The following is a 71940-nucleotide window of genomic DNA, read 5'->3' on the forward strand; positions in this document are numbered from 1 at the left end:
AAGGCTTAAGTTGGGATCTTTAAAAATAAGGTTTTAGGGTCTCGCTCAAAGAGGGCTTCGTGAGGAATGAGTAAGGTTCATGATTTAAGAGTTTAGGAGGCACATGTACTGAGGTGCTGTGAAAAGAGTCTTGGAGACTAAGCAGTTGATGCCATTAAAAAGTTGAACAGATTAATGTTAGTTTAAATGAGTTTGGGGCAAGTTCCTGAAATAAATCATAAATATTGGAAAGATTGATCTTTCTGGGCAAGAGTTTTTGAAATAATAAAGTCATGCTACTGTGGACACTGAACTATATGGTTGTAGATGGTGTCAGTTCTCAATTTTTTTTTCTTTTCTACTTTGTGTGTGTGTGTGTGTGTGTGTGTGTGCGCGCGCGCGCGCGCAAAAAGGCGATTTTATTAAAGCACAGGGACAGGACCCATAGAAAGAGCTGCCCTGGGACGATGAGGAGAGAGTGGTTATATACTATGGATTTGGGGAGGTAAGGTCCAGGGGACGTTTCCAAAAATATTTTCATTTGTTAAACAAGACTCACCAGATCCCGGAGTCCTAGCTAATTGTTAAGCTAAGGTTGTTTTTCCTTCTAGCAAAGCATTAGCATTAAGACGGTAGGGAGTTCCTGGAGAAACGTTTTACTCTGTCAGCCTCAAGTATCAATTTTTTTCTGTTGCAAAATGTCACATAACCTCTGTTTGGTCTACAATCATTGTGACTCTTCCTTTCACTACGTATAAGGCAAATTAGTAAAAATATATGACTCTGCTTCAGAACCAATAGTTAGGACTAGGGTTCCAGTTTGGGAAATGTTGGTCCCTTGCATCCATATTTATTACTATTATTATTAATACTTTGCGTTCTCTTAGGCATTTTCTTAACTTCCTATACTAAACTTACTTGACTTTCTACAAATGTATAGCTGGAGTCTTAGCACATCATATTTTAAATTTGTCTTCTTTATCTTCTTTTTTCTTTTAAATCCTAGGGACCGTTTCGAAAAGATTCTTTGAAGACCTAGGTAAACCCTTGTTCAAGCATATGTTCCTTTCTTTTTTGCCTCACAACCTATCATGTTTTCTCTCCGCTTAGTGTTTTGCTTCTTGAAAAGCTCTCAAAATTGAATCTAAAGAGACACAAAAAGAGTCAACAAGCCCATAAATTTCAGTGGTCCTCAGTCGTATTGTTAGATAGGGCCTCCTTCATTTTCACATTGCAATCTCTGGTGCCAGAGCTCTAAATAGTGCTGCACATTCGCGAAACTTGACACCCTACTCATTTGTAATTTTTTTTTTCTAAATCCCTCTACCACCAATGGCTAATGATTGAATAACATAAATGCCTTAACATTTGTAGGGGAATTATCTCCATTGACATTTAACTAATTTAAATCATAAAGCTACCATGTGATTTAACAAAGTGCTGTTGCTGGTCCATCTGTGAGCTCACCATTACACCTTATTTATTTACAGCACTAATGTTCAATTCCTTTGTTATTAAGCCTTGATCCCAGTTTAAATGGTAAGTTTTCTCAGAGCAGGTGACATTTGAAACCGCTGTTAGTTGTACACACGTCAATTGAAAAACTTGAAGTCAAGTCCAAGGTGGGTGGGAGTGTGTGTAGGAGGGAGGATTAAGAAAGGACCAGAGTACAGGAGGGAGCTAAGGAATTGTAAGTCGTGCTACCAAAGAAGTGACAACATTGAGCAAATGTCAACGCAAAATTTTGTGGCTTAATGAAAACGTTTACAAGTTTAATGATTTTTCTCCAGTTTCTAGGTTGTCAATGATCCTTCCCTTCATGTTATGTTGTCGTTTCATACCTCATTTTTTTTGTTCTTTCTTTGAAGAAGCCTATCGAGAGGAAGACGAAATGCCCCAAGTATTAGGTGAATGATTTCGAATTCAATCAACTTATTGAGAATTTTTCTAAATCGATTCTAGGAACCCCTGGGTGATAAAAATAATCCAACGTTTCTGTGATTTTTACTTTAAAAAAAAATCATGCTTAACCTTTAAAATTTCCTTTTTCAACCATTGTACTCTATAGTTTAACCTTGTTAGTTCCACACTGCAGGAGGAGCATAAAAGACCAAAAGAAAAAAAATGGGTGGGGGAAAATGATTTGCTTTAAGTCTAAGAGTTCTCTCAATTCTAGACAATGTGGTCACTGCTTTCCTTCTGATTTTTTCTTGCTTCAGATACCTGGCCTTGGTTGTATTTGTAAAGGCATGCCTATTTGAGGATTCCTCAAAGAAGTGCTTTAATTATCCACATGCCCTACCCCAACATTGATTCAATAAAATCCACTACTTAACAAGAACCATGGCAGGATCCTGTATTTGGTACCAAGGATGCAAAAGCAAATGAAACATTGTTCCTGTCTTTAAGGAACACACGATCTAATGGAAGAGTTAACTTGGACGTAACAATGATCACTATCAGAAAAGTAGCAAAGTAAGGCCTTAGGGAAGCTGAGAACAGGGGAGAGAAGGGGGAGTCTCATACAGGAGAAACCTTGTGTCGTGGACCCTGGAGACTGGAGGAGTGGGGGAAAGTGGAATGAAATGCAAAGCTAAATCTATGCATATGTTATTTTTAATAATCTAGGAACACCAAATAATCAGTAAGGTTGAAGTGAATGTAGGAATATAGCGCTGGAGATGTGGGTTAGCTTCATGTTGTGAAGGGTGTTATAAATGGCGAACGGAATTTACAATTTTTTCTGTGGGCAACGAAGAGATTTTTGAACTAGAAAGTGACACAGCAAGTTCTTAGTGGATCTGACAACACTGAGAAGTACACAGCCTGAGAGCACAGACTGTGTGTTTCAAGCTTGGAATTCTAGCACCTGACAGAGGGGCAATATAGTATATGGGCATGCAAGAAAATGTATGTTGAAACCTGAAGAGAATGGTTATAAGAATGACAGCCAGGAGATTATGAAGAACGGATTGAAAGGTGATTCAAGAGATGGTGAGAGATTACTTAAAAATACAATCTTTTAAAAAGTGGGGGGGAGAGGGGGTGGGGCAGAGCTGGCTGGCTCATTCGGTAAAGCATGCTACTCTTGATCTCAGTGTTGTGAGTTTGAGCCCCATGTGGGGGTGTGGAGATTACTTAAAAATAAGATCTTTAAAAAAGAGAGAGAGAAATGATGAGGGCTTGGACTCAACTATAGGTACTAGAAATTTGCAAAAGGAAACAATATAGGGTGGGTCTCATTTCTACTTTCTGTTTGCCATAGACTTAACAATTTGTAGACGGTAATTGAAGAAAGGGGAGAGTTCCATGATTGCTATGCTACTGGGGTGAGCAGCATTGCTGATAATTTCCCCTTGTCCAATAGATTCATGCCAAAATATCATGCTTATTTGGAAGTAAACACAGTGAATCTGTCTGATTTTTCTCAGACGTCATGAGATATCTGGGAATTATAGATGACTGAATGTATTTCATGGCAAGTGCAGAATAGATGGCAATACAGCTGAAGCAGAAGCATTAAAAGAGTAAGTGGCAAATGGGCCAACAAGAGCTGCTAAGTACATGGACTCTGACAAAGCCAGGATCTCTCTGTCCCTTCTTTTCTGGGGACAAGGCCCTGGCCAGGACCTAGTCCCACTGAAACCAGTAATATGTTACTTCTAACTACCGTTAGGCTCTCGTAGATCCCAAACTCCCCTCATTTAAGTTTGTGGCTAACATTTCTCTTGACTTGCTCCTTTCTGAATCTGTGTTCTCCTGCCTAAGCAGATAGTGAATTATTTGAAGGAACCACAGAAGAAACACACGTCAAACCCCAAGGAGAAAATGGAGATCAGAGTGGCAAGATGGGCAAAAACAGAAAGAAAGGTCATGGTCATCAGCACAGGCCATACAACCAGGGAAGCCCATATAGCAGAGGTGGCCTAGGTGGCCCAGGTGGCCCCGGTGGCCCAAGTGACCAAAGTGGCCCAGGTGGCCCAGGTGGCTGAAGAAACCGAGATCGCCAGGGTAGCCATGGTAGCCGTGATGGCCCTCGTGGCCAGAGAGGCAAGCGTGGAAGGGATAACCAGCATGGTCAGAGTGGTGGCCAATGACAAGGAAAACCAACTAAAGAGGCCCTCCCGTGATCCCTAAGTATCAGTTGTATTCTTCTTCCCTTATCTAGTGAATTTCTCTTTTTAAATTTCCTAATTCTCTCTTCTTGTTTATGTTCCTTTCTCTCATTTAAATCTTGACTTTAATCCCTCTTAAACTCCTCATCTTTGTCTCAATTCTCCTTGCCTCAATCCTACCCATAGAAAAGTCTCCCCCATTCTCATAAGAGCAGGTATTACTTTCACCTGAGCTTTTCTTTCTTTCTTTCTTTCTTTCTTTCTTTCTTTCTTTCTTTCTTTCTTTCGACTCTGTCTTTCTTATATTAACCTACAACCTCCCTAAGATTTACCTCCCCTCTCCTCTTCCTCTTCTCTCCTCTCTTCCCTTCTCCTTACTGTCTCCTGACCTCTACCCCTCATGTCCTCCTCCTTCCTCTCTCTCTCTCTTTACATGATTTCTTGTAATAAGACTCCCCACTAGTAGAAATATCAGCATAGATAATGCCCAAGCCAACTTAATACTTCTGTCTAGGGGTGCCTGGGTGGCGCAGTCGGTTAAGCGTCCGACTTCAGCCAGGTCACGATCTCGCGGTCCGTGAGTTCGAGCCCTGCGTCGGGCTCTGGGCTGATGGCTCAGAGCCTGGAGCCTATTTCGGATTCTGTGTCTCCCTCTTTCTCTGCCCCTCCCCCATTCATGCTCTGTCTCTCTCTGTCCCAAAAATAAATAAAAAACGTTGAAAAAAAATTAAAAAAAAATACTTCTGTCTAAAATTCTTCTCTTTCTTTTAGAAATTGATAGCGATCAACTGGTGACCGTGGACTTTTCAGTGGCGTATACTTGGCCTTTCCTTTCTCCAACTTCAAATCATCAGTGAAGTCATCAGCGTTAAAGCCCTGGCTCTTGTTTTCCTTCTAGGGTCACGGTTCTGAGTCAGAGGACAAGAAGGACAGGTTTGGAAATACAAAGCCCTGACCGGACTCCAAATGTTCTGTGTCATGCAGCTTTATAGGTAGCTCTGATTTTAATAATTTTGTGAGGACTTAACTACCACCCATATTACAAAGCAAAAAATTCTATTCTTAAGACCAATAATGGAGTTTGGCACGTTCAGATTACCAATATACACACCCTTTTCTCAACCAAAACACAAAGAGAATTACCTTGTAAACTCCCTTGATTTCTGGAAGTCCTTTAATACATGTGTGCCATATTATGGCTCAAGTGTTGGTGAGGATATGAAGAAAAGGGAATGCTCGTGCACCATTGATGGGAGTGCAAAATGGTGCAGCCACTATGAAAAACAGCATAGAGGGAGAGCCCGGGTGGCTCAGTCGGTTAAGTGTCCGACTTCAGCTCAGGTCATGATCTCACAGTTCGTGAGTTCGAGCCCCACATCAGGCCTGTGCTGACAGCCTGGAGTCTGCTTCAGATCCTGTGTCTCCCTCTCTCTTTCTGAGCCACCCCCACTCACATTCTGTCTTTCTCTCTCAAAAATAAACATTAAAAGGGGCGCCTGGGTGGCGCAGTCGGTTAAGCATCCGACTTCAGCCAGGTCACGATCTCGCGGTCCGGGAGTTCAAGCCCCGCGTCAGGCTCTGGGCTGATGGCTCAGAGCCTGGAGCCTGTTTCCGATTCTGTGTCTCCCTCTCTCTCTGCCCCTCCCCCGTTCATGCTCTGTCTCTCTCTGTCCCAAAAATAAATAAATGTTGAAAAAAAAAATTAAAAAAAAAAAAATAAACATTAAAAAAAAAAAACCAGCATAGAGGTTCCTCAAAAAATTAAAAATAGAACTACAATATAATCCAACAATTCCACTTCTGGGTATTTATCCAAAGAAAATGAAAATATTACTTTGAAAACATACATGTACTCCTATGTTCATTGCAGTGTTATTTACAGTGGCCAAGATAAGGAAGCAAATGAATGGATAGAGAAGATATGGTATATGGATACAATGGAATATTATTCAGAGATAAAGAAAGAGGGAAACTTTGCCATTTGTGACAACACTGTCTAAGATGGACTCAGACAGTATTATGCTAAATGAAATAAGTCTGACAGAACAAATACCACATGGTTTCACTTATAGGTGGAATCTAAGAAACAAAACAAATGAACAAACGAAACAAAACAGAAACAGACTCATAGATACAGAAAACTATCCAGTAGTTGCCAGAGGGGAGTGGGGAGAGGAGGGGCAAAATAGGATTAAAAAGCAGATTAAAAAGGTACAGACATACATTTATAAAATAAATAAAATACAGGGATATAATGTACACAGAAGGAATACAGTTAATAATATGTAACAATTTTGTATACTGATAGATGGTAGCTAGATTTATCAGAGTAATCACTTCATGATGTATATAAATGTTGAATCACCATGTTGTACACTTGAGACTAATATAATATTGTGTGTCAACTACACTTCAATGTTTTAAAGTTTATTTATTTATTTAGAGAGAGAGAGAAGCCCAAGCAGGCTGTCGCTGTCAGCACAGAGCCCAATGTGGGGCTCGAACTCACGAACCGTGAAATCATGACCTAAGCCAAAATCAAGAGTCAGACAAACACTTAACTGGTTGAGCCGCCCAGGTGCCTCGACACCTCAGTTTTTTTTTAAATGGGGAGAAAAGCGACAGAAAAAATAAAAATAAATAAATGGGGGAAATTTGGACACACACATGTACACAGGGAGAATGCCATGTGCAGATAAAGGCAGAGGTTGGGGTCATATAGCAGAAGCTAGGGAGCACCAAAGATTACCCGCAAACCACCGGAAGCTAAGAGAGACGCCTGGAACAGATCGTCCTCAGAGCCCTCAGACGGAACCGACATCTTGTTCTTGGACTTCCAGTCTCCAGAAGTGTGAGGAAATAGATTTGTGGTTTTTAAGCCCCTCCGTTTGTAGTATGTTGTTACAGCAACCTCAGCAAACTAATACAGCATGAAAATTTACCTACCAGATTTCTTGAATGAACGCACTTACATCAATTACAACACACTTCTTCCATACACCCCCGAAGCCCCTGAGTGGAGATCAACAGAAAGAGCTTTTCCGGGAAAACATCTCTCAGTTGGGCTCCATGTAGACAGTTTAGGAACTGTCTAGAAGATCTTGTTTCTCTGAGTGTCCACATTTGAGTATACCTACGGGGACCCACGTATGTAAATGCACGTGGCCTCAAAAGGCAGACTATAGGGGCGCCTGGGTGGCGCAGTCGGTTAAGCGTCCGACTTCAACCAGGTCACGATCTCGCGGTCCGTGAGTTCGAGTCCCGCGTCGGGCTCTGTGCTGACAGCTCAGAGCCCGGAGCCTGTTTCAGATTCTGTGTCTCCCTCTCTCTGACCCTCCCCCGTTCATCTCTGTCTCTCTCTGTCTCAAAAATAAATAAACGTTAAAAAAAAAATTAAAAAAAAAAAAAAGGCAGACTATAAAATTTGGGTGAGGATAAAAATGAAGATTCTAGTGGGAATTTCTACCAAGAATATATAAGTCATTTGCTTTTAGTATTAGTATTAATGAAGAATTCACAGGTAAAAGAACAGACACAAGGTAAACATGTTTAATTCTGGGTATGCCCACATGCCCTGCCAAGTTCAGTTCTGAAATCAGACCTTGAAATGACCTTCTTCTTGGAAGCAGAATTAATCTCTGGTTGTGCTGGTGTTCTCAGTACCCTGATAGACTTGTCATACAATTTCTGAAGGAATGGGATCATTCTACAGATGGGGTTGGGTACATTTCACAAGGCAAAATGTATGAAGGTATATAAACCTGAGGATGGAAACATTTGAAAGTGACCTGGATGAGGATTTAAGAATAAAGTAGGAGCTTTCTTTTTACTATTCCAGCAAGGTAGGAATCCCAGCTGTGATCTTTTCCAATGTTCCATTCCTTACTGAAAGCATAGGGGGAAGAAAAAACATAAAAAATAAAAATGAACAGGCCTCATAATAACACTAGTCATTAAAGATAATTGACAGTAACTTATTAGATAATGGGTTACTATCATTTTGATCTAAATACTGGCCAGCAAAGCTCATGGTCTTATATCCAGATCAATAGGCTTGCATAATTTAAAATGACTGAACAGGTGAGGACATTCACAAATAACCCATTAAATGCCCTGCTTTGTTTTCAGAAACAGATACCAAAACTGGGCTCTCCTAGTTACTCACATGCCCAGCAATATTATCTTCAGTTCAGAGCTCTCTTCCCCATTTCTTCTCTCCCAACATTGTCCAGAAGAGCTGTTTCCCAGCCCACTGGGAGGAACTTCCAACCTGCTGACATTAAAATAAATCTCTTCATAAGGAGGTACCCCTCCTCCTAAAACAAAGTTTTACGTAAAAATTTATACCCCAGACTGAGGTATTTGCAAATCGAATGATCACGCTACTCCCACTCTCCAAAAATTTCTTTGTTGCCCATAGGATCGATCACAGTTTGTCCCTGGCAACATTCTTCACAATCTGGAAATTCACATCTCCAGCTTTCCCTTCCTGTGTTCTCTTCAATCTTACTGGATTGTTCAGCGTCCCGGGACCATCGAAAATACTACATTATATGCATAGCTTTAGCCACACGTTTCCCTTCGCCTTCTTCCCTGCCTCTGCTCTCCAAAGTCCAGATCACATAGCATCTCCTGCAGGAAGCCCTCCTTTCTCCACTGCTCTCAACTTCGATAGTTCTTTTGCCACTTTGCTGACAGGGACCATCATTTTGTACAAGCTAAATCTTCCATTAGATCTCACATTCTTTGAGGACAGGAACAGTGTTTCACGCACCTTCATATCCTCAGTGCCAAGAATAGCACCACTTGAAGACATTGAAGAAGACAACGCAGAAGTTGTTGTTTTGCATGCGTTTGACCTTGGGGGCTGAATCATGTGATTCTAACTGAACAGGAAACACTCCCTAAAGATGAAGTTCTTCTGCCCTACTTAGAGTTCTAGGCAACAAATTCAAGCAGTTTAAGAATAGCTTTTTTGGGGGGCGCCTGGGTGGCTCAGTCAGTTAAGCGGCCGACTTCGGCTCAGGTCATGATCTCGCGGTCCGTGAGTTCGAGCCCCGTGTCGGGCTCTATGCTGACAGCTCAGAGCCTGGAGCCTATTTCGGATTCTGTGTCTCCCTCTCTCTCTCTGACCCTCCCCCGTTCATGCTCTGTCTCTCTCTGTCTCAAAAATAAATAAACGTTAAAAAAAAAATTAAAAAAAAAAAAAAAAAGAATAGCTTTTTTTTTTTTTTTTTTCCCAGCCACGCTTAAATGCCAGTCACAGAGAGGATTCTACAGCCCGGTCATATTTTAAGGATAGGCGTGGGTACTTGTCTGTAAACTTTAATTACGTGTTTTAAATTTTACCGCACAGGAGTTAAATGCCAAATCAACTTGTTCTTTTCTAGATACTTGGAAATCCTGATTACATTTGGGGAAGAATTTTCCCCGTACGCAGTGAGCACGGGCCTGAACTGAGACTCACAATTAGTTACCTGTACAATATTTTGTCTTTTAAAATGGAGTTATACGGTTGGTTCCAAAGCAGGCAGAGAAACTGCAGTCTCCACTAGCATCTACCCAGTGAGCCAAGAATCAGACTGATCCAAAACCCGATCATGCACACCTCACTATGCAAGAGCTGCTTTACGAAGAAACCAAATGTATGTGCATTTCCACCTCTTTGGCACCGAATTGGTACGTGTGTTTGAAGGATGGAAGACAAAAGCTTACAGCTCCGTCTTCTCTGCCCTCGGAGAAGCCCTCCTGGCCCTCATCACCGGAAAATATAGGCCTGTGCAAAGTTCGTCTCTCTCTTCCTCTTGATCGGGAGGACCTCTCAGCTGTTGAACTCCACACTGTCTGCAGTGGTGCTAATTCCAGAGAGGCCGACAGATGAGAGGCTCAGCAGCTTGGCATCCCCATGTCCCCGACCTCACTTACTCTTAGCCGCAGCTTCTGAACCAGCACCATTTCAAGGGGGCACTGACACAGCAGCCACGTTCACTGGGGCCGGGCTGCCCTGGTGGGGGTGGCTGGCTCTGGGGCCAGAACTGGGACTGGGTTTGGGAGCCTCATCACTGGTTATGCCAGGAACCCCTCTCTGAAGCAACAGCTCTTCTCCTATGCTCTTCCAGGCTTTGCCCTCCCAGAACCGCTGGGGCTCTTTTGCCTGATGCTGGCCTTTCGCATCCTCTTGGTCATGTGAAGGAGCTGTCTCCGCCTCCCATAGGTCTTTTTCCTGTGTCTCTTCTGCCCTGGATGTGCCTTTTTCTATGCCTCCCCAAGCCGCCTAGGGAAAGTGGTTGGCTCAGGGTTTGACAGAGAGAAGACAAATAAATACTGCGTTAATAAGAAAACAAAGACAAAACAAAACAAAGCTTGCTGATATCCACTCGATGAGACATTCTATCTACCCAAAACTTAAGAAACTTCAGGACTGTGTTCTGATAGGAGCTAAGCACATCCATCTCAATTCTGTTCTTGAGAACAAGGTAGATGACCACGGGGTGGGTATGCAGACCCAATGGAGCCACAGAACGATTTGTCCCCCCGGGGCTTCCACTCTCACTGAAAGATCATGATGGCATTTTAGTTGCTCTGATCTGACCCTCTGGTCATATCTCATATTTAACACCTCTCAAAAAATATAATTACCTCTTTCCCTAGGTCCCAATTATTCTGTCAATTGAATGCAATTCCTTTTGGGGAGGATTGAAACTGGGAAGGCATGTACCATGAAACTTGGCAACGTCATTCCCCGGTGGGACCCAGCCTCTTCTTCAGTCAATGAAGTGAAGTGACTAAGAGTTGGAAGCTTGAGAAGGAATAATGTTTTTCCATTACAGTAGCTTCTTAGCATTCATTTTTTTTTTCTTACATAATCCAAGAAGCACCTTACTTGATTGTTTATCTCTCTGAATCCTAGGAATATCATTTTTCTTAACGCTGACCACAGATTCCTGCAGATCAATACATGATGATTAGCACTCTGGCTGGCCTTGCTGCTCAATATGGTGAGGCTGCTTCCGTGTTACAACAGGCAATTCTGATGTATTCATGGGTACATGGAACCCGGGTTCCTGGCAGCCTCTCCCATCAGCCAATTCTGGCCTGCGGAGGACATCCCATCATTGAGTCTTCAGTAATGCCAGTGTTCCCCTCACCAGCACATTCATGTTGCCTCAGGAAGAAAATATCTGCAGGGATCTTCTGGGGAACATAGCGAGGCGGTGGTTTCTTGGGTCTTACGTAGTTAATCCTTTCTGACGTTACCATCTCTCTGAACTTTCCGATCCTTCTTAATACCATGTCAATAGCATTGCAGCAACTCTACCTTATACATGAGGCCAGCATTGTGTACAAGTTTCATGGAGCTTTCCCAACAGAATTTTAGGGCTGGATTTATGTGCCCTTGCCAGAATCCGAACCCTAAATCATTATGGAGGGTGCCCAGGTCAACAAATTCTCCATACCCAGACGGCATAAAGAGAACCTTTTGATCCATCACTCTCAAGACCCGTGTCCAGTATGCTCTATTATTTCTGCTGATAATGTTAACAACATGTGCTAGTATTAGCTTGAAGCTATATTCTTTTGGAACTTACCTTATTAGGTAAGTTTGCACTTACCTTATTAGGCTGTGTTGAAACTTTGCCCTGAAGTAATGAGGAGTGGCAGGGCATTTCTTGAGCAGAATAAATGTTAACTTGGCTCAAATGGAGTCAATTGAACAGTTTTCAGGAGTGGGGACGCTCTCCTGCTCTTGTAAGTGGTAAGGGTTTGCCCTTGCTGGCCCCAAGGGTTCCAGGAAATCTGGACGTTTCATATTTTTAGGTTCATCCACCTAAAGAGCCCGATCTTGGGTCTGAGGGTTCCACCTTTTAACGTCAGAGATAATGATTTTAACATCATTGCCCCCAGAAATCACTACCCCTCTCCTATATTATTATTCCTTTCTCTATTGAATCTTTTCAATTTGCAGGCACACACTGTATCATCCAACTTAAAAACAAAACCAGTGAAAACACGAAAATTTTGTCTTGCTCCCATGTTCTGTTCTCTACTCTCCTTAATAACAACACTTACTAAAATGTTACACATTCACCATCTCTCTGCTCTCCCATAGTGTATTCCCTCCTAAACCTTTCCCACGGAACCTAGCTTCTGTCCCTACGCTTCACTAATATTGCTCTTGCCACTGAATCATCAATTGCATCCATCTTGCCAAAACCAATGGTGACTTTGTTTTCCCAATTTTACCGTTTTTCTCAACATCATTTAAAAGCTGACCTCTCCCTCCTCCTAACACAATGACATCCCTTGCTTACGTTCAACCAGACATTTCATCCTTTTTTTCACATCTTCCTCGGAGCTCTTTCTTGTCTTCTTCTGCTGGTCCTTTCTCTGAAATTTAACCTCCAATGATTTGAATACCTCAGGGTTTAGATCTGGTGTCACTTCTCTATAACTTTTTTAGGTAATCCCATTTATATGTTGATGATGCCCACGTATTTATCTGTTATTTCAATCCTTAGGTACAGATTCATATATTCAGCTATTTGACATTTTCACTTGGTTATTTCATAGACCTCTAAAATGTTAAATGTTGGGGCGCCTGGGTGGCGCAGTCGGTTAAGCGTCCGACTTCAGCCAGGTCACGATCTCGCGGTCTGTGAGTTCGAGCCCCGCGTCGGGCTCTGGGCAGATGGCTCAGAGCCTGGAGCCTGTTTCCGAATCTGTGTCTCCCTCTCTCTCTGCCCCTCGCCCATTCATGCTCTGTCTCTCTCTGTCCCAAAAATAAATAAACGTTGAAAAAAAAAATTAAAAAAATAAATAAATAAATAAAATGTTAAATGTTAAAAAAAATAGTTTTTTTATTTTTGCCCTCCCACCCCTTATTAACATTTGCCACTCCATTTCAGGTGGCAGTGTCGCCTCAAATGCTAACGTAAAAACAATCTAAAAGTTTTTGGAATCTTCTTTTTCTTCAATTCCTTCCCTTCATCTAGCCAAGTAATAAGACTGATCTGCTTTACCTGTACAACTTATAGAATTCATCCATTTAAAAAGGTCCTAACTCAGGGCGCCTGGGTGGCTCAGTCGGGTGAGCGTCCGACTTCAGCTCAGGTCACGATCTCGCGGTCTGTGAGTTCGAGCCCCGCGTTGGGCTCTGGGCTGATGGCTCAGAGCCTGGAGCCTGCTTCCGATTCCGTGTCTCCCTCTCTCTCTGCCCCTCCTCCATTCATGCTCTGTCTCTCTCTGTCTCAAAAATAAATAAACATTTAAAAAATTAAAAAAAATTAAAAAATTAAAAAAAATAAAAAGGTCCTAACTCAGGGCGCCTGGCTGGCTCAGTCAGTGCACCCTGTGACTCTTGATCTCGGGGTTGTGAGTTAGAGTCCCATATGGGGTGTAAAGATTACTTAGAAAAATAAAAATATTTAAATTTTAAAAAGTCTTGAGGTGCCTGGGTGGCTCAGTGGGTTAAGCGCCTGACTCTTGATTTTGGCTCGGGTCATGATCTCACGGTGGTGGGATCGAGTCCCACGTTGAGCTCCAAGCTGAGCCTGGAGCCTGCTTAATATTCTCTCTCCTTCTCTTTCTGCCCCTCCCCCACTTGTGCACAAGCTCTCTCTCTCTCTCTCTCTCTTTCTCAAAAAAAAAAAAAAATTAAAATTAAAGGAAAGTAAGTGTGTGTCTCTTAAAAAAAGAGTCCTAAGTCTATTACCACCATCCAAATCTGAGCCATTATGATTTCTCACAGGGACCGCTTACTATACTATAACTTAGTAGTTGGTCCCCTTAATTGTACTCCTCCCCATTCAACACATACCATATCTATTCTTATAACCAAAGTAAGCTGAAGTCTACATATAAGTGAAATTACATTACATATAGTTTCAATTCCTTTGATGTCTTCCCATTACACTTAAAAAAATGTTTTTTAACGTTTATTCATTTTTTGATAGAGAGAGACAGAGCGTGAGTGGGTGAGGGGCAGGGAGAGAGGGAGACACAGAATCCGAAGCAGGCTCCAGGCCTTAAGCCATCAGCACAGAGCCCCATGCGGGGCTCCAACTCACGGACCATGAGATCATGACCTGAGCCGAAGTCAGAAGACTGAGCCACCCAGGTGCCCGTTCCCATTATACTTAAGTCTAAATTCCCTCTGATGACCTACATGGCTTTTTACAATCCTGCCAGTCACCCCTTGCTCTGGTCCTACTCTGCTCTTACTTCTTCAAACACTTGCTCCTCAGGGTACTGGCACTCACCAGGATATTATTTGTCCAAGATGGCGCATGACTGGGTTATAATTGTGACTCAAGTTTCGGCTTGAAATCTCAGTGTCTCAGGTAGGTCTAGTCTGACTACACTATGTAAAGCAATTCCTCTCCTCCAGTTATTCTCAGTTGCATCAGTCATGACTTATAACCCTGAGTTTGTTTACTTGATCGTTATCAGTCTTCCATAATGCTTTCCATGACTATGCATTACGTGAGAGCATGGACTTTATCACATTTCACCTGTATTTATAGCACCTAGGGTCATGCTTAACACGCAGATGTTCAACGTGTGAGTGTGTATGTACTTATTAAATAAGAAATAAAAACAAGAAGGAAGGGGCACCAGGGTGGCTCGGCCACTTCAACGACCGATTTTGGCTCAGGTCATGATCTCACGGTTTGAGAATTTGAGCCCCGCACGCGGGGCTCTGTGCTGACAGCTCAGAGCCTGGAGCCTGCTTCCAATTCTGTGTCTCCCTCTCTCTCTGCCCCTCCCCCCCAAAATGAATAAACAAACAAACAAACAAACAAAAAGAAGTAATTTGTCTGCACTTTCTGTAACCAGTTGCCTACGTTCGTTCTCTTAGAGTAAGCCTTAAAAAACTCTACTCCAAACACCAGGAGTAAAAGAAGTAGTACAGATGCTTCTTTCAACTCAGAGTTATTACCATTTTTGCATGATTTCTCCGAATTAATATAATCTCAGAAGCTAAGCCCCTTGTTTTGGCTACATCATTTTCATCCTCAATACGCCAGTAAGTGGAATTATGTATAGTAAGATATTCCTAATATGGCTTCTATTTCCACCTTAGTATCCTTGGCCTGGCTGTTATTCAGAGAAACTGGATACTGAGGTGTTATTTTTGTAATGTGAGTAGATAGATGATCAAGTTTCTAGGGTCCACAATATGAAGACATCAAACATGAAGTTTCCAGGATTTCCTTTAGCCCTCAAAGGTTTTTGTTGTTGTTGTTGTTGTTCCCTTGCCTAATAAATCTAAATAAATTGGTCTCTGCATAGGTGGGTGGTGGAGACAGGTACTCTTTAAGTCAATATTGAAAAGAATGTAAGCTTCAGTTTATGCATCTAATTGTCTATTGTTTCTTTAACTTACAAGGCAGTCAATATACATCTTTTTAAATCTATCGGTTTGGGGCGCCTGGGTGGCTCGGTCGGTTGAGTGTCCGACTTCGGCTCAGGTCATGATCTCACGGTCCGTGAGTTCGAGCCCCGCATCGGGCTCTGTGCTGACAGCTCAGAGCCTGGAGCCTGTTTCAGATTCTGTGTCTCCCTCTCTCTCTGCCCCTCCCTGTTCATGCTCTGTCTCTCTCTGTCTCAAAAATAAATAAATGTTAAAAAAAAATTTTTTTTTAAATAAAATAAAATAAATAATAATAAAAAAATAAATAAATCTATCGGTTTAATCCATTTGTATCTTGCACTGTCAGATTCAGAGAAGAAAGATTACCATATGAAACTCAGGTGGAAGTAATTTTTATTTTTGCCAGAGTTATTGATGAGAATATTTATAAACATTTTCTCTTCTCCGCGCAAAGTTTATGTCTACTCAAGGCTGGTTAATAACAGGGTCAATCCCTCCACAATATCCTTTCCGCAACATAAATGACATGCTGTTGTTGAAGTTTCCCAAATAGACATTTCATAGATAACTTATGTATGATCCAAATAGTATTCTGGAATGTAGAGATGCTCCGTATTGAATCAATGTCTCCTTTGACAGTTTTGATGTTTTAACATCTCAGTACATAAGTTTTTGATTGAAGATCTCATCTTATGAGGGTATCACGACATCAGTTCGCGCTATAGTCCTAGTCTGCTAAAAGCAAACTTACGCGTTGTTTGGGGGGAGAAATATACTTCAATAAGCAATAAATAGTTCTTTTTTTAGCCAACCTTGTTTTATAGAAACTTTCTATATAAACTCTCCTTCTCTCACACAGACAGAGAAACTTTCATTCATCTATAGTCTAAAATAATTTTTGAACTTGCTGTGACAGTATTTATTTTAATCACAATACATATCTTGCTTGTGTTAATAATCAGTATTAATTTCTGCCGCATTCCTAGAATTACATAACATTTGATTAAGGCTGTCACCATATTGAGCTTTTTCCGAAGGTGGAGACTAGTCAGATGATCTGAGAAAAATAGTGTAAGTAAGATCATGGGGACTGAGTGAGTTGCTTTTCATAAGAATGCAAATAACAAGGGGATGCTATTACAGTTGTTCTGAATTCATTGTACAATTTTGCATCTAGAGAAATGATTTAGACCTAACTATGAAAATACTCTCTCCTCTGACAGTTGATATTAGGATATTAACTTTTATATGTTCTGAAACATGTTTAAAAAAAAAAAACTCTGAAGGGAAGGAGAGAGAGAGAGAGAGAAGAGCAAGAGACAAAGAGAAAGAGGCAAAATCGTCTCTACATGGGATTTCCTAAGTTACAATTATAGTTACATTAAATATATTTAAGAGTAATTAACCATATGAAACCAACATTAATGCAAGAACTGAAGACCACTAAGAAACATCATGTCTTCCTTCCTAGTAAATGATAGCCTTCAGATCCATTTGTGGTGATTAGTGATTTCTTCTTTTTAGGATACACTTTACTTTCCACAGCACCCTTAGGGACGCCTGCCGTAATTTATTGTTCCCCAGAATTAGAATCAATGAATGGCTTGGATAGATGAGAGCTATCAACTCACCAATCATCACAGCTAATTCAGTCTCTGGCATAAAGTAGCTGGAGGTGGCTACGAGAAAAGCCAAATAGTAAGCAATGAAAAGGAGGAGGAAGGAGATGACAGCTTTCATGGCTCCCACATGGGCTTCTATGCTGGGGTCCCTGCACCCCGTGGCACTGACCTTCATCTGCCTGGTATGTCTCCACAGGGAGAGGAGCAAGAGGAGAAATGAGATCATGGACACGGAAAAGGGGAATAGCGTCAACAGGTTGAGGCAAATCTTGATGGAAGCATATTGGGCTTTATTTACTCTGCATTTCACAGTTGTGTTTGTTTTCTTCTTTACCTTAACACAAAACCTGAAATCATCGTTCAGATTCTCAGAGACAACAAGGCTAATAAACACAGAGAAGGCCAAGCATCCCAGCAGGATCCTAGGAATCGCACTGTCAATTTTCCACTTCATCCAGAGGAAAAGGGGATGGAAGAAATTCGCGATCTTGAGGAAATAGAAAATGCTGAGGCAGGTGGCAAACCAGACATTTAGGTGGTTGGTGAGCGTCCAGAAGAAGTCAATGATTCTCATTTTTTTACCAGTAGTATAGACATCTGGATACAGCCCCAGTATAAAATAGTCTAATAGTATGATACATAATAGACAAATTCTGGATATGGCCAGACTTGTGAGGATTAAGTCAATGGAGGCAATCTTCCTATTCTTGATCCAGTTCATGCAGTTTACCAATCCAATGAATGCATTCCCTAAAATCCCCATTGCAAATTCTCCAGCTGCTATGAGCATCAAGGTGCTCTCCACTTTATCCAGCATGGTAAAATACAGAAATCTCCAACCGTTCCTAGTTGGACTGATGTAGTTTGATAGGTACACCTACTTCTTGGACTTTGTTGTAATTTTCTTTACCTCTCTTATTGTAGTCTCTCTTGGGATGGAGACTGGAATGATAGGTAAAGACTGAAGCTATGATCATTAAATCCTTATCAGTCTTGAGAAGTTAATGTGATTGGTAATCCCTGGCCTGGCCACCTCGTGTATCACGTGTATGTAAAACCTGTATCAGCAGGTTTTACTTTTCCACACATGGCCAGTTTAGGCTGAGCTACATTTTAGGATGCAAATTAGACCCGTTCCCTTTCATGATCCTGCACTGTCTTTCTAAGGCTATGTTTTTTGTAAGCTTGGGATTCATTAATCTGTGGCACATACTAGTAACCTCAGTAGGACTGCTAGATTTAGCAAATAGAAACACAGGACACCCAGTTAAACTTGAATTTCAAATAAACAATGAATGATTTTTTTTTTTAGTGTATGTACTAATCACATGAGATTGCTGAAGTTCAAATTTAATTGGGTATCCTGTGATTTATCTGGCAAATCTAACCTCCACAGATTTTCTAGCAAATAGAAAATGGGCCAAAATCGAAATTCACTTTGCAAAATGATAATATTGATTACTACTAAAAATCTAAAGTTTGGGTTAACATTCAAAACCATAGATTTTCAGGGAATTTAAAAGGTTAACACTAAATATAGGTTATTTGGTTCTAAAAAATATTTTAGCTCATTTATCTTGGTTGTTCAGATGAACATGCACAAGGTTTCATATCATAATGCATTGTCTTATTAGTCAAGTGACATTTAATGGTCATTTAGTTTGTGATGCTATATTTATTTTTATTTTTTTAATGTTTATTTATTTTTGAGAGAGAGAGAGGGAGAGACAGAGCACGAGCAGGGGAGGGGCAGAGAGGGAGGGAGACAGAATCTGAAGTAGGCTCCAGGCTCTGAGCTGTCAGCACAGAGCCTGATGTGGGGCTCGAACTCACAAACCACAAGATCATGACTTGAGCTGAAGTCAGACGCTTAACGGAATGAGCCACCCAAGCACCCCTGTGATGCTATATATATATATATATATATAATGAGATGAAGGAGTCATAATAAAAAACAATATCGATTACTTTTATATTTTCCCTTTTCATTTAAAAGGTACTCAAGGGCAGTTGTACACATGAAAGAAGAGAGCACAATCCTGTATTTTGATCTATTCTCTGTCCTCTGCCATGCCAAATTGTATCTGAGAATCTACATCCTTAGCTCTTCTAGACTATTCGGCAGGGGACCGATGATGAAATTTACCTCATTCCTATAGACGAACTCTTACCTTTATGCAGCTTCTCTAAATTTAGAGTTACTAAGAAACACTTTGCAACATAGTGTTTCCACGGAATAATTCTAGGGGTGCTCATACCTTCTTTGGGAACACGTATCTTCTCATCCATCCTCAAAGGACAAACCTTCATTCCTGAGATGCAGCTCTGATTTGGGGCGGGGGGGGGGGGGCGGGAAACATGCCTCAGTCTGTAGCCATCTTCACAGATGACTGCTTTCCTCTGAGCTTAGAAATGATCCCTGACCCAAGCACATCATTTCCTTTTCCATAGTGTCCTGGTAAATAAAGGGCCTTCAGTAACTATAATCGTACCTTTACCGAAATAAATTTTAGAATATGTTTTTTGTTTGTTTGCAAGTAAGAGTAGATTTTATACATAGCTGTGTAGTATAGCATGGAATTTATGGTGCCGGTACTATGAAAGCAGGATGAAAGTTCCTTGAGAGATTAAAAATACAACTACCATATGATCCAGCAAGCCCGATTCTGGGTATTTATCTAAAAGAATTTAAATAATGGAGTGCTAGGGTGGCTCAGTTGATCAACCATCCAACTCTGGGTTTCGGCTCAGGTCATGACCTCACAATTTTGTGAGATGGAGCCCCATATTGGGTTCTGCACTGACAGTGAGCCTGCTTGGGATTCTGTCTCTCCCTCTCTCTCTCTGCCCCTCCTCCATGCATACTCTTTCTCTCTCTCAAAATCCATAAACTTAAAACAATAAATAAATTGAAATCGGGATCTCAACGTGATATTTGCACTCACGTTTATTGCAGTATTATTCACGACAGCTAAATGTAGAAGCACCCTAATTGCCCCCTGACATATGAGTGAATAAAGAAAATGTGTTACATACAGACAATGGATTCTCATTCAGTCTTAAAGAGAAGAAAATCTTGCAATATGCAAACACACGGGCGGACCTGGAAGACATTGGGCTAAGTGAAATAAGGTAGTTAGAAGAAGGACAAATATTGCCCAGTTCCACTCATATGGGTATCTAGAATAGTCAAATCATAAAAGCAAACAGCAAAACAGTGGCTTCCAGGGCCCGAAGGGACATAAGAATGACGAGTTGCTATCCGATGAGTATCAAGTTTCAGTTATGTGAGAAATATAGGTTCTAGAGATATGCTCTACAATATTGTGCTTACAGTTAACAACTGTTAACCATACTTTGTACACTTAAAGATTTGTGAAAAACGTAGATCTCATATTAAATGCCCTAACTACAATAAAAAAAAAAAAAACAACAGTAAAGAAAACAGAAAAAAAAAATTTGTGCGAGAGTGTTTGGTCACCAGCTTACTACTTTGAACCCCGGTCGTGGTCAGTGGAGGTATTTCAAACACTGGAGATACAGAAAACTAAATATGGAGGAAAGGACTTCAGACTAATGGAGGGAAACCTTCCCAGAAGTACTGAAAGGGCGTGCCTACGCCAGCCGACTCCATCTTGTTCTGTGTCCTTCACCTTGACCACACCTCCTCCCCTTGAGTAAACCCTCCCTCACCTGCCGGACCCTTCCCCAGGACCCCTCCCCAGCCAATCGGCTGAGGCCATAGCCATTACCTCACCAACTGCCCCCAGGCCCCAATAAAACCTTTGTCCTTTTGAAACTCGCTCTCTTTCCCTGGTATCTCACCGCTGCGTCGGTGCAGGTAGGGGATTGAGCTCGAGCTAGCTCGAATAAAGGCTCTTTGCTTTTGCATCGGACTCGGCTCCCTGGTGGTCTTTGGGGATCACGAATTCTGGGCATAACATTTGGGGGCTCGTCCGGGATCCCCAAGACCCCCAAGGGACCCCCGACCCGGAGAGCCTGACTGGCCACGGTTAGTGTCTGTTTGTTCTGTCTTTTCTGTGTGAGCTCATTTCTGGAATTCTGGTAGTGCCCGACGTGGTCTAAGTGGACGCACTGGAGGACCACGGGCCGGGAGTTTCGGAAGACGTTCCGATTCTCCCTTCTGGAGGGACATGGAATCCCCTCATCTGTTTCGGAGGGACGTGGAATCCCCTCAAAGGTCTGAGACGAGGCGGGTCGCTCCCGCTGGTTGGCGTGAGGCCGTCGTCTTTGGAGGGACGTGGAATCCCCTCATCGGTTTTGGAGGGACGTGGAATCCCCTCAAAAGCTAGCTTTCAGTTTTGCTTCCATGGAGTTGGAAGACTTTCTAGGGGCCCTCTGTTTGTCTGTTTTTGTGTTTCTCTGTTTTGCTCTGTGGACTTACTGGACGGACGTTATGGGACAGACTCAGACTACGCCTCTACCCACCCTCTTGGCTTAAGCCCTTCCTAGCCCCGCTCCCTCCGGAACCAAAACCCATTCTTGCTTTGCAGGAGACAGAGAAGAGGAAACGTCTTACCCAGCCTTCAGCACCCCTCTACCCTGTCCTACAGGGGGGTACTGAAGAAGAATTAATTTTTCCTCCCCCGTATAACCCCTCTAGGATGCCGGAAGAACACCATCCTCCCCCTCCGGGGGAGGCAGACGCTGTTCCGAGAGCGGGAGGCGGAAACGCTCCAGGGGGAAGCCCGCCCTTTACCAGACAAAGGGCTCAGAGGGAGCAATCCGCCTCCACCGCCGACTCCACTATTCTGCCCCTGTGAGCCACCGGACCCCCAGACGCGGAGGGGAATCAGCCCCATCACTATTGGCCTTTCGCCACTAGTGACCTCTACAATTGGAAAGCTCAGAATCCTAAGTTTTCCGAGAAACTGGCAGGGCTTATTGATTTATTAGACTCTGTTCTTTTTACCCATCAGCCCACGTGGGATGATTGCCAGCAGCTTTTGCAGGTCCTGTTCACGACTGAAGAAAGAGAAAGAATCCTCAATGGGGCCCGAAAACTAGTTCCGGGCGCAGATGGGAATCCCACCACCAACCAGGCTCAGATAGATGCCTCCTTCCCCTTAACTCGGCCTCAGTGGGATTTCAACACGGCAGAAGGTAAGGAGAGGCTCCGGGTCTACCGCCAGACTCTAATGGGGGGTCTCCGAATGGCTGCTAGAAAGCCAACCAATTTGGCAAAGGTAGGAAATGTACAACAGGGAAAAGATGAATCTCCGGCTGCCTTTTTAGAACGGATCATGGAGGCATTCCGTACCTATACCCCCATGGATCCAGAGGCTCCGGAAAGCAAGGCAGCTGTTATCATGGCCTTTGTAAACCAATCGGCTGTAGACATTAGGAGAAAATTACAGAAAATAGATAGACTAGGAGAAAAAAGTCTGCAGGACTTACTGGTGGTAGCCGAAAAGGTATATAATAACCGGGAGCCTCCTGAGGACAAGCAGGCTCGCGCCATGGCGGCTGCCAGCAGTAAGCAGACTCGAGACCTGGCCAGAATACTGCTAGCTACCACTGCTGACTTCCCCAAGGAACGAGACCGCCGTCTCCGGCAGCTGGCAGACGACGCAAGAAAACGTAAAAGCACCACCAAGGGGGGGAAGCAGAGGCTGCAGAAGGATCAGTGCGCATACTGCAAGGAGATAGGGCATTGGGCCCGAGATTGTCTGAAAAGGGCCGGCGGGAAGGGAAGCAAGGCTGATCGAGTAAAAGTCCTAGAGCTGGATGAACTAAGTGATTAGGGGAGTCAGGGTTCGGACCCTCTCCCCGAACCCAGGGTAACTCTTAAAGTGGAGGGGACCCCTATTGACTTCCTTGTCGACACCGGAGCACAACATTCGGTCCTCCTCACCCCACAAGGAAAACTAGCCAACAAGAAGTCCTGGGTATAAGGGACAACTGGTATGAGCCAGTATTCATGGACTACCCGAAGAACAGTAGATTTGGGAATGGGCCGGGTATCCCACTCCTTTATGGTAATACCAGAATGCCCATACCCGCTGTTAGGATGGGACTTACTGACCAAGATTGGAGCTCAGATAACTTTCAGACAAGGGGGGCCTCAGGTCACCGATGGCAAGGGCCACCCCATCCAGGTCCTGACCATGAAACTGGAGGATGAATACCTCCTCCACCAGGAGGCGCTCCCGAGAGAGGATAATATACACAGATGGCTACAAGAATTCCCCTCGGTTTGGGCAGAGACAGGGGGGATGGGACTAGCCGCTCATAGGACCCCAGTCCTGGTAGAGCTTGTTTGGTAAGGATCAAACAATACCCCATGTCTCAGGAGGCCTGGAAGGGGATCCAGCCACACATCCGGAGACTACGAAGCCTAGGGGTACTAGTTCCTTGCCAGTCTGCCTGGAACACCCCCTTACTGCCGGTCAAAAAGCCTCACACAAATGACTACCGACCGGTACAAGACCTCCGGGAAGTAAATAAGAGGGTCGTGGACATACACCCAACTGTTCCCAACCCATATACTCTCTTGAGCTCCTTAGCGCCCTCTAGGGTCTGGTATACTGTACTAGATTTAAAGGACGCCTTCTTCAGTCTGCTGCTGGCACCCCAGAGCCAACCCTTGTTCGCCTTCGAGTGGCATGATCCGGAGGAGGGCTACAGTGGGCAACTCACCTGGACACGGCTACCTCAGGGATTCAAAAATTCACCCACCATCTTCGACGAGGCACTACACGAGGACCTGGTATTTACAGACACCTTCTCTGGCTGGGTGGAGGCATACCCAACCAAGCATGAAACGGCTCAGACGGTGGCTAAGAAGCTACTAGAAGACATCTTACCCAGGTATGGTTTTCCTGCCCTGGTAGGATCAGACAATGGACCAGCTTTTATCTCACAGGTAACACAGGCAGTAGCCAAGGCGGTGGGGGCAAACTGGAAATTACATTGTGCTTATAGGCCCCAGAGCTCAGGACAGGTAGAAAGAATGAATAGAACCCTAAAAGAGACCCTTACCAAATTAACCATGGAGACTGGCGGGGACTGGGTGACTCTCCTACCGTACGCCCTTTACCGGGTTAGAAACACTCCTTACACTCTGGGTTTTACTCCCTACGAGATCATGTTTGGCAGGCCACCCCCTGTTATTCCCAGCCTTCGAGCTGAACTTATTGCTGAGTTTAAAGATCAAGAACTTTTTCTTTCCTTGAGCGGGCTCCAGAGGGCGCACGAGGACATTTGGCCGCGCCTCCGTGCCATCTACGAGGCTGGCCCGATCCCGACACCTCATCAGTACAGGCCGGGAGACTGGGTCTACGTCAAGAGGCACCACCGAGAGACTCTCGAGCCGCGCTGGAAGGGACCCTACATTGTGGTGTTGACAACCCCCACCACTCTCAAGGTAGACGGCATCGCGACCTGGGTCCATCACACCCACGCTCAGCCAGCGGACCCCTCCTCGATCCGGAAGGACTTCGTCACGCGATGGGCCATCAGTCGGGACCAACACAACCCGCTCAAGCTCAAGCTACAGCGCATTCGACCTACCTAATATTGGTAACTCTGTTAACTCTGCTTGTCATTGCTCATGCTGCCGGGAGTCACCACGCCCCCCAAAACATCACCTGGCAGATCATAGACACCAGCTCGGGGACAATACTTAATCAGACGTCCCAGAGCCACCCCAGGGACACTTGGTTCCCAGAACTTTGCGTAAACCTCCAGACTCTGTTCTCCTTGTCATCATAAATGCAGCCGGTCCCATGATTGGGTCCGTAAGCTACATGACAAGGGGGGAATGAAAGGGCGTGCCTACGCCAGCCGACTCCATCTTGTTCTGTGTCCTTCACCTTGACCACACCTCCTCCCCTTGAGTAAACCCTCCCTCACCTGCCGGACCCTTCCCCAGGACCCCTCCCCAGCCAATCGGCTGAGGCCATAGCCATTACCTCACCAACTGCCCCCAGGCCCCAATAAAACCTTTGTCCTTTTGAAACTCGCTCTCTTTCCCTGGTATCTCACTGCTGCGTCGGTGCAGGTAGGGGATTGAGCTCGAGCTAGCTCGAATAAAGGCTCTTTGCTTTTGCATCGGACTCGGCTCCCTGGTGGTCTTTGGGGATCACGAATTCTGGGCATAACAGTACTAATCTTATAAAATATTTATTGCATCTAAACCTGCAGAAGAATTTAAAGTTCATTTCAGTGAAGAATTAGCAGATATTTTGCAGAATACACTAATTTATCCCATCAAGAGAACATCAGTTCTCCTGTCTCGTACAACAAATAGCATCCGAAATGCTAGGATATTAGAAATATAGTTGATTACGTTTATATACATAAGACTATAAACATTGGGACTTTATTTTACATCATCATATGCAGAAAAATTGATAATCTTCAGGCAATTAATATTTTAGTTATAACAAAAGGAAATGAGTAGATCGAAATAGACCAGAATTTGACATAGCCAATGGCGGGAGCTGAAATGCACAGTCAGTATCGGAACAGACGTGAATTTAGACGTGCCAGATCAAGTGGTTCAGTGCTACTCTAGTAACGAAGGATTTGTTGTTCACAGTAGAATGAGGTTTTTGTAGTGACTCTTTATTTTTCTTCTTTTTGTGTGCGTGTAATTTACTCTGTATGTGTTATGGGCATACATTGCTTTTTTACTGATAGCATGTAGTTACTCTACAATGTAACTCTACAATGTAGTTACTCTACAATGTATGCTAATTTCTTCTCAATGAATTGCTTTTCTAGAGTCTTGAGGGGTAAGAGCCCTTGCAGGTCTTGTTAAGAAAGGAACCTGAGCAAAGCAGTCTGATTGATATTACTTACCCCCATCCTTTTACCGAGATTGTGAAGAGCATTTAGGAATACCCTTAGGGAGAGATGCTTGAATGAGTTCTGTTCCCATCCTACTGCTGCCTGAACAGCAAGTTGTTTGTACAGAAACTTAATTTCAAGGAAAATGAATAGGAGCTTCCAGAATAAGGTCCGCCAGAATATATTATGTAGGAGACAACCTAAAGCCTCACTCACTTGGGAGGAGACAGATACATAACTGGGAAACTGAACCAGACATGGGACAGGGGAGATCCGAGTTCCTAGTCAATAATCCAAATGGGAATGCCCCAACAGAGCCACCAAGGGGGCAAAATTAAGGGTCAGCAATGAAAATATGTGATAGGGAAAAAATGAAAAAAATCAGTGCAGTTCAGTGCACTCTACCATGGGCCAAAGTAAAATCTTTTCAACGTTTTTTATTTATTTTTGGGACAGAGAGAGACAGAGCATGAACGGGGGAGGGGCAGAGAGAGAGGGAGACACAGAATGGGAAACAGGCTCCAGGCTCCAAGCCATCAGCCCAGAGCCTGACGCGGGGCTCGAACTCCCGGACCGCGAGATGGTGACCTGGCTGAAGTCGGACGCTTAACCGACTGCGCCACCCAGGCGCCCCAGGCCAAAGTAAAATCTTAAAAGAAAGTAACTAGGCAGTACATGCCTAACCTCTGCAGTAAGGCGGCAAAAAGAGTAAGTGTGAGCTCTGAAATTCTCAGAGGAAAGAGTGAAGGTGAGAATCTGGGGTGTAAAGACACAGAAAGGATATATACATTCATGTGCTAATAGGCCTCAAGAACACTTCAAGATGTGTACCCAAAATAAATGGGATAACAGGACGAAACAAGAATGTATTTTTTTTTTATTAGGCAACAAGATTTGGTTTTCAAGTTTACGTATAAAGCTAAGATTTTACATCATGCAGGCCGTTTTGCCATACCTTGGCGTCCTGATAGATGCCTGCCTCAGCTTGTTATTCCCAATAATTAAAATGAGTGAATGACCAGAAGGATAGAGAATTGGTATAGCTTCTCCAAACATCACAGCAAACTTGCGTTCTTTCATAAGGTGGCTAAAAGTCACCAAAAGGGAAACCTCATAACACACAAAAAGGAGGAAGAGAAATGAAGTCATAGTTTTCATGGCTCCTGCCTGGGCCTCTGTGCTGGGATCTCCACAGCCTGTAACACTGGGTTTCATTTGCTTGACATGTCTCTGCAGGGACACAATTAAAAGAAAAAGTGAGATCAATGACACAGTCCATGGGACAATTGCCAACAGGTTAAAGAGGGTCAGCGGGTTGAAGAATTGACTCTTACTCACATGGAACATTTCAGTGCAGTTACTTTTATGTTCTGCAATTTCATGAAACTCCTAATCATAATTTGGTGTCATTGTCAGTTGAAGGCTGACCAAGGAGGAGATGGCCAAACAGCCCAGCAGAATCCAGTGAATCACTCTGTCAATTCTCCCTGTTCAGCCAGAGAAAAAAGTGGGTGGGAGAAGTTGGCTATCTTGAGGAAATAGAAAACATTGAGGCAGGTGGCAAACCATATACTTAAGTAGTTGGCAACTGTCCAGACGATATGCATGATGGCTTTGTAGTTTAGCATTTTCATAAAAATCTGGGTAGAGATATCATTATGATGATATTTACTATCATTATACAGAGCCAACACATTCTGGAGATGGCTAGACTGGGGAGGATATAGTCAGTTGAGGAGATCTTTTTCTTCTTAATCCAGTCAATCCAGTTTACCAGTCCAGTGTATACATTCCTCAGAATTCCTATTATGAATTCTCCAGTTATTATGATCACAAAGATGTTGTCTTCTATACAGAGCATATTGGTAGAGAGAACACCCTGGTCTCCGTTATCACTGCAGATGGGCTAATTTACAGATTCTCAGTTGAACGGTGGTAATAAGTTCTTCAAGTCACGAAATAATGTTTTCTTTTCATTCACTATTTGGATTTTGATATCATTCCAGGAGTACCAAGCTCTCTTTGGAAATAGGATGGCTTCTACCTTTGTGAGGACTAAACCAACGGTTGTTCCAAACATTTTGACTAGCTTTGAGCATGGGCAAATTATAATCCTCACCCTTTAGTGAGTGGTAAGTGAAATGTTTGGTTGAAAATGCTCTCATACCCATTAAAAGAGATTCAATTTCATGAATTTGCAACAGGCTTCTTGCTATTAAGTTTTGAGTACTCCGTTCGACCTGTTGAACTGAGTTTCAAATAGGGAGCCACAGACAGCAAAGAAAAAAAAAACCATGTATTCCATAAAAATCACAATGTGTTCATTTTCATCACCATAAACTGTAGGCCAATCAAGAGTCAGGTTTCCTGGCTCTTGGAAATGAATTTTAGTTTTGGAAATGATCAGTACAATTGGATTAGAGAAAATTAACGTTCAGTCAGAGGATAATAATTTTCATTTTCATATAAATGGTTAATCAGAGAAGGATATGATACCAATCTAATTATACATGCTATAGTGTTATTAGGCAGGCAGGCACGTGGCAATATTTACAAATATTTTGCCTCTATGCAGTTTTTTAATAGAAGTGAAAGATGCTAGATTAAAATTTGCTACTTTCATTTCATTGAATGTAGGAAATGCTCCCCGTCTGAAATGTTCATCCCAAAATGTTGTCTCTTGGATAATAAACATTTTCATATAAAATTAAGGAAACACACTTTATTCTCTTATAATCAACTCTTTTTATAAGACTTACAACCTCACATTCTACATTGTAGTCATTTCTCCTGATGGGGCAATCACATTTTTAAAAATGTTAACCGAATAATGTTTTCAGGGAAGAAGACTAATTCTACTATCAAATTGATTTATTCTTTCTTGGGAGACCCATTCCACAATAAATTTAAATCGAAGTAATACAAATCACAGAACGAGGATTCTTCTTCTTGTATTTAAGTACTTAAGTAATGTAAATAACATATGTAATATATTTCCTATTTCTATTGCATAATGTGTTACAGGAAAGCATGGAATTAATAATTTAAGGAAACCTAGTTATCTGTAAAATGTTACCAGAAACAGAATAGAAAAGATAATGATGCTAAGAGAGAAAAAACAAACAAACAAACAAACAAACAAACATGTCAAAGATTCTTGAGTCTAGAAGGGTAGAGAAAACATTTCAAAGAATCTTTGAGAATTGACTCTAAAGCTGGGTGGTTTTGATATACATATCCCTTAACTGTAGACCCCACACTCCTTTTCCTGGTCAAACATTTTCTTGAGATCACATCTCTTTTCCTACATTATATTTCACCCTAGAGAGGGTCTCACCCAGTGTTTTATCTCCTTCCTTAATGGGACAAATCATTCTAGAAATGGAGGGGGTAGAGCAGAAAAAAATAAGAACTGACCTCCCCTGGCTCAGAAGAAGTACAGTTTCTTATAGGATCGATTTTATAGGAAGGGCTGATATGTTTTAAAACCTCTTCCCCGCAGCCTGTTTGCCTGAAATTCTTCTGCTGCTTTTTGAGCTCAAGGTTTTTACCAGAATATGACAGAAAGGAGAACCTCTTTGCCTTAGGCTCATCTTTCCTGCAGACACAAGGAAATGCACGTGGCTCGATGAGAACATTTGACTTAAAGTTAAACAAGATGGAAATGTGAAGGAACACAAAGGGAAATTTAGAATAATGATAGGTATGCATGACTCTTAACAGCATACAATTAAGCAAATGAATGTAATGCCCGGGGAGAAGGGAGACAGTCTTTTGTTGATTTCTTTCTCCCCGTATTCAGGATTCTCTGTGGAACAAGAGGTTTCCTTCTTTTGTGGAAGCCCTTCACACACCTTAGCACCTTCAGAAAGGCCTCCCTCAGCTTGCTGTTGCCCATGATCAGGATGAACGAATGGCTTGATGGGAAAATGACAGTGACTATGCCACCAAACATCAGCACTAACCGTCCTTGAGGAATCAGGAAGCTAGAAGTGACTACAAGAAAGACTGCATAGTACATGATGAAGAGAAGCAGAAAGATGGTCACTGCCTTTATGGCCCTCATGTGTGCCTCTGTGCTACAGTCCCTGGACCCGGTGGCGTGAAGTTTCATCTGCTTAGTGTGTCTAAAGAGGGAGAAAAGTAACAAGACAAAGGAGATTAGGCACAGAGCAAAGGGAACTAGAGCCCCCAGGTTCAGGATAATCAGTTTGAAAGCGTTTGGGGCTTTACTCACTCTGAATTCCCAAGTTATGTTTTCCTCATGATTGACTTCGACGTGACCCCAGGATCCCTCTTTCAAAAAGACACTAATAATTATGGAGGTGAGGAAGGACGCCAGAAAAAGCCCCAGGACGACTCTAGTAACGTTTAGCTTCAGCCAGAGGAACACCGGGTGGGATATGTTGGCTATCTTCAGTAAGTAGAAAATGCTGAGGCAAGCAGTGAACCAGACACTTGAATGGTTGCTCAGTGTCCAGAAAGCATCCAAAGTGTTTACTGTCTCATTTTGAGCATACGCATGTGGAGAGAGCAGCAGAACAAAGCCATCTACAGATACCACACACAACACACAGATTCTGGAGATGGCCAAACTCACCAGGATGATGTCAATCACGGAGCTATCTCGCCTTTGGAGCCAACCAGTGCAGGTAACCAGTACAATAAATCCATTTCCCCAGATCCCTATAGTCAATTCACCAGCAATCAAGACCATATATATTACCTCCACTGCACTTGGCATGTCAGCAGAGTTCCTGTCTGGGATATCACCGATGATGGTGTCTGCTTTCAGCTGACCAGCGAAGGATGGTGTTTAAGTCTGCCACTGTCGTCCTGCCGGGTAGTTGTCTTTTTCTGCCCTCTTTGTCGGCATTGATCCAGGTCAGTGAGATAGCCACGTCTGCCCCGGGTGACAACGGCCTGCCTGCCGACTCCACTGATGGACCAGTCCTGGCTCTCAAGTGAAGAGATGATTGCAAGCCTCTAAGATGCAAATAGGAATGGATCTGATTTCTTGGATTTGCACAACCTTTCTCCTTTTAAGCTCTGTATATTTTGGAGTCTTTGAATTTAAGCTTTAGACCAGGAACTGCAAGAAAGAATCAATTACTTGGAAAACGATGGATCCAATTTAATTCGGAGACGTGGCAACATGACCACCTCTGATGACTTGCAAAGTACCCCCACGTTATGGTCCATTTTGTGCAAAATGCATGTTTGGGAGATTAAAAATGATTGCTAATTTAGAGTGTAGATAGTTTTTTTTTTTTTAATTTTTTTTTCAACGTTTATTTATTTTTGGGACAGAGAGAGACAGAGCATGAACGGGGGAGGGGCAGAGAGAGAGGGAGACACAGAATCGGAAACAGGCTCCAGGCTCCGAGCCATCAGCCCAGAGCCTGACGCGGGGCTCGAACTCACGGACCGCGAGATCGTGACCTGGCTGAAGTCGGACGCTTAACCGACTGCGCCACCCAGGCGCCCCTAGAGTGTAGATAGTTAATGTGACTAATTTCAGCCTTACAGCAATGTATTCACTTCATTAATTAGAATAACTCAGGTAGGGCACTTGTGGTTTTCAATTTTCTTGTAAGGACGGTTATTTTATTTCCAGCTCTTTCGCCCGGGAATGGGGAAGACTGAGCACCGAAGATATTCGAGCTGTGCCTGTTATAACACAGAATTTCACCTCGGAATCTGTACTTGTATGCAGCCGATTATGCTTTGTTAAAATCTGAGTGCGATCTTCCTTATAATGCCTCTTTAATAACGGATACCAATTTCAAAAGACAAAACATACTGGATCATATTGCTAGTATTTGTGTGCATTTTTGGTTGTTTCGTGATTTAAGACACATAGCATCTAAATCCACACAACAATAAACTAAAGTATAGTAATATTCTCTTGCACTGACTTTAATGTTTCACCAGCTTAACATGGAAGCTGGAGGCTTCTAGGCTTTGCTATCACTGGAGGGGCTGCTCTGTCAGAGAAAAAGGGCTTGAGGTGATGATCTCAAGCAAATGCCCAACCTCATTTGTATACGTGTTTTACGTATGTTGGTGACAACAGACCCTGAGTCTGAGACATTGAGGACTGGAGACGAAGAGTGCCACCCATTAGGTGGGTTAGGAGTCAAGTACCTTTTTACATATTTAAAAGCCATTTGAATTTTTTTTGGTGGACTACTTACATATTTGCTCATTTTTCTACCCTTTTAATGAATTTCTATGGTGTTTATACCTTAGAGAAGTTAGCACTTTTCCCATGTTCTGTATCGACAATATTTCCCACTTTGCCATTTGTATTTAGCCTTTCCGCGTATTTTTTATTTTTGTTTTTTTAATGTTTATTTATTTTTGAGAGTGAGAGTGACACAGCATGAGCAGGGGAAGGGCCGAGGGAGAGGGAGACACAGAATCAGAAGCAGGCTCCAGGCTCTGAGCAGTCACCACAGAGCCCAATATGGGACTCGAACTCACGAACCGTGAGATCATGACCTGAGCCAAAGTCGGTCGGCTCAACCAACTGAGCCACCCAGGCGCCCCTCCATGTATTTTTTAAATGTAAGCAAAAGTTTTCTTTTTTTTTTTTTTTAATTTTTTTTTCAACGTTTTTATTTTATTTTTGGGACAGAGAGAGACAGAGCATGAACGGGGGAGGGGCAGAGAGAGAGGGAGACACAGAATTGGAAACAGGCTCCAGGCTCCGAGCCATCAGCCCAGAGCCTGACGCGGGTCTCGAACTCACGGACCGCAAGATCGTGACCTGGCTGAAGTCGGACGCTTAACTGACTGCGCCACCCAGGCGCCCCAAGTTTTCAAATTTCATATAGTTCTATTTATCAGTCTCTATGACTTCTGGATTTTGAATTATAGTTAGAAAATTTCTCCATTGAACTTTTCCTGTATTTTTCTCTTTTATTTTCATGATTTGTTTTTTTTTTTTTTTTAACAACAGAACACTTAAAAAACAATTTGGGCATATATATGTATATATATCTACATTATCAAGTGTGGATCCAACTTGACTTATGGGTCCAAGATGGCTATCCACTTGTTTCAATTATATTGATTTGGTAATCCATCTTGCACCCTTGTTTGAGATGCCACCTCTATTTAAATGATAATTTCCCAGGGCACCAGTTGAGGATCTGACTTTGGCTCCGGTCATGATCTCTCAGTTTGTGAATTGGAGCCCCCGGTCGGGCTCACTGCTATCAGCCTGTCAGCACCAAGCCTGCCTCAGATCCTCTGTCTCCCTCTCTCTGCCCCTCCTACGCTTGTGCTCTCCCCAAAATAAATCAATATAAAAAAATTGTTTTAATAAAATAAAAAATAAGATAAATGATAATTTCCCTTATTTGCAGATGAAGTGGCTACTGTTCTTGTCTTTTAATGCATTAGTAATGACTAAAAGGACTGTGAGTGGCATGGCTATTTCTACCTGTGTAAGGAGAATTTATGACAAGTTGAGATTTTATAATTTTTTTTTCAACGTTTTTTTATTTATTTTTGGGACAGAGAGAGACAGAGCATGAACAGGGGAGGGGCAGAGAGAGAGGGAGACACAGAATCGGAAACAGGCTCCAGGCTCCGAGCCATCAGCCCAGAGCCTGATGTGGGGCTCGAACTCAAGGACCGCAAGATCGTGACCTGGCTGAAGTCGGACGCTTAACCGACTGCGCCACCCAGGCGCCCTGACAAGTTGAGATTTTAAATTTCACTTCCTGACAGTCTGAAAACCAGAGGTCTGTGGTGGCCCTGAAAGATTCACTTGTTTTTTATGGCTGTAAGTCAGATCTAAAAGTTAATTGTGTAGATAAGAGATTTACCATACCAGATGTATTCACAGACTCAAGTCTCATCGAATGAAATTTAGAGCAATGATGGGAAACGAGTAGGACCTTAAAACTGGGAATGAGGATATCTAGGTGCACTTGGATAAATAAAGCTGAGAATCTCAAACTCCTTTCTGGTGGAGGCAGTCCACCTTCCCATGTCAGAGGGAATCTGCCTCGTTTTGCTTGAAGACCGTATAGCAACCTCACCGGGGAAAGTTACCATGCAAAGCGATGCCTATTTCCCTTAAGACCCACCTCAGTCACCATTTTTGTCTCTAGACTCAGAACCAAGGTCCTACTGCAGCGAGGTCCAGGCAGTGGGGGAGAGGACAAAGTGGGAAGATAATTACAAAATCTGACCAAGAGGGAAAACATTTATCCTCCAAAAGAATTGCAAGATTTCACACATTTATGTTGGCTGACAGTCAAAGCACACATGTAAGAACGGACTCTAAGGATTTCAGACCAAAGAGGATAGATCCCAACACTGGATCTGGGGCAACATATTGATATAGCTGCCCCTTTATAGAGTCTAGGTTCAGCATGTTCACTTGTGTCATTTCTCGAAATCTCTTGCGATCGGAAGCGCTCGAACACAAACACAGCTAGGCAGATGTTCCTTTAAATTCATTTTCTTTTCCTCGTTGAAATACTTTGTACCATTCTTTAGAATCTTACATTCTCTGTTGACATTTTCTCTTTAATTATGCTACTGATTATTGCAGGTCAAGTCAGGCAAACGACTATATTTTCCACATGTATCAAGAATGGAATGCTGCCATACTGGTCTTATTTTCAGACAGCTCGTATTTTTAATTATTCGCTGACTTCATCTACCCCCCCCCCGCCCCCGCACACACTCCAAATCCCTCACTATGTCCACTGCAATTCACAGTAAATCTTCAGCGAGAAACTTGTGTTCTCATTCATTTTTCTGACAGTTCATTTTACCTTCTTTGTTTGAACTCAGAAGGTCTTAAACTTTGGCAGATTGGTGAAGACTGTGATGTCTTCAGAATAATTTTTTTAAGTGAACAAAATGAAAATGCATGGAATTTTAGAGGAATCCAGATAAATTAAAGTATATATATTCTATATATTTATGTATATTTAAGTCATCTTTATACCCAATGTGGGGATCAAACTTATGACCCCAAGATCAAAAGTCTCATGCTCTTTCAACTGAGCCAGCCAAGTGCCCCAATTAAAGTATATTTTTAATGCGATATGGTCATTTCTGTGCTTCTCTTTTCATCTGGCAGAAAGAGCAGTAATAAAGGTAAACGATAATTTGAGGTCTCTCAAACAATAGTGATTTGTGATTTCTAGAAGTAAAAATCACAGGTACTGCTAATGTTTCTATGATTGCTACCTGCATTCATACCTAGAAAGAATGCTAGGTTTAAGTTAAAGGTTAATGAAAAGGAAGATATAATTGGGTGCCCGGACAAGTTCCTAGTCCCCTCAATTTTATCCATAGATGCCTTATTTTAAGACCTCACATTATGCTCAGTGAAATGAGTCAGGCAGAGAAAGACAGATACTGTATGTTTTCACTCATACGTGGATCCTGAGAAACTTAACAGAAGACCAGCGGGGAGGGGAAGGAAAAAAAAAAAAAAAGTTAGAAAGGGAGAGAGCCAAACCATAAGAGACTCTTAAAAACAGAGAACAAACTGAGGGTTGATGGGGGGTGGGAGGGAGGGGAAAGTGGGTGATGGGCATGGAGGAGGACACTTGATGGGATGAGCAATGGGTGTTGTATGGAAACCAATTTCACAAGAAATTATATATATATGTATATAATATATTTAATATATATTTTTATAAATTATATATAATATATATTATTATATATTATTATATTATATTATGTATTATTATATAATATTATTATATATATTATATATTATTATATATTATATTATATTATATTATATTATATTATATTATATATTATATTATATTATTATATATATATTATATTATATATTATATATTATTATATTATATTATATTATTATATTATATTATTATATATATTATATATATAAAATAAGGCCTCACAACTAAATCCTGACTCTACTCTATGGACATTGCTTCCTCTGCACCCTTTCAAGTGGTAACTGTTCTCCCTCTCACACCCCATCGTCCAACTGAGGCGAAGCTGGCCTGGGTGTTTCCTTTCTTTGTCACTTTGAAGAGCTCATTCTCCCTACTTCCTCACAAATCACCCAGCAACTTGGAATCTCCTGTCCTCTATCTATACATTTTTGCAGTGTAATATTGCAATCATTCACCAGCCCTCTTTTTACTTTAGACTTCGGTCTATAGTTAAGTGTATTAGACTTCACCACCATTCCTTTTGCCAAAGTTCCCCCAACCATCTCTTAATTAGATAAAGTCAGCCTCTAATCTATTTCTCATGAATGGCTGGTAGATACAGTATTTCCTGAGTCCTTGTACGTTAAAAGCATCTTCCCTTCCCCAACAACCTTGGTACTTGGAAGACAGTGTGGCTAGTTAGAATATTATTGGCTCACGCTTTTTTCCTTGCGCTTAGTGTAAATTTTGCTCTCTTTTTCCTGTTGTGGACCAATGCTGTTGAGAAGCCGGATATCAGGTTTTATTCTTTCCCTTTCTTTTTATTTTTTATTTTTTATTTATTTTTTTTATTTTAAAAAATTTTTTTTTTTCAACATTTATTTATTTTTGGGACAGAGAGAGACAGAGCATGAACGGGGGAGGGGCAGAGAGAGAGGGAGACACAGAATCGGAAACAGGCTCCAGGCTCTGAGCCGTCAGCCCAGAGCCTGACGCGGGGCTCGAACTCACGGACCGCAAGATCATGACCTGGCTGAAGTCGGACGCTTAACCGACTGCGCCACCCAAGTGCCCCTTATTCTTTCCCTTTCGAGTGACTTGTTTTCTTTGCCTGTTTACTCAGAGCCGTTTATCTTTACATTTAAAGTCTAGCATGATGAGTAGGGGTATGTCTCTGAGCTTACCTTTCCCGAACAATTTTCCCATGTGTGCCGTCATGCCAACGTATGGCGTCAAGAAATTTATTTTTTTTTAATGTTCGGTTTTTTTTTAATGTTTATTCATTTTTGAGAGAGAGCTAGTTGGGGAGGGGTAAAGAGGGAGACAGAGGATCCAAAGCAGGCTCTGCAATGACGACAGAAAGTCCAATCTGGGGCTCCAACCCACAGCCAAGAGATCGTAACCTGAGCCGAGGTCCGACTCTCAATCGACTGAGCCACCCAGGCGTCCCTTTAAGAAATTTATTTTTAAAACGCTTTCTTAAATCCTCTTTTTTTTTTTTCACCGTTTATTTATTTTTGGGACAGAGACAGAGCATGAACGGGGGAAGGGCAGAGAGAGAGGGAGACACAGAATGGGAAACAGGCTCCAGGCTCTGAGCCATCAGCCCAGAGCCTGACGCGGGGCTCGAACTCCCGGACCGCGAGATCGTGACCTGGCTGAAGTCGGACGCTTAACTGACTGCGCCACCCAGGCGCCCCCTCTTAAATCCTCTTTTTAAGTATTAGCCCATTTCCTTACTTTGTTTTTTCTCTTCAGGGAGCCAGTTATTTGTTTACCAAGGCCTGCTTTTTCATATTTGCCTTTTCCTCTTTCATATTATTGTCTTTCACCATTTCTGTGTTCCTTCCTCCTTTCTCGTGTCTATCTTTTATCTCCTTTACTACTTTGTTAGGTCTATGTGCTCCTACGCGGGCTAAAATTTCTCTTCACTTCTCGGGTGGTTTTTCTTTCTTTCAATTTTTGGTTTTATTTCTATCAGCTTCTGTGTCATGTCTTCCCATTGTTTAGAACACCTCTTCTTTGAGTGTTTCATTTATGGTTCAGGGTGTTTTTCACTTGTTTCATTCTCTTGAATTCATCTTAGCGTGTGTATTAATTTCCCCCTGTTTCATGGTTGTTACTTTTCTAGTGTATATTCATGTACTGAAAATGCTGAAAAGGTTGGTTTTCCCTTTGTGTGTGTGTGTGTGTACCTGCTTTTTTTTTTCCTGCAGTAGTTTTATATGTATGTAGATATTTTATTTTCGCTGTTATGATTACTGTTGTGGTGGTTCTTGGAATCTTAAGGCTATCCCTGCACCAACTACTAGCAAGGCAAATTTTTTTTTTGACAGTTGAAGGGCTAAGGTTGAAGCTGGGTGGTCTTTATTTCTCAGCTCTGGGGTCTTCTTTTTTAAAAAAATTATTTTTAATATTTATTTATTATTGAGAGAGAGAAACAGTGTGTGAAAGGGGGAGGGACACACAGAGAGAGAGAGATGCAGAATCTGAAGCAGGCTCCAGGCTCTGAGCTGTCGGCACAGAGCCCGATGCAGGGCTCGAACCAACTAACAGTGACATTGCGACCTGAGCTGAAGTCGGATGCTTTACTGACTGAGCCACCCAGGCCCCCCCTGGGATCTTCTTGAGTTACTACAGTTTGGACATTTTCATTATTATATGTCGTTATTCTATGGACAGACTTCCTCTTATTTTCCAGTTTTACCTTGTTTCTCTTACCTGTCTTGCTTGATCTTGGCTTGTGCCTCAAAGAGATGCTGCTTCAGCTTTCTGTTGTGTCTTGCTGTCTCCCTGAGAGGCGCTGCCTTCCTGACCGTGACCTCATGCCCCAAGCATTTTGCATGCCTCTTCATTGCTACTCTTCTGTAGCCAAGTGCAGTGCGCACACAGTCTAACTCATCTTTTTCTCAGGGTGTGGACCTTATGGACGGCATCTGGCTTTTGTCATTTATAGGGTCGTTCTAAAGCCTCTGCTTCTCTGGGGGCGCCTGGGTGGCTCGGTCCGTTAAGCATCCAACTTCGGGTAAGGTCATGATCTCCCAGTTTGTGATTCAAGCCCCACGTCAGGCTCTGGGCTGACAGCAGCTTGGAGCCTGGAGCCTGCTTCAGGTTCTAGGTCACCCTTTCTCTCTGTGTCCCTCCCCCGCTCATGTTCTGTCTCTGTCTGTCTCTCAAAAATGAATAAATGTTAAAAAACATTTTTTTTAAACCTCCGCTTCTCTGAACAGATCACCTGGAGTTCTGAAAAACAGAATAACAGTCTAATATACGTAATTGTCCATTTGAAAAATATGAAAAAGCAGGGGTGCTGGGGTGGCTCAGTCAGTTAAGCATCTGACGACTCTTGATTTGGGCTCAGATCATGATCTCACGGTTCATGAGACTGAGCCCCGTGTCGGGCTCTGTGCTAACAGCATGGGATCCCCTCTCTCCCTCTCTCTGTCTCTGCCCCTACCTCACTGCCATGCTCTCTCTCTCTCAAATAAACAAAGTGGTTAAAATGGCATACTTTTTGGGGCGCCTGGGTGGCGCAGTCAGTTAAGCGTCCGACTTCAGCCAGGTCACGATCTCGCGATCCGGGAGTTCGAGCCCCGCGTCAGGCTCTGGGCTGATGGCTCAGAGCCTGGAGCCTGTTTCCCCCTCTCTCTCTGTGTCTCCCTCTCTCTCTGCCCCTCCCCCGTTCATGCTCTGTCTCTCTCTGTCCCAAAAATAAATAAAAACGTTAAAAAAAAAAATTTTTTTTTAAATGGCATACTTTTTGTTGTATATATTTTACCATAATAAAAAGACATTTTAAATAAAAACACAACTTTTAAAACTTGAAACTGCAGACCAGAAAAATAAGCAACATAGGAAAGACTAGAAATAGATAAGACAAGCTAAGCTTCTTCTTTTACTTGGGATGAAGATAAAGATATTTTTAAACCAGCACATGAAACTGTGGTATCAATAGACTATAGGAAAGGAGGGGAAGAAAATTAGAAGAAGCATGCAAAATTAAAAAAAAAAGAAATGAGAAGATAGAGAATTCATATGACCGCATTATGGTAAGTGTAAAAATGTCCACTCAATGATCATAATTTTGAAATTCTAATATTAAACAAAGGATCAAAAATCAGATATTTGTTTTCTGCAGGAGACAATAGAAGAAAAATACAGAAATGTTGCAAATATACAGATGGAACACACAGTAATTAAACAGGAAGCAAAGTAACAAAATTAGCGATTTTTTAACGTGGACAAAAGAAAATTTAAAGAAAAAACCTACATGAATGGACAAACAGGGCTTTTAATATAAGTAAACAAAATAATAGTGAAAGTACTGGAAATGCTTGGGTGGCTCAGTTGGTTAAGTGTCTGACTCTTGACGTCAGAACAGGTCACGACCTCACATCATGAGATCAAGACCTGCACTGGGCTCTGTGCTGAGTGTGGAGCCTGATTAAGATTCTCTCTCCCTCTCCCTCTGCCCCTTCCCCCACCCCAAATCTCTCAATAAATAAATAAATAAGTGTAATGACCACAAATGCAATTAAAATTATTAATATTGCTTCAAGTTAAATGCAGCTACATGGGGCGCCTGGGTGGCTCAGTCGGTTGAGCGTCTGACTTCAGCTCAGGTCATGATCTCACGGTCTGTGAGTTTGAGCCCCGCGTCGGGCTCTGTGCTGACAGCTCAAAGCCTGGAGCCTGTTTCAGATTGTGTGTCTCCCTCTCTCTGACCCTCCCCCAGTCATGCTCTGTCTCTCTCTGTCTCAAAAATAAATAAACATTAAAAAAAATTTTTTTAAAGAAAAAGTTAAATGCAGCTACAAATGACTCATCAATCAATCAATCACTCAGTCATCATGAATGAACGCATATCGTCAATTTCAAATTAACACATAATAAACATGGGTGTAAAAAAGCAGTATCATTAATACGGTTCATCTCATCCATGTAAGTTTGACTGTAGCACCATCAAACTCCTTTCAAGAAAACATGGAACATTCACCAAAGTAGGTCATATATTAGGCCAAATAAATCTTTCTTTTCTTTTTTTTAATTTTTTGACGTTTATTTATTTTTGAGAAGAGAGAGACAGAGCATGAGCGGGGGGAGGAGAGAGAAAGAGGGAGACACGGAATCTGAAACAGGCTCCAGACTCTGAGCTGTCAGCACAGAGCCCAACGTGGGGCTCGAACTCACAGACCGCGAGATCATGCCCTGAGCCGAAGTCGGACGTTTAACTGAGCCACCCAGGTGCCCCCAAATAAATCTTATTCCTAGGCCAAGCATCATACAAATATGTTGCCTGACCCAACTTCAATAAAATAAAATATCAACACAGAAGCTACCTTTACAAGTCTCATATAGCTAGAGAATCATTCCGTTAATTCTTGAATTAAAAGGAAATTACAAGGAATATTTTGAAGCTCTTTGAGCTGATTGACAGTATAAAAACTATGTGTCAACATTGCAGAACGTATCTAAATCAATATTTATGCAGAAAATATATAGCTTTGAATGCATTTACTAAAAAAAAAAAAAAAAAAATAGAAGCTAGAAAAGAACAACCAACTTTTGCTTTCAAGGGTACAGAAAACCAGATGTCTGGAGAAATCCCTCCAGTCCAGAATACATTAAAAGATGGGAAAACAAGTTCATAATTACATTAAGTGCATGGCTCAGCTGCCAGGAAAATTTTTAAAAAATATTCTCAGATGCCAAAAATGGTGGGAAATTGCAAATTTTGAGGGGAAAAAGAAGGGCTGAAAGTAGTGGGGGGAGGGGCATTTTCAACCTCCTTTATACCAGAACATACATTTTATTTTATTTTTATTTTTTTAAATTTTTTTTTAATGTTTATTTATTTTTGAGACAGAGAGAGACAGAGCATGAATGGGGGAGGGACAGAGAGAGAGGGAGACACAGAATCGGAAGCAGGCTCCAGGCTCTGAGCCATCAGCCCAGAGCCTGACGCGGGGCTCGAACTCATGAACCGTGAGATCGTGACCTGAGCTGAAGTCAGACGCTCAACCGACTGAGCCACCCAGGCGCCCCTAGAACATACATTTTAAAGGACCATGCGCATGGCGGGTAGGGTACCTACCTTGGGCCTCTCCACGGTTAGAAGTCAGATTGAATGCAATCAATAAAGCAAGACTCCTGAAAGGCAATCCCTTAAAAGCAAATGAAAAAACTCTGGATGCCTAACAAAAGTTTAAAATTAGGGGTATTTACTTCTTGATCGCACTGAATTGAAGGGAGAATGTAATAGATCTGTTATTCTGAGAATTTCCGAGAATAAACTCTCCCACAAGCATATTTGTGACCAGAATTGGTACCACCAGTGCAGCCTAGAAAATCATGAACTGAAAATGCAATTTAAAGAAGTACAGGACAGGTGGTATCCCCCCGCAGCCTCACAAGCAAAGTCACATCCTTTCTGGCAGAGGGCACTGTAAAGACACTTTACTGCTGGGAGTTCTTTAAACAATCCCCACAGGTACAGTTCTAATGAAACCAAGTTCCAAACAGAATCACAAAACATCCGACGACCCGGAGTCAGAATCAAGCCAGTACACGACAACAAGGAGAGAAACAGATTCATAAATACGGAGAACCAGCTGATGGTTGCTAAGGGAGAGGGCAACATGGGTGAAGGGGATTAGGAGGTACAAACTCCCAGTTATAAGATAAATGAGTCACTGGCAGATAAAGCACAGCGTATGGAATGTAGTCCGTAATGTGGTTTTATGCTTTTGGTGGTCAGCATTTTATATTGTATGCAATTGTTGAACCACACCCCAAACTAATTTAATATTATATGTCAATGATACTGCAGTTAAAATTTGTTTAACTTTTTAAAAAGGTTTTTATTTACTTATTTATGTTGAGGGAGAGAGAGCATGAGCAGAGGAAGAGCAGAGAGAGAATCCCAAGCAGGCTCTACACTGTCAGTGCCGAGCCCGAAATAGGGCTCTGTCCTACAGCCCATGACATCATGACCTGAGCCAAAACCAAGAGTAGGTCACTTCACTCACTGAGTCACCCCGGCACCCCTAAAACTTTTTAATTAATGAAAGTAAAAAAAAAAAAAGAGTACAAACAATTAACTAAATTATCAGACCTGCCAAGGCAGTAAACATTTAGAGTTGGTACTTACAGTTTATGAAAACTCTGGAGAAGGCTGTTTTTTATCATTCCTCAAAGAAAGTTAACCAAACAGATTTTTTTTAATTTTTGTTTTTACATTTATTTATCTTTGAGAGACAGAGAGAGCACAAATGGGGAGGGGCAGAGGGAGAAGGAGACAGAATCCAAAGCAGACTCCAGGCTCTGAGCTGTCGACACAGAGCCCAATGTGGGGCTCGAACTCACAGACTGTGAGATCACGACCTGAGCCGAAGTCGGACGCTCAACCGACTGAGCCACCCAGGCGCCCCCCAAACAGATTTTATATTCATGTATCCTGTTTTTTCTTTGATTATATTTCCCTGATTACTTCAATTATTGCATATATTACAGAAAATTTTGAAATTTACAAAACGCTAAAAGAAGAAAACAAAAATCATCTATAATCCTGCTGTTTGTGGATAAAGGACTTATCCATCTAGTTTACATATAAATGTAATCAAAACAAATTTTTAAGCAACGTACCTATGTATCTATACCTGTCTATTTTGAAATTTGTCTTGAAATCCACACAGAAACATGTTAACACTAGTTAGGTAAGTGTTACAAATATGCACAGTCTTAATTTCTCCTTCGTACTCTGTGTTTTTGAATTTTAGGTGCAGCGAAACAGTTTGATTTTATAATCAGACAAAAAAAAATGGATGAAAGGAACATACGCCAATAAAAACAAATCAAATGTTTTTCAAAATAGCAGTGGAAGAAATCGTAAATGTAAACAAAGGGATTTGAGTTCATATACATTACAAACTTATTTCCACAAACACCACAAATTAAGGTATTTACTGAACAGCAAATTAAGAAAAAAGATCATAACATATATGGCATAATGTTAAATATATATATTGTCAACTTGGTAAGAAACATTACAAGGCATGAATAAAAAAAACAGAAGGAAAACAAATGAACAATTCTCCCGAATTATATGCCGTTGGTTAATAATTCTGTACAAGTGCTTAACTTAGTTAGTGATCAAATATATGCAAATTAAAAAGATGTTTTGTGGTCAAAGTAATAACTTGAAAAATAATAATCTTGAATGATTTTGAGATTAAAATAGGGTGGGTCATGTTTCTCGCTATCAAAATATTAGCTTGCTGTTTCTACGGGGCAACTTAGCAACTGCGAGGAATTTATCAAGTTCTTCCATATTGGAATTTTAAAAAATGTTCTATTTATTGATTTTGAGAGAGAGCGAGAAGCAAGCAGGGGAGGGGGAGAGAGAGAGAGAGGGAGAGAGAGAATCCCAAGCAGGCTACTGCCTATCAGCCCAGAGCCCACACAGGGCTCGAATGCACGACCCATGAGATCATGACCTGAGCCGGAATCAGAGAGTTGGACACTTAGCCAACTGAGCCACCCAGGTGCCCTGATATTGGAATTTTTCTTTAAAAAATGATTTCAAATACTGCGCTCTCTATATACTAGTCATGCTGGACTTTCATTTCCTGCAATGCCCTCTACTCCTTCTTGCTTTGACACCTATGCACCCACCCCAAATCTCTCCTGTTCTGCCCACCTCACTCTTAGGCATTATTCAGATCTAAAACAAAACAAAACAAAAACATTTCAAGCTCAATGACACCTTCTCTACACGCAGGACCAAATCAGGTCATTTGCTTAGCACACTTTAGTTTTTTTTTCTCTCCCAACACCATAAATAGAATTGTTTATTATTTGCTATTTATTTGCTTTTCTACCAGAATATCTTACTCATTACATTGGCCTCTTGTTCAGTACTATAGCCTCGGCACCTAGCAGAGTTAGTGTTCAAAAACTATCAAATGAATTAAGCCCTTATATTTAGATATCTTCTAGGCCCCAGGCCATCATATAGGGTCCATGGACTTTTACAAGTTGCCAAAATAGGTTACTCAGGTCACATTCTGGGTTGGATACAAATATTCACTTTAAAAAATCAGCATTTTAGGGACACCTGGGTGGCTCAGTCAGTTGAGCGTCCAACTTCGGCTCAGGTCATGATCTCGTGGTTCGTGAGTTCAAGCCCCGCATCGGGCTCTGTGCCGACAGCTCGGAGCCCGGAGCCTGCTTTGGATTCTGTGTCTCCCTCTCCCTCTCTCTCTCTCCCCTCTCCTGCTTACACTTCTGTCTCTCTCTTTCTCTCAAAAATAAATAAAACGCTAAAAAAAAAAAAATTGAAAACCAGCATTGTAAATGTCTGTGAGCGCAGGTTTGTGTGTATGAATGTAAATATGTGTAAGACCCTAGAGCAGAGCATCTCACACTTCACACTGATTCTATGCTGGCTTCAGTCTTGTGTCCCTCAACACAACTCAGTGACCCTGGTGAGTCCTTTGGATCTGTACTTCTAGCAGAATCTTCGCTCAGCTCAACTCTAGTTGGTTCATGATTTTGCTTCATCTCAAATGAGTGGGTTTGAAGAATATAAAGACTCGTTTGATCAGTGCTCTGATCCCCTGTCCCCCATGTAGACTGCTTCCTGAGCTATTTCCTACAGAACACCTGCTGCTGTCACTACTGCTGCTCCATCAAACACATGCCAGTTAAAAAAAAAAAAGGGAAAAAAAAAGAACATTAAGATTTAAACAGTGAAAATAAAAGTGATCTTTTAAAAACTTTAAAATGCACACTCAAAAGCTGCATCTCGGTCTCTGTCTCTCACATCCACATTCTAAACAGCGAGATCGATTACAATTTCCTTCGTCCCGTCTTCTTTTTTCTACGGGTCTTCTTGGTGAAAGGCTGTTAGTGCTTCACGGAAGTCAAGTCAAGCACCGTGAAAACTCTAGTTTGAGGTGCTTATTCCCACCAGTGAAACCCTTACAGTGAATAGTCTCCAAGCTGTTTCTCCTCTGAGAGGTGTGTGGAAAGGCGTGAGTGCACGGAAACTGACCGAGCCACTGAATTTTCATGGTGAAGAGTGAAATTTCCTACAACGTAGTCAAAATAATTATGGGAGAGTTTAGTGACGCTCAATAACACAGGTACATCCGATGCGAGTATGTCGTGCAAGTGGAACAGAACTGCAGGGGCTTCCTCTTCACTAGAATATTCCCCTAGAACATCCATTTCTCCCCACACAGTCGCCCTGTCTTAACAGCACTTGACCTGCTGCAATACTCTCAGAGAGGCTTGCTTTAGCTTGCTGTTTCCGAGAATGAGGATAAATGAGTGACCCCAGGGGTACAAGACTGTGGTCATCATACCAAAAATAAACAGCAATTTTTTTTCTGGCATTGTGAAGCATGCTATTTCTATGGCCAGGCCTATAAAATGCAAGATAAAGAGGATGATAAAAGATATCAAAACTTTCATGGCTTTCATATGCGCTTCTGTACTGGGGTCTCGGAATCCAGTGACATTCAATTGCATCCGCCTGCTGTGTCTCCAAAGGGAAATGATTAACAGGAAACACGTAATCAGGAATAGCGTGAAGAGGAGAAGGACTCCTACGTTGACCAAAATCTGCTTAGTAAAGAACTCACTCTTCGGCATGTTGAGCTGCCAGGTTGCGTTTCCATTCTCCACTTTACTGTCGCTAAGAATCTTCACAATTTGAGGGAACGTAAAGAGCCATGAAATAAACAAGGATCCCATCAGAAGGGGAAGAACCCAATTGATTCTACCCTTCAACCAGAGAAACATGTGGTGGGAAAAATTTGCTATCTTCAGGAAGTAGAAGGTGCTGAGGCTGGTGGCAAACCAGATGTTTGATTGATTGATAATTATCCATAAGTAACTAATATAATCAATTAGGTGACCAGAAGAGTACATATCTGGAGAGAATATCTTTATAAATCCATCTACAGTTACTATCAATATCAGACAAATTCTGGAAGTAGCTAAGCCGGTGAGGATGAAGCCAATCATAGAAAACTTTTTGTTCTTCACACAGTCCATACAGTTTACAAGTCCAATAAATCCATTCCCTAAAACCCCCAGGACTGATTCACTAACTGCTATAAAAATGAGAAGGCCTTCCACTATGCTTAGCATATCTGCCGATTCCCAGGATAGCTTCTGTTACATCTGTTTTAGGTTACCTGCTGCAGAATGAGACAAACGCTGGCTGCGTGATGGAAGAATTATGCTCTTCTCTTTCATTACACGAAGGCTTGAAAGTGCCCCAATAATGCCTTGTGATGGAATCTGAAACGTCTTCATGGAGACCCCCTCAGGGACATCTATAAAACTTAGCCAGCCTGGAGAATGTGTGTCCAAACTGAAGGCTTACGTACAATTTGTTAAGATGCAAATGAAAGTTTCTGTGTTGGGGATTTCACTTGTCCTCCCGGGACTATTTTGCATTTGTTAGCCTGAGGTGTGGAGTAGGAGTGCCCAATGTGTATCCACGGGAAACAACACATGACCGAAACAAAACTTGGACTTCATCTTTTCTATATCAACTATAACATCATTTATGTTGTGTTTATGACAGTTTAGATGTACATAAAGGAAAAAAGTAGTTGATAGAAGTGACAAATGAATTTAGCCAGTATAGACACTTACTCTGAATAATCAAAGGCATACAGAAACATATCTTCAGCATTTTCCTGAGAATTTAGGCAAGGTATATTTCAAGTTTCAATATAAAGAGGACAATAGGTTATAACTCAATTGTATAGAAACACTAAGCACTTGTTACTTTGTGTTACAGTAGGTATTAAAAACAATTAAAACATTAATGTAATACACTTGAATAATAATTTAATAATTTTGCTGCTCTACTAAAAACTTAAGCTCAACTCTGGCTATGCTGAATTTCACAAATATTATCTTACAAAATTGTTGCTGGGTTTTTCGTCTCATAAGTCATTCCATCTATGAATGCAGAAGATTATGTTGACTGCTTTTGATTTCAAAGGCTTTCATTTAATAATCTTTTCATCGAGGCTGTTCCACTTTTTTTTTTTTTTTTTTTAAAACATTTATTTATTTTTTGGGACAGAGAGAGACAGAGCATGAACGGGGGAGGGGCAGAGAGAGAGGGAGACACAGAATCGGAAACAGGCTCCAGGCTCTGAGCCATCAGCCCAGAGCCCGACGCGGGGCTCGAACTCACAGACCGCGAGATCGTGACCTGGCTGAAGTCGGACGCTTAACCGACTGCGCCACCCAGGCGCCCCGAGGCTGTTCCACTTTGATGGCATCCATTCATTCATTTAGTCAATGAGTATTTTACTGAGTGTCTAAATATATTATGCTCTCTCCTGGACACTGAAGAAATAAAATGGTACACAGGACCTCAAAGCTTGTGTGATTCATAGAGTTTATATTCTGATGGAGGAAGCAGGAAACAATTACTTAAATCAATATATTGTTTTTATATACTTTTAAAAGTAACACTTGACATTTTTTTGTGTGTGACGTTAATATGTTCCCAACGCTGTGCTAAGCACTTTATGGTCATTTTCTTGTTTCAATTTCGCAAAACACGCCTTTAAAATAGGCTCTCCTATTATCTTCATTTTAAAAATGAATAAACTAAGCTTTAGAGATGAGAACTCCCACTCATCTCGGCACAAACTCTGTGCAGAAAATTTCACAATGAGCTCACAATAAAATACCACCAAGCATAGGAACAGACTATGCATGCATGAGTTAGGAAAGCAAAACAAACACGAACAAGCAGCAAACTTAGGCTTTACATGGACTGCACATACTGGAATTGACAGATAAGATATCTGCAGATGCAACAGCTATGTATGAAAAGTTTTAAAAAAAATAAAGGGTGCAAAGGCAATTTCAGAGAAGAACAAAACTAAGATACTGTCAGAAAGAAATGGGAAACATTTGGGGACAAATCTTTTAGAAATAAAAAATAAATGATATTTGGGGCACCTGGGCGGTCAGTCAGTTAAGTGTCTGACTTAGGCTCAGGTCATGAACTCACGGTTTCGTGGGTTCGAGCCCTGCGTAGTTGCTCTGTGCTGACAGCTCAGAACCTGGAGCCTGCTTTGGATTCTGTGTCTCCCTCTTCTCTCTGCCCCTCCTCCCACTTGCTCTCTGCCTCTCTGTTTCTCTCAAAAATGAAATGTTTAAAAAAATTCAGTAGGGGCGCCTGGGTGGCGCAGTCTGTTAAGCGTCCGACTTCAGCTAGGTCACGATCTCGCGGTCCGTGAGTTCGAGCCCCGCGTCGGGCTCTGGGCTGATGGCTCAGAGCCTGGAGCCTGTTTCCGATTCTGTGTCTCCCTCTCTCTCTGCCCCTCCCCCATTCATGCTCTGTCTCTCTCTGTCCCAAAAATAAATAAACATTGAAAAAAAAATTTTTTTTAATAAAAAAAAAATTCAGTAAAATAAATTCTATTCCATGGAAATGTGCTAAACACTCCAAATAAAAGACTAACATTAACAGCCAGGATTGTTAAAACCATTTGTTTATTTATTTATTTTTAGGGAGGGGGAGAGAGAGAACACAGGAGACCAGGGGAGAGAGAGAATCCCAAGCAGGCTCCATGCTGTCAGCCCAGAGCTGGACAGGGGGCTGGATCTCACGGACGACGGGATCATGACCTGAGCCGAAATCAAGAGTCAGACGCTTAACGGACTGAGCCACCAGGCGCTCCACTGTTACGGTTTTCTAGAAGGTACAGATCTTGCATATATTTTAAAGTTAGGTACGTCTATCTTTCCCCTTACATTTTCAAGCTCTTCCTCTGTGATTCAAAACGCCTTCTTGAGATTAAATGTACAGCTTTATTTTCTTTTAGTGCTTTTATAGTGTTCATTAAATAAATTTTTAAAAAATTAAGGTGTTAAGCTCACACCCCCTCTTCCCCCCCAACCACCACCAAATAGTTTCCGTACTTACTAAGGTTCTTGGTTGCATAATCAGAAACTAACTTAATTTAAATGGAAAAATAATCTTTTAGAAGCTTATGCGTAACTCACAGAAATGAGAAATAGACTGGAAAATCAACCTGAGGCAATAACCAGGGCATATACAGGTAGCCTGCAGCCACGAGAAGTCGTTGTAGGTCGTCGCCTTCCCCACTGTCATGGGACACTCATGTCGTGACTGTAGGTTCACCACCTTCTCACCAGGAGCTTTCGTGGTGCAATATGAAACTGGCCCCTGTATGCAGAAGTCAGGGAGAGGCCCAAGAAAGAGGCAGGCCAGTCCATGTTGACAATGGGCAGTTTTAATAATAGCAAAGGGAACTTACCTACAAAGCTTGCCTTGGGCAGCAGCAAGACAAATGAATCCCTGTACCCACTCTCCAAATCTGAAGAGTTTATAAAGAGGCCCTAATGGGGCTCATACTCCATGCATCTGCTTTCACCATCACATCACCAACTCAAGACTGTCCCAAAGCAGTCTCTGGGAGTGGAAAAGCCAAGTGGAACCCACATTCCAAGTACAGGAGAGGGAGTGAGGAAGCCTCCAAGTGTCTGGGCTCAGCTCATGGGTCAATTGGTGTCATATCTTTTCTCCATTACCTTCCCCAACACTCTACTCCTCCTGACCAGTTCTTACAATCTTTTACACCCAACTTTTTTCTCTTTTTTAATTTGAGAGAGAGAGAGAGAGAGAGGACATGTGGGAGAGAGAGGCAGAGGGAGAGAGAAACTTAAGCAGGCTCCATGCTTAGCCTGGAGCCCCACCCTGGGCTCAATCCCCCAACCCCGGATCATGACCTAAGCCAAAATCAAGAGTCGAACACTCAACCAACTGAGACACCCTTTGTCCCAACATCTGCCTCTTTTGCAATGGGCCCTGAGTGGTCAGCAAGGGGCTATATTAGCATGGATGTGGTTCTTATGGAAGCTCTCTGGCTGCCTTGGAGGCTGTGAGAGAAAACACAGGTTAGGACAATAATTTTTCTTCAAATGTTTATTTAAATTCTAGTTAGTTAGCATACAGAGTAATATTGTTTTCAGGAGTAGAATTTAGTAATACATCTTTCCTGCATACAGAGTTGACATTCTCATGTCCTTTTCTTATCTTAGCTTGTCTTTCAACTTCTAGACATGAGTTTCAGCCTTCAGCCAGGCATCAGTGGCCAGCTAGAACTGCCCATCATGGAGGCCAGACCACTGGCCAGACCACAGTGCTCCCTTCCTTGCCACAGTGAGTAATGTACTGTGCACTGTCCCACCAACAAGTGCATTTTCTGGCATCCCTTTGCTCACGAGGTGGTCCATATGTATCTGATATATGGGCCACCTCTCCCCACCTAGAGGTTGATGGCCAATTCGAGATCTCCCCATAGAATGCCTCTTTTCCAAGGCCCATTTCTTTAGACTCCTGCCTGGCTCACCAATTGTAGGCTCACAACCCTCTTAGAAGCTTTCCTGGAAACTGGCTCCTGTATGCAGAGGAGAGGGAGAAACCAAAGAAAGAGGCAGGCCACTCTCCATGTTGGTAGGTGGCATTTTAATAACGGCAAAGGGAATTTAAATACGAGGCTTGTCTTGAGCAGTAGTAAGACAAATGGGTCTCCACACTCACACTCTAAATCTTAGAAGCTTATAAAGAGGCACTAATCGGGCTTGGTCACATACACCATGCAGGTGTCTCACTCTGTTTTCAACATCACATTACTATCTCAAGGCCATATCGTGGGGCAGCCTCTGGGAGCAGAAAAGCAAGTGGAACCTATATTCCAAGGACAAGGGGAAGGGTGAGGAGCCTCCAAATACCCAGGTTCAACTTTTGGGTCAATTGGCAGTCACATCTCTTTTTTTGTTTTTCTTTTTATTTTTTATTTAAAAAAAAATTTGTTTTTCAACGTTTATTTATTTTTGGGACAGAGAGAGACAGAGCATGGACGGGGGAGGGGCAGACAGAGAGGGAGACACAGAATCGGAAACAGGCTCCAGGCTCCGAGCCATCAGCCCAGAGCCCGACGCGGGGCTCGAACTCACGGACCGTGAGATCGTGACCTGGCTGAAGTCGGACACTTAACCAACTGCGCCACCCAGGCGCCCCTCTCTTTTTTTTGTTTTTAATGTTTATGTATTTATGTATTTATTTATTTATTTATTCACTTATTCATTTATTTATTCTTGAGAGAGAAAGAGCAGTCACATCTTTTTTGATCACGTTTCCCAAGCCATCACCACTGCCATCATTAAATTCACTGCCACGAAAAAAGAACACTTGACTCATTTGCAGTCACTCGAAAGAATCTCTAACAGACACGCATCTTTGGATCACTTCTGCAAGGTTCAGAGGAAGCTATCATCTAAAGGGAGCTCTTAGAGGTCAGAAAAAGCAGCTGCCTTGACTCAGATCCAATCCTGTATAAATCATTTTCATTGTATGACAGATTGTTGCTGCATCCACCTTGTGATATGGTCGAACTGAGAATGTTCATTTCATGATGGGTAGCTCTGGTCTCATAGTCACTGGGCATCCCTTGGTTAGGTGTACAATCTGTACTAGGGTTTAGTAACACAGCATGAGTAGTTGTCTCTGCAGAAGGCAAGGCCTTATCCCAGTATTCTTAGGGTTCTGGGCGGAAATTCCATCAGGGCTTTCACATGACATCTTTATCTACCTCTCATAGCATTGACTCTACAAGGTCATGTGGCCCAAGGGCCAGGACAGCTTGCACCACAGACTGGACCCGCTACAGAGGCCTCCTTTGCTTCGGCCCCTTTCTCTCTTGAACACCTTCATTGAGATTAGCATAGCTTCCCCCTTCATTCATTCATGGCCTTGTTCAAATGCTACCTTCTCGGTGATATTTTTCTTGGCCATCCTATTTAAAATTGCAACACCTCCACTCTCCTGCTTTATTTTCTTCATTGTAGTTATCAATATCGAATATAGTTTATTTATTTTTATTATTACTCACATATGAGTAGAAAGAGGAGGGTATTTTGTTTATTTGTCTACAGCTATATCCCCAGTAGGCTACCAAAAATGAAATGCTCAGCTAGTATGTAATTTCTCTTTGGAACTTCTTTGAAAAACCTGTCAATGGACTTCCGGTTTCTGGTTCCACATGTAAGGAGCTTGGAAGTCACTATGCCACCTTAACAAGTATAAAACTGAACATTATATTTAATGTACATATATATGTACACTTTTGTGTATACTTTGCTCAACTATAAGTATACTTGTATACTTGTGTATACTTTGCTCAACCATAAGTATACTTGTACACTTATGTATACTTTTATATAGACAGCAATAATACAAGGGATGGAAGGAGTTATGATTATTTTGTAATTTTAAAGTACCTGCATTATGCACGAAGTGATGCCATGTTATTTGCAAGTGGACTTGGGGAGAGCCTGGCTGGCTTAGTCGGTGGAGCGTGGGACTCTTGATCTCAGAGTTGTAAGTCAAAAATCCCACATCGGGTATAGAGATTATTTAAAAATTAAAAAAAAAATCTTTGGGGCGCCTGGGTGGCTCAGTCGGTTGAGCGTCCAGCTTCGGCTCAGGTCATGATCTCGCAGTCTGTGAGTTTGAGCCCTGCGCTGGGCTCTGTGCAGACAGCTCAGAGCCTGGAACCTGCTTCAGATTTTGTGTCTCCCTCTCTCTCTGCCCCTCCCCTGCTCATGCTCTGTCTCTCTCTGTCTCAAAAATAAATAAACATTAAAAAAAAACTTTTTTAATCTTAAAAAAAAGAAAGTGAACTTGGATTAATTGCAAATGAATATTGCAAATTCTTAAGCAACCATTAAAAAAGGTAATTACAAAAAAAAAGAAGTATAGCGTATATGGTAAGCAAGGAGAGAAAAGGGATTATATAAAATTTTCAGTTGAAGCCACAAAAGGCAGAAAAAAGTGGAAGACAAATATAAGAATAAAGAGCAAGGGCAACAAATACAAAGGAGTAATAAATATAATAGACATTATCCAACAGTATCGATAATCATTTTGAATGTTAATCATCTAAATGTACCACCTAAAAGATAGAGACTGTTAGATTAGATTTAAAAAAACCTGAAATATGTTTGTCTAAAAAAAAAAACACTTTAAATATAAAGACACATATAGATTAAATGTAAATGAATAGAGAAAAATATACCAAGCTAACACTAATCCAAAGAAAGCAGAAATAGCCGTACTGAAGTCTGGTCTGTTTTCAAAGCAGGGAAACTTATCAGGAAGATCATTAAATAATGATAAAGGGGTCAGTCTCCAAAGAGACATAATAATCCTTAACACTTTAATGCCCAAAAAAAGAGCATCAAACTACACGAGGCAAATGCTGATAGACCTGCGAGGAGAAACAGATGGATGAATACACAATAATAGTTTGATATTCCAACAGTCTTCAATAAAGATGGACCAATCTAGCAGGCATAAAATCTGTGAGGACATAGTGGAACTCAATAACACCATCGATCAACAGGATATAATTGAAACATATAGACTCTTCATTGAACAACAGTAGATTATACATTTCTCTCAAGCTCACCTGGAATATTCATCAAAATAGACCACCCTCTGGGCCACAAAGTGCACCTTCACAAATCTAAAGAATAGAAGTCATACAATATCTGCCTTCAGACCAGAATGGGATTAGTAGTCAATAAGAGAAAGATAACTGGAAAATCCCCAAAGAGGGAGATTAAACAACACATTTCTAAATGTGTCTAAAGCTCAAAGAAATAATCTCAAGAGAAATTTAAAATACTTTGAACTAAACACAACTTTTCAAAATTTGGGGGATGCAGGGAAAGCAGAGCGTAGAGGGAAATGTATAGCATTGAATGCATATATTAGAAAAGAAGAAAGATCTAAAATTGATCAACTAAGCCTCCACCTGAGGAAATGAGAAAAAGAAGAACAAATCCAACCCAATAAACAAAAGAAAAGAAATAATAAGACTTTGATCAGAAAATGATGAAATTTAAAACAGGAAATCAGTGGGCAAATATCAATAAAACAAAAAGCCACTTCTTTGGTCAATAAAATTGATAAGCTTCTTAAACTAACAAAGAAAAGAAAGCGAGGCCACAAATTACTGATATCACAAATGAGAGGGACGTCACTACTAATCCCATAAAGGTTTTTAAGCAAAATCAAATCTGAAGAGTAGAGAATTTGTTTTTAGTTAGCATTGCTGCAAGTTATGATTTGGTTTTTAGATGAATCAAAGTACCCACAGTTAAGACACAGGACTCAAACTTATTATACCCACATTCTGTTCTATATAAAATTATATATGAACTACCAGGAAAATTTCCAAGGCACACTTAATATGAAAACAATTAATCTACTGACAAATATTTATAACTGTTCTGATATTACCAGGGCTCTATGGGGATGCTCTTAGTACCAGGATGGACTTGTTCTGAGAAGGTCTCAGAACAAGAAGCTCTCCAGACATCAACAGTTCTACCATTCAACTCAGTTCTGACATTATTTACTGGGAGATAGCATCAGACTCCACACGTTAAGGGCTCAGTCCTGCATGACTGCGCCCCTCCGCCCCCATTTCAGATGCCAGTCACTAATCCAGGCTGTTACCTGTACCTCTGAACTAACTATAAATCGGAGATCCCTCTTTGGGTTTGCTTAATTTCCTAAGCAGCTCGCAGAACTCAGAGAAACATTTTACTTACTACATTATCAATTTATTATAAAAGGATATGCCTCAGAAACAGCCAGACGGAAGAGATGCATAAGGCAAGATAGGGCAAGGTATGCAGGAAAAGGCGCAAGCTTCTGGGACCTCTCCAAGCCTGCCACTCCCCCTGAACCTCCAGGTGTTTGCCAAACTCTGAATCCTGTCCTTTTCAGGTACAGAAGAGTGATTAACACACGGGAATGCTTCCTACATTATTCGACAAGGTCAAATGCATTAGGTCATAATTTAAACTGTCCTTTTTTCATTGGGAATTAAGAGCATTCATAGATTCAGGGCATCTGGGTGGCTCAGGCAGTTAAGCATCCGACTCTTGATTTCAGCTCAGGTCATCTTACCATCGTGAGATGAGGCCCCGCATCGGGCTCCGGGCTGAGTGTGGAGGCTGCTTGGGATTCTCTCTCTCTGCTCCTCCCCATGCTCAAAAATTAATAAATAAATATTAAGAAAAGCTAAAACAAAAAACAAAAAACAAAAAAAGAACATTAAGAGATTCAAGGGACCTTGATGGTGGAACATTTCTTGGTTGGTAAACAAAAATTCCACTCATTTCAAACATCATTTACAATTCAAACATCATTTACAATTATATTATTAATATAAGTGCGATGAAATTTTTTTTCTGTTTGCAATATATCTTTATTCTTTTTCTTTTAATATATGAAATTTATTGTCAAATTGGTTTCCATACAACACCCAGCACTCATCTCAAAAGATGCCCTCTTCAATACCCATCACCCACCCTCCCCTCCCTCCCACCCAAAATTGTATTAATAACAACAAGAATTCTATGAACTATGCCAGAATCCAGAAATACCTGTTTTGGTTAGATGCTCAAATTCTTTGATAAAATACACACTGTAGCATAATACTATGCCTATATATTTTTTCTAGTAAGTGTGTGGGAGAAGAGGGGAATATAAGATAATTATTTCATTTAGCTTTCTTGCCAAAATGTTGGAAAACAAAAATGTATTTGCTTGTGGGGCTCCTCGGTGGCTCAGTTGGTTAAGCATCGGACCTCAGCTCAGGTCAGAATCTCACAGTCTGTGAGTTCAAGCCCTTCATGGGGCTCTGTGCTGACAGCTCAGAGCCTGGAGCCTGTTTCAGATTCTGTGTCTCCTTCCCTCTCTCCCCCTCCACTGCTTGTGCTCTGTCTCTTTATCTCAAATATAAATTTTTTTTAAGTTTTAATAAAAGTTTTAAAAAATGTATATGCTGGAGTCTGCATAAGGAAACACTAGATACACAAAACTATGAAAAGTAATTATTTCTGGAGGGGTTTCAGTTTGGGTTTATTTGAATTTGCACTGAAGATGTACTTCCAAAAATATCAAAGTACTGTAATATAATTTAAGATAAAATATGTCTTTTGGGGGGCGCCTGGGTGGCGCAGTCGGTTAAGCGTCCGACTTCAGCCAGGTCACGATCTCGCGGTCCGGGAGTTCGAGCCCCGCGTCAGGCTCTGGGCTGATGGCTCAGAGCCTAGAGTCTGCTTCTGATTCTGTGTCTCCCCCTCTCTCTGCCCCTCCCCCGTTCATGCTCTGTCTCTCTCTGTCCCAAAAATAAATAAAACGTTGAAAAAAAAAATTAAAAAAAAATATGTCTTTTGGTCTTCCATCCATGGTTCCTGGCACACAGTTCCCAAAACTCTTGGAATTTCCTAAGGGATAAGAGCAGCGGAGGCATCTTTCATTATAATTCATAGTCTCTTGTCCTCAGTTCCTGAAATTGCTTCAGAACCATAAAGGTGAAATGGGTCCACATCTGGGAAGAGTTGAAATGATACTCAGTGACACAGTACAGATACGAAAGGAAGAATCCGGTGAATCAAGGAAGATCACACAGAATTCTTGCCGCCTTCTTTCACAGGCCGACCTGTGTAGCTGAAAGTGCCTTTCCTTTCGGATAATGCTTCAAGTGCCAAAGAATCCCCAAGAAGAATTTCCTCCGTTGGCTGTTTCCAAAAATCACGACGTGAGCGACCTGAAAGTTATAGAATTCTTATCATGTAACCAAACATCCAAACCAAGCCAGCTTGTTCGGTAACCAAAAATACTCCTACAAGTGTCATGAAAAAGGTAAATTGATGCAGTGCAAAGAACACAAGAAATTAAAACACAGTTGTTATCACTCTGAAATAGGCCTCCATGCTGGGGCCTCTGGAATCCCTGATGAGCTCAACGTGCTTCATGTATGTCCACAAGAAACGAGCAGCAGAAAAAAAGAAAATCAAGGAAAGGGAGACAGGACAGAGGAACCTGTAGGGCCCAAAGCAGGCCGCCCCACAATGTGCCACTTTGGCATACTAATTATTTAAATAAAAGTTACTTGGGGGCGCCTGGGTGGCTCAGTTGGTTGAGAGGCCAACTCTTGATTTTGGCTCAGGTCATGATCTCACAGTCTGTGGGTTTGAACCCTGCATCTGGCTCTGTGCTGACAGTGTGGAGCCTGCTTGGGGTTCTCTTTCTCTCTCTCTGCCCCTCCCTCACTCACAAGTGCACCCTTTCTCTCTCTCTCTCTCTCTCTCTCTCTCTCTCTTTGTTATTGTTTTTGGAGATGATATCAGAAGACATCAAAACTATGTAGCAAAGGAAAGCTCATGAACAGGAAGGTTATAGATACTGCTTTCAGCAGAAGCATTAAAACTACCTCATTAATGCTCCATTTCAGCCAAAGGGAAAGTGAATCTGAGACATAGGCATTCAGGAAGGAAAAAAAAAAAAAAAAGACATCAGGACAAGTAGCAAAACAAGTGCTCAAGTGGTTGGGTAGTATCCAGATACCAGTTAGGACATTGTTTCTTTCCATAGTATCGGGGAGTTTCCCATACAACGGTACTGAACACAAATTGACAATTGTTAGCCACAACCGACTGATCCTAGCAAAGTCCGAACTAATAAGAATAAACGCAACCAAAGCATAACTTCTGGTTTCTAAGCCAGAAAATGTTACTTGCGAGTCCAATGAATCCAATTCCTTAAAATACCCATTATGTCCCACTTGTTACACCCGTGGGAACTTTCTCCAGTGTATTCAACATGGCTGCAAACAGAAGACTCTAATCTGCAGTTTGTTGACTGATACCCACATGATTTACTAGATAACGGTACGGAGTTTATGTTTAATTAGGCAATAGTATCCTATTTGTTTTTTACCGTGGCTCTTTTTTGCTATGCAGCCCAGTAACGTGCAGTGCAGCTGTGGAATCACTCTCTGTAACATCCATTGAACATTTCCAACCAGCTCTGCTGAGGATTTCCAGTCTTGGTCCAGATGTCAGACAGAAACTGTAAATAGCCTGTGTAGAGAGATGGTTGAAAGACCAGGTTCTCATTTGCTAATATGTAAATAAAGGCACGGATTAACTTTCACTCTTTTGAATAAAAATCCCTCTCCTCTTTCAAGGAGCTGCTTCGTTTGGTTTGCAAGTCTAAATTGTGAAATAGGTACCTCTGTCAAATGACAAAAATTCAACCGAGTGAGTAAAACTTAAGAATCGAATTGGCTTTATTAATCAATTCATGAATCAAACAGCATCCCACCTAGCAAGTAGCGGGGAGCTCCAAAGGGTTACAGAAAATGAAATGTTTTTAAAGGTAGAGAGGAAGTGGAAAAAAGGAAGATTTTAACAAAGATCCATTGTTTCAGGCAAGGTCACCCTCCTAAGGAGAATGGAAGGGGGCTATCAGTAAATTTCCTAGGACTGATGAGGAGATTCCATTTTGATTGGTTAAAGGTTATATTTTAGGATGGGTTGAAACTACAGTTAGGTTAGGTATTAAGTCTTGGTTTATTGACTTGGGACCTTAACCCAAGCGACATACCATTTTGGACCTGTGGTTTTCTTTTTAATACCCCCAACACTAATTTTCACCACGTTAAAATATCTCCACATGCAGGTAAAGCTAGCAATCCCTACATTTCTGATTACTATACACTCATCGTGCAGGTCACTGCATTACAGAGTAAAACACAGGGTTTGTAATTTTCAGAAAACTTGGCAAGCAATATAGAAATCTAACCTTGGTATCATAATTCCTAAGGAAACGTAGGCCTTTCCTTGCCTTTCCTACTAGCTAGTTTGCCAGTTGGAGGATGCTCTGGGACTAACTGAACCTTAGCACTTCACCCTCTAAACACAGACAAATCTACCACAAAGGAGGGCCCACCAACAATCTACACACGGTCCAAGGAGAGTTTCACCATCCTGTTTGTTGGTAGCAAAATACGTTCAGAGGAACGTATTTCATGCCCTGAGGACCAGGGATGAAATAAGAGTTTAGGGGATTAATGACACCTCTTTTTCTCCCTCCACCCTCCAGTGTACCCAAAATAAATCTCTTTCTCTAGTCTATTGTCTTATGTTGGATTAGTCATTCCATAGACTAGGGAGAGTTCACAAAGGCTAGTTCTTAATTTCTCAGACAAATCCAATATCAGTTCCGCAATTATGGCTCCTAGTCCTTTGCAGATCATCTAGTCACAGAAGCCAGAAGTCTATGCCAAGCTGAGTTCCCCGTTACTCGCTACCAAAACCAGTTAATTTCATGCTCTTAATAGCTCTCAAATCTATCCTTTCTCGCCAAGCCTGTGGCAACTATCTTAGTTCAGACTCTCATCATTTTTGCCACAGCCTGGAAGAATAGTCTCCTCATCATTCACTCGACTTACAATCTTATCCGTTTATAGCAATCCTTTCCCTCAAGTGTGTATATGGTCTTCTTTAGCGAAAACCTGACCGCTATTTTCAGGATAAAGTCCAAATGCATCGATACTTTCATGCTTTATTCCTGGCACTCATCCCTCTTCTGACTCTTGCAAATATTGTTTTAGATACAGTTGCTTCTAGAAAAATGTCCCTCTTGAGGTGCCTGGGTGACTCAGTTGGTTGAGCGTCCCACTTTGGCTCAGGTCATGATCTCACAGTTCGTGAGTTCCAGCTCCGCATCAGGCTCTGTGCTGATGAGCCTGGAACCTGCTTCAGATTCTGTGTCTCCCTCTCTCTCTGCCCCTCCTCCACTTGTTCCCTCTCTCTCTCTCTCTCTCTTTCTCAAAAATAAACATACATTAAAAAAAAAGAAATTGACTTTTCGAAAATTCTTCCTCTTCGTCTAAAATTGGATTTGGTGCCTTTTTTTTTTTTTTCCATCCTGTATCTCTCTAATTATAGTATATTTTGTGCTTTATTATTACTGTTTTGTGGGCTGTCATTTTTTGTATAGAAGCAAAATTCTGATGTTTCACTGTCAAAATCCTCTCAGTAAATGCAAAACCTGACAAATAGTAAACAATAAAATTTGCTGGATTAGAATAAACACAATCATAGAAAGTTTTAGACATATATAAAAGTAGATAAAAATTAAAATACCAATCGTGTGTTAATATTTATAGTGATTTCCTTCCAGTATTTTAATATTTAGCTACTCATGAATTATCATTATACACAGTTATAATCATACTATTTTTATAATGCTGAGGTCTACTTTTTAATTACTAGTTTTAGAAGCTAAGGCTTTTTATGAGTTTTATAAATTGTCCACAATGATTCTAAGAGCCTACTAACATTACATCAGGACCTGTAACACTTTTATTTCAAGTAATCCCTTATTATGAGGGTACTTTTATCTCCTTCTTGTTCTACTTTATTTTCTCTGTTATGTACAGTACGGCAATGTTTATCTAAGTATATGTAAATATTACTCTTAGATGAAACTTCAGCCCATGAGATTATGATTTTAAATGTCTAAGCATTTTTACATTTTCTGATGCATATTTTCTTTTCTTTTTAAATCTGTATTTTGAGAGAGACACACAGAGAGAAAGAGAGAGAAAACACAAGCGGGGGAGGGGCAGAGAGAGAGGGACAGAGAGAATCCCGCACAGGCTCCGCCGACCCGATGGGCTGAGCCCAATGCCGGGCTCAAACTCTGGAACTGTGAGATCACGACCTGAGTCTAAATCAAGAGTCGATGGATACTTAACCGACTGAGCCACCCAGGCGCCCCTGATGCATATTTTTCAATCCAAATTGTTATTGGCCTGCGCAAAGTTACTACCATTAGTTAATAAAAAATACTTAATTTGGAAAGTGGAACATGGTGTTTTTCCATCATGAAGTTTCTGTTCATATTCATAACTTGTTTATTTGAGGCGTGTTAGTGATTTTCTTATGTATTTTCACCAATTCTTTTTATGTTGGAGTTGTAAGCACATTTCCTGTTTCCTATAAAAATGAATGAATGAATGAATGAATGAATGAATCTCAGTTATCATTTGCTTTTTAACTTACTTTAGAAGTTATTAATTCATATTCAAAAATTCATTCATAGTCACCAATGGAATATTGATCAACATCTATACTCTTCTCCTTCCAGACAGAAAATCTTTAATATCTCTTTACTTCCAAACTCTTTACCCCACGATTTCCACTATTGTGATAACTTGGAACTTAGTTCCAGGTTAATACTATTTTGCTTTTCTTTTTTTTTTTTTTTAACGTTTATTTATTTTTGAGACAGAGAGAGACAGAGCATGAACGGGGGAGGGTCAGAGAGAGGGAGACACAGAATCTGAAACAGGCTCCAGGCTCTGAGCTGTCAGCACAGAGCCCGACGCGGGGCTCGAACTCACGGACCGCGAGATCATGACCTGAGCCGAAGTCAGCTGCTTAACCGACTGAGCCACCCAGGCGCCCCTATTTTGCCTTTCTTTATTAGCTCATCAAACTGCACAGATCTAGTAACAACAGCTTTCTAAACAAAAGTTTTATTTTTCTCATCTCAAGTACAATACAGTACAAAAAAATCATATTTAAAATTAGCTGGGACACTTAAAAGAGACTTAGGAATAGAGTCAATAAAAAAAAAGCAGAACACCTAAAAGGAAAGAATAACTGTGAAATGTTATTAAATAACCTAAAAGAAGGCTTATGGAAACTAATTTGGATGTTATATTCTTAGAAGGAAATGCAGGGTTGCCTGGGTGGCTTGGTCGGTTAAGTGTCCAACTTCAGCTCAGGTCACGATCTCATGATCTCTCAAGTTTGAGCCCATGCCAGGCTCTCTCCTGGCAGTGCAGAGCCCTCTTTGGATCCTCTGTCCCCCTCTGTCTCTCCCCTCCCCAGCTTCTGCCCACTCTCTCTCTGTCTCCAAAATAATAAAATTTTTTTAAAAAGAGAAGGAAATTCAATATGTTTTAGAGAAATCTATAACTTCAGTGCAAGTCTAGTAAGAATCCCAACAGTGTATTTTATGGGATTTGAGAAGTTGATTCTGAAAATCCCTTAGAAGAGTAAATGTTGCAGAATCGATAAGAAACTGAAGAAGAATGAGAGGCCACACATTGGCAGACTGATCTGACAGTGACTGTTTAAAAAACAAATTTGAACATAATTATAAGGAACAGATACAAAAGTTCATCACGTTTAGCTCTAACTACCAATGTCTTCACACATTTATACCATTCCTGGCCGCTGTGGACATTGGAGTTTGCTACCTTTACATAAAGGTACATTACTTAAAAGTTTATTGGCCGTCCATTCAAACTAGTCAGATTTCCTACCTCACAAAGTGTATGTAAGTAACTAGGAGTTTGATTGAAAATATAACAGTTAAAAAACATGCGTACAAGACAAAAAAAAAAAAACTAACAAAAAAACAAACAAATTAGGGAGATATTTTTAAAAAATTGAATGTGAAAGGGGTGCCTGGGTGGCTCAGTCGGTTAAGCGGCTGACTTCGGCTCAGGTCATGATCTCGTGGTCTGTGAGTTTGAGCCCCGCGTCGGGCTCTGTGCTGACAGCTCAGAGCCTGGAGCCTGTTTCAGATTCTGTGTCTCCCTCCCTCTCTGACCTTCCTCCATTCATGCTCTGTCTCTCTCTGTCTCAAAAATGAATAAACGTTAAAAAAAAAAAAATTTAAAAAAAATTGAATGTGAAAGTCCTCTTATGAGCTGAATTCAAAATTCCAGAACTGGGGAGGTTGGTAGAGAATGAATGAAATAGAGGGTTAGGAGGACACTTAGGGTGTTGAGCACTGAATAATGTATAGAAATACTGAATCATTATATTGTACACCTGAAACGAATATAACACTGTATATTAATTATACTCCATTAAGAAAAACATAAAGAACAAAATCTCAGAACCATAAAAGAAACAAGGGAGAAATTTAGCACATAGAACGGTAAAATAATCCCATGAAAAATAATACCATATGCAAAATTTTTAAAAAGAAATAATTTATTGGAAAATATTTGCAACGTTTGTGACACACAGAGATAATATTCATAATTAATGAGGGAGTCTTATGGGTTCATAAGAAAAAGTTAAATAGTCTTGTTAGAAAAGGGATAAGGTTTGTGACAAGACCAATAACTAAATTAAGAAAAATTGTGCAGTATCTCGGGTTCTTTCAAGTTGTAAAGGACGCCATTTTCCCCAAAACAAGCAGTCCATTTGCCCCCACAGAAATTCTGCAAAGTCATAGCTCCACTTCCTTGTCCAACATAATTACCAGACCCAGGGTCTCCTACCCATGATGCTCTGGTCTTTAGGCAACTGGTGACTTTAACTTGGAGTGAGAAAATTGACTTTAGTTCCCTCTACCTACCAAGGCATATCCTAGATTAAGGTCATAAAATCAAATGTGCTGGATGGGAACATAAAGGTGTAATGTTGCTGAAGGTTCTCAGTGTGGAAAATTAGAGACACAATAGTTGAAAGTATAAGTATATTAGTCAAGACAAGAAACAAAACAAAAACACACACACACACACAAACAACAATGAAAATCACATACATGAGCTAAATCTTGCCCACTGATTTCACCCGCATGTATAGATATTAAAAATTCACATTGAGGGGCGCCTGGGTGGCGCAGTCGGTTAAGCGTCCGACTTCAGCCAGGTCACGATCTCGCGGTCCGTGAGTTCGAGCCCCGCGTCGGGCTCTGGGCTGATGGCTCAGAGCCTGGAGCCTGTTTCCGATTCTGTGTCTCCCTCTCTCTCTGCCCCTCCCCCGTTCATGCTCTGTCTCTCTCTGTCCCAAAAATAAATAAACGTTGAAAAAAAAAATAAAATAAAAATAAAAATTCACATTGAGGCAAATCACACCAATGAAAGAGAAATACTAGCTTGAACACACAAAAGAACAAACCTTCAAGAAAACGCAGGGAATGCAAAGGACACAGAATACTAAATCAATACAACACCCAGCACTGTTGGTAGATCAGAGGAATTTGAGAGGCTTTCATAACTATATATCGATAATATTATCGCATAGTAAAATGGCAAACAGAATACTTGGAACTTAAAATCACCTCTGTCTCTTTAATTATTAGTATAGTCGTGCTGAATTAGAGAAGAGACTCTTCGGAATATCAAATTAGTGAGCTGGAAGTTCCAGCCTAATAATTTGTGTAAAATGTTTCAGAAGAAATAAGAAAGAAAAATTCTGACAGAATAATGAGGACACTTGTAAAATAATAATATAATATAAATGTCTATCTGCTGGTATTTTAAAAATACAAGAAGATAAATGAGAAGAAATAACCAAATAATGGGGGAAAACTCTTAGCCAAATAAAACTCTGGATTGAAAGGGTATTCCAAGGGCTAAACTGAGGACATTCTTGAGGCTTTAATAGAAAGAGAATACCCATAATTATAGTAATAATAAAAATTAAAAAAAAAAAACAAATAAGCAAACTCCACAGCTAGATATATTGGAGAAAGTTATAGATTGCAACAATAAAGATCAATGCTTCAAACTTTCAAACGCTGTTTGATTCATATACCACAGGAAAAATTACAATTCTCAGGATCAGACTCCTAACTTAGGCTGCTTACAAAAGACATCCACAGTCTCTCAACCAGTTTCTGACTACGGTTTCAGACATCATATCTGTATTGGAGTAAATCAACATAGCATATGCAATTATTCATCTATCAATGCTTTTGTTTTTGGGTTTTTTGGTTTTTGGTTTTTGTTTTTTGTTGTTGTTGTTTTTTTGTGGGGTTTTTTTTGTTGTTTTTTTTTTTGCTGTAGCACTGTAATAAAGTGTAACTGTGACTATAATAACTTTTTCTGAGGTCCCTGAGCATTTCTCTGAGTCATTAAACATAAGGGTGGCCTTGGGGACCCCTGACATAGATGCCTACAAAAAAATGAGTCTGCATTAAAATATCTGGTATGATTGACAGCTTTCCTTAGCCAAAAGAGAACCCGAGGGGGATACTGGCTGTTTAACTTTGTTGCAATCATAAAGAAACCAAAAACAGCAGGAATGCTGGGGAGAAGAACAAGAATCAGCAATGAAACAACCTTTCCCACATCAGGTGTTCAGGCTTGATTAGGATCTGAAAAAGGTAAGTGAGAAAACTTTGATATTAAATGACAGATTTAAACTTTGGTTTTGGTCTGGATTGGACGCGATGTATGCCTGAGTGACTATAGCTGCTGTAGGATCTGCCTAAGGTTTTATCCTGGCAAAAGAAGAACTCAGCAGAATAGGGTTGTAGGGGCCATGGGAGAAAGAATAAATTTGCTTTCTGCTTTCATGCTACTGAAGTCCAACTTTTTGAAAATAAGGTGCATTTATATCTCGCCGAGACAAAGCTTTTCAAATATTCTACCCTCTTAAAATGTGGGCATCCCATACCTAAATTAAACTGCCCAAGGAAGGAACCAAAAGCAAGTGATCACTTATTATGCTAAGTAAAATAAGTCAGGCAGAGAAAGACAAATACTGTATAATAGTTATATGTGGAATCTAAAAAAGATGAACATGCGAAAAGAGGGGCTGGGGTTGAGGATACTGGGGAGATGTTGTGTAGGAGTACAAAGTTACAGCTAGTAGATAAATAAGTTCTGGAAGTCTAATGTACGACATAGTGATTATAGCCAACAGCATAACTTATAAACTTCAAATTTGCTAAGAGAGTAGATCTGAATTGCTCTCAACACACCAAAAAGAACTGATAATTATGTAGCATGATAGAGGTGTTAGCTAATGCCACAGTGGTAATCATATTGCAATATATAAATGTATCCAACCGACACTTTGTATACCTCAGACTTACACATGTCAGTTACATGTCAGTTACATCTCCTTTTAAAAAAAAATCAGTTCTACCCTATTCATTTTTCTATGATATATTCTATAGGCCTTTAAAACAACTTATTTTTTAAAAAAAATAAATACATTTTTTCTCATACACCAATGGAAAGTCAAACAGCAAACTTAAATCCTGTTGCTTAAAAACTAGAACATCTATGAGAGAGAGAGAAATAAATAAAATAAATTTTTATTTACTGGGGGCTGGGGGTAGCAAGCAACCTCTGTCAAAACATGAGATTCCTGATAACCCAGAATTAATGAGTAATAATTGGTACCGAAACTGGCACTATACCTGGGGAATAAGAAAAATATAAAACTATTCTGCATTGTGTTTTCTGTATTTTTTTTCATACAAAATAACCTCTATAGTACCCTAGACTTTGAGCCTTGTATTTTGGGGGGTAAGAGGCACCAAGCTATTTTATTTGAATGAACAGTACAAATGAAAGAAGTTTAAAAAAAATACGGAGTGCTTTGTGAATGTGTGCGTCAACCTTGGGTAGGGGCCGTGCTAATCTCTGTATCATTCCAATTTCTAGTAAATGGGCTGCCCAAGTGAAGACACCTTGTATTTTCTAAGCCTTGTGTTTTTCTCTCTTATTCATTTATTTATTTGAAACCACCTTTGCCATATATTTTTAAAATTTTTTAACGTTTTATTTACTTTTGAGAGACAGAGAGAGATAGAGCATGAGCAGGAGCGGGGAAGAGAGTGAGGGAGACATGGAATCTGAAGCAGGCTCGGGGTCCGAGCTGTCAGCACAGAGCCTGACGTGGGACTCAACCCCATGGACCATGAGATCATGACCTGAGCTGAAGTCAGACGCTTAACGACTGAGACACTCAGGCGCCCCCAACTTTGGCATATATTTAAGAAATAGTAGGGTTCTCATGGGCTCTCCAACAGGACTTCTAGGCACATGCTGTGGATGCATCACCAAAAATTCGTCATGCCAGTTCGTTCTATGTTCATCCTTTCCCAAATACCACTTTAAGTCATGGTTAGCCACCAGCCACAGGTAATAAGGTTTTAGAATCTCCAAATATTCATTTCATGAATTCTGGGGGTTTTCTGTCTCTGAGACTTGCTGCACTTAATTTTGTACAGTTGTAATCTAGCCACAAGTAAATTTCTGTCTTCCCAAGTCTTTTCTCGTTTCTCATCAAATTCCCATTGCCTTGGTGATATATTCTAATTTTACAATTAATTACATCATCACTATTCTGATGGAAACACAGCAAAATCTTTTTCTTTTAACTTATTCGAGGCAGATGTTTTCAGTAAGATGCAATGACCCTGTCGCAAAACAGAATAAAGGAAGTGGAGAGGAAGGAAAGAAACGCACATGGAGTTCTATTCATTATCTTCACTCTTGACATGTGAAGATATGACAAATGAAATTGACATGTCATTTCGGGCATGTTTTATGGGCGTGTGGGTTTCCTTAGGTGCAGGCGCTTCAGCTTCTTCAGGACACAGAGAGAAGCCTGTTTCAATTTGCTGGTCCATAAAATCAGAAGAAATGTATGGCCAGATGGATATAAAAATACTAGTGTATTAGCAAAAATCTTTGCCACCAAACTATCTAGGATGACGTAGGCCAAATTCATCATAATAGTGCTCAAATAGTACATAAAGAAGAAGAGTAGGAATGAAATCATAGCCTTCATGGCTCTCACGTGAACTTTTGTGATAGGATCCCCACCTCTGCCCTTCATCTGCCTGGTGTGGCTCCATAAGGAATGGATCAAAAGGACAAAGGAAGCCAGAGACACTGCAAAGGGGATGATGAACATTATGTTCAGGAGCATATGAGACAAAAATAACTCATTTGTTCTCATTGTGAAACTCACTGTCCAATTTCTTTCCGCGTTTACCTTGTTTTTGATCAGACTCATAAACACTGTATCCTTAAAGGGAAGAGACAAGCAGAAAGAGAAGACTGCGGCCAGTACAATCATGAGAAGCACTTTGTGAATTCTCCATTTTATCCAGAGGAAAATAGGGTTGGAAAAGTTGGCTATCTTGAAGAAATAGAAGACACTGAGGCAGGTGGTACAGGTTGTGCAGAAATAATTGGATCCTGTCCAGAGGATTTCAAACCTTATTAGTTGATTATTCTTGTTCCATATTTCTTCACAAGGTACATCTAAACCTATGCCTAAAATTATTATGCACAACAGAACTATTCTGGAAATAGCTAGGCAGGTAATAATAAAGTCAATTACGAAGAATTTCCAGTTCCTGATCCAGTCAATACAGTTAACCAATATAATGAATCCATTTCCCAAAATCCCCATTATGAATTCTCCAGCAAACAGTATCATAAATACATTCTTCAATATGCTTGCCATGCCCGCTGATAGTCAAGCTCTCTCTTCAATACTCCTCTGATTTGTGAATTAAGTGTTATGGATTTATGGATCCAAAGCTTTAATGTTCAATAAATTTCTTTTTCCTGTACTTTGATATCCACTGGCAAAGAGAAGATTGCCTCCAGGATGCTCCCAAAGTCTTAGTTATCTTTTGGAAAACTACCTTTATTCCTCTCAAGATCCGAGCTAGTGATTTTTCAAGGCAAATAGCATATTACCTGCTGCTGTCACACTGCTTGTAATTTGTATGCAAAGCTATTCATTAAGATTTGACTCCTGGTTTGTTAAAACACAAACCAGAGCTTGATTTTTACATATTTTTTACAACATCTTTTTTTCTTTTAAGATTCAGACGTTTTTGATTCACTCACCTCAGGTACGAGCGAGAAACCTGAAAACCCAATCTAAAAAATATGGTGACTCGGTCTGGGTGCTCTCAGAGGCAAGCAAATTACCAGGGGAAATGCCCCAATGGGAAACGAAGGAGTGAGCAGGAGAAGGTTGGGGGAGTTGTTCTACTATATGCAAGTCTGAGTTCTGTGGAAGGAGAAGGAAGGAAAGGAGGTAGACCTTGGGTAGCGGAGCTGTCCTAAGAAAGGTTCAAGAAAACCAGTGGGAATTTGCAAGTCCATGGCGCCCATCAGAGGTGGCCTGAGTCTCCCAGGAGTGGTCCTACCATCTAATCTCTGCCCAGATCAATCGTGGGCGTCGAGCCGCTCATAGAAGAGGTTGGGGTGACGGGTTGCAGAGCACAGGGACGCGAGCCTGCCAGCTGTTGGGGAAATAAAATTAAAAGCAAAATCTCCTGCTAACGCAGAAAACCTCTCTGCCAAGGAAGTAGAGAAAGAAAAGAGTTTCATTATCGGACAAAGCATTCAACCAGAATCTGATGCATCATCTCACAGGAAATTTACAAAAACAGAAAGAAATCTCACCCTTTTATATAGTGCAGATACAATCCGTTACATACATGTTCTCAAGGTAAACAATAACTAGTCCAGCAGTAGGAAACCTGGGCAGCACTATTTAATACAGGTGGTTTGTCCTAAATTTACTTGGTATTGGGTTGACCATCTGTGTTAGTTAATTGGCTTTATACAAAGGAAAAATAAATTCATATATTTATGACAGGAGGCAGTTTTGCAACGTGGAGTCAGGCACTAGCTGAAGTCGGGCTCTGGTCCTCTCATTGAAACTGGCAGATAGGGGTGCTTATTTCTAATAGGGAGAATTAAGCCACTTGTTTTCATTTGTATTTGCCCTTACGTAGCCGGTTAGGTTCCCCTGAGTCAGACTTTTTAGAGGCACATTTTCCTAACCACCACAGGCAGCAAGTATCTTAATTTACAAAGTTTACCTTCACCTACTCACCTCACCAATACATATTATGTATAAATTACTCAAAGTTTACGTAAATACAGAAAATCTGCTGTCCGAAGTTACACCAGGCTTTCTTGGAGTCTAGGGCAGCTGTGAAACGTGGCTGCAAGTGCTTTAACTCTCTCCTTTGACTGAGATCTGGGGTCTGCCATCCCTCTCCTTGAAGCGGAGTGGGCTTGTGACTGCCTCGCCCAATATATTATAGTGGAAATGACATTATAGGAGCTCTCAGGCTGTCCTAAAAAAAAAAAGCCATGCAGTTTTCGCTTTAATCACTGGAACATTTTCTCTGAGAGTCCTGAGGGGTCTGTCAGAAGTTCGACAAATCTGAGACGAGTCTGCGGGGAGGAAACCCAACCCACATGAACAGGATACATGTAGGTAATCTGGTTAAACACTCAAACTGAGCCCGGATTTTTAATCACCCCACTGTGGTGACAGATCCGTGAGTAAAGAATCTGCTTGGCGATTCCAGCCTCTTCCATTTGAGCCACATTCAGCTGCTGGAGTCTTCTGAGGTTGAAGCCCCAGACGTTTTGGAGCAGAGATAGGCTGTCCTGCTGTGTCCTGTCTAAATTCCTGACTCACAGCATCTGGGAGCATAAGATAGTTGTTGTTTTGTACCACTAAATTTTGGATGTTTTATTATTTATTTATTTATTTATATTTTATTTTTTTTAATGTTTATTTATTTTGGGAGAAAGAGACAGAGTGTGAGTGGGAGAGGGGCAGAGAGAGAGGGAGACCCAGAATCCGAAGCAGGCTCCAGGCTCCGAGCTGTCAGCACAGAGCCCGGTGCAGGGTTTGAACCCACGAACCGCGGGATCATGACCTGAGCTGGAGCCGGATGCTTAACCGACTGAGCCACGCAGGTGCCCCAAGAATTTTGGATATTTTAAAGGGCAATATGTATCCAGAACAAAATGACTTAGCATATAGATAGAAAAAGTCTTTTATTTTTCCAGCTGCCCATCTGTCTCTTTCCCCCAACACAAATAACATAACTTTTGTTAGACAAAATTACAATACTTAAAAGATAGGCAAAGGATATGAACAGACATTTCTACAAGGAAGACATACAAATGATCAATAGCACATGAGTAAATACTATACGTTACTTGTCATCAGGGAAATACAAATTCAAACCATAATGACCAGAATTCAAAAGTCAAGTAATAGCGAGTGTTGGCCAGAATGTGGAGAGATGAGAACCTCATATATTGAGAGTATAAAATAGTCCTGCTGCTTTGGAACACAGTCTAGCTGTTCCTCAAGAGATTAAACACAGAGTTACCATGACCCAGGAATTCCATACCTAGGTATAAACCCAAGAGAAATAAAACACATGTTCACACAAACACTTGTGTATGGATTTTTAAAAAAAATTTTTTTTCGTGTCTATTTATTTTTGACAGAGAAAGGCAAAGCATGAGCAGGGGAGGGTCAGGCAGAGAGGCACAACGAGAATCCCAAACAGTCTCTGTCCTGTCAACACCGAGCTTGATGCGGGCTCGAACCCACAAACTGTGAGATCATGACCTGAGCCGAAATCAAGAGTCAGATGCTGAACTCACTGAGCCACCCAGGCGCCCTTGTGTATGAATTTTTATAGCAGCATTATTTGTAGTAGCCAAATGATGGAAACAACTCAAATGTTCATCAGGGGACGAATGCATAAACCAGATGTGCTCTATCCATATAATGGAATATTGTTCTGCCATACAAAGGGGCAGAGTACTGATACATGCTACAACATGGATGAACCTTGAGAGCAT

At 41.2% G+C, this 71940-nt stretch overlaps 5 protein-coding genes and 2 pseudogenes across 5 annotated transcripts; 1 reads left to right on the forward strand and 6 right to left on the reverse strand.

Annotated features, from left to right (window-relative positions):
* Positions 1-9390: 9390 nt before the first annotated feature.
* LOC122472556 lies at positions 9391-10430 on the forward strand (annotated as a pseudogene).
* A 6449-nt stretch (positions 10431-16879) lies between these two features.
* On the reverse strand, positions 16880-18501 carry LOC122472555 (taste receptor type 2 member 7-like). The gene has a single exon (XM_043562229.1). The coding sequence runs from the start codon at positions 17905-17907 to the stop codon at positions 16972-16974; it is 936 nt and encodes a 311-aa protein (XP_043418164.1). The 5' UTR covers positions 17908-18501; the 3' UTR covers positions 16880-16971.
* Positions 18502-26652: 8151 nt separating this feature from the next.
* TAS2R8 (taste 2 receptor member 8) lies at positions 26653-28031 on the reverse strand. The gene is given in 3 exon segments (XM_043562351.1): positions 26653-27392; positions 27395-27546; positions 27549-28031. Coding segments are annotated over 3 exon segments (930 nt in total). The 5' UTR covers positions 27766-28031; the 3' UTR covers positions 26653-26831.
* Positions 28032-29634: 1603 nt separating this feature from the next.
* Positions 29635-30648, reverse strand: TAS2R9 (taste 2 receptor member 9). Its single transcript, XM_043564251.1, has one exon. It carries the CDS (start codon positions 30646-30648, stop codon positions 29635-29637), a length of 1014 nt encoding a protein of 337 aa, XP_043420186.1.
* Positions 30649-45829: 15181 nt separating this feature from the next.
* LOC122473698 (taste receptor type 2 member 10-like) lies at positions 45830-46865 on the reverse strand. The gene has a single exon (XM_043564313.1). It carries the CDS (start codon positions 46730-46732, stop codon positions 45830-45832), a length of 903 nt encoding a protein of 300 aa, XP_043420248.1. The 5' UTR covers positions 46733-46865.
* Positions 46866-66867: 20002 nt separating this feature from the next.
* On the reverse strand, positions 66868-66963 carry LOC122474136 (annotated as a pseudogene).
* Positions 66964-67834: 871 nt separating this feature from the next.
* On the reverse strand, positions 67835-68764 carry LOC122473584 (taste receptor type 2 member 8-like). The gene has a single exon (XM_043564252.1). It carries the CDS (start codon positions 68762-68764, stop codon positions 67835-67837), a length of 930 nt encoding a protein of 309 aa, XP_043420187.1.
* Between the last annotated feature and the right edge of the window lie 3176 nt (positions 68765-71940).

The sequence above is a fragment of the Prionailurus bengalensis genome, chromosome B4, assembly GCF_016509475.1.
Source record: "Prionailurus bengalensis isolate Pbe53 chromosome B4, Fcat_Pben_1.1_paternal_pri, whole genome shotgun sequence".
Classification (NCBI taxonomy): domain Eukaryota; kingdom Metazoa; phylum Chordata; class Mammalia; order Carnivora; family Felidae; genus Prionailurus; species Prionailurus bengalensis.

Bases quoted from the DNA above. Each gene is read 5' to 3' on its own strand.
- LOC122472555 (XM_043562229.1), bottom strand. From the start codon at position 17,907: ATGCTGGATAAAGTGGAGAGCACCTTGATGCTCATAGCAGCTGGAGAA.
- TAS2R9 (XM_043564251.1), bottom strand. From the start codon at position 30,648: ATGCCAAGTGCAGTGGAGGTAATATATATGGTCTTGATTGCTGGTGAA.
- LOC122473698 (XM_043564313.1), bottom strand. From the start codon at position 46,732: ATGCTAAGCATAGTGGAAGGCCTTCTCATTTTTATAGCAGTTAGTGAA.
- LOC122473584 (XM_043564252.1), bottom strand. From the start codon at position 68,764: ATGGCAAGCATATTGAAGAATGTATTTATGATACTGTTTGCTGGAGAA.